General features: G+C 30.9%; 7 protein-coding genes and 3 long non-coding RNA genes across 17 annotated transcripts; 3 read left to right on the forward strand and 7 right to left on the reverse strand.

Annotated features, from left to right (window-relative positions):
* Window positions 1–16,065: 16,065 nt before the first annotated feature.
* On the forward strand, window positions 16,066–23,337 carry LOC116406127 (cytochrome c oxidase assembly protein COX11, mitochondrial-like). 5 transcript variants are annotated; one of them, XM_031889828.1, is made up of 11 exons: window positions 16,066–16,154; window positions 16,664–17,029; window positions 18,117–18,221; window positions 18,306–18,385; window positions 18,572–18,723; window positions 19,696–20,053; window positions 20,135–20,187; window positions 21,720–21,792; window positions 22,048–22,152; window positions 22,851–22,931; window positions 23,005–23,337. In XM_031889828.1, exons 4-11 carry the CDS (start codon window positions 18,326–18,328, stop codon window positions 23,104–23,106), a joined length of 984 nt encoding a protein of 327 aa, XP_031745688.1. In that variant the 5' UTR covers window positions 16,066–16,154; window positions 16,664–17,029; window positions 18,117–18,221; window positions 18,306–18,325; the 3' UTR covers window positions 23,107–23,337. The 5 variants fall into 5 exon arrangements, with proteins under 5 accessions (XP_031745688.1, XP_031745685.1, XP_031745687.1 ...); XM_031889825.1 differs by lacking the exon at window positions 18,117–18,221; XM_031889827.1 differs by lacking the exon at window positions 18,117–18,221 and having other exon boundaries at window positions 16,068–16,154; window positions 16,724–17,029.
* A 652-nt stretch (window positions 23,338–23,989) lies between these two features.
* Window positions 23,990–27,747, forward strand: LOC116406107 (acyl-coenzyme A oxidase, peroxisomal). Its single transcript, XM_031889812.1, has 7 exons — window positions 23,990–24,510; window positions 25,056–25,171; window positions 25,430–26,310; window positions 26,499–26,678; window positions 26,769–26,935; window positions 27,015–27,138; window positions 27,244–27,747. Exons 1-7 carry the CDS (start codon window positions 24,053–24,055, stop codon window positions 27,397–27,399), a joined length of 2,082 nt encoding a protein of 693 aa, XP_031745672.1. The 5' UTR covers window positions 23,990–24,052; the 3' UTR covers window positions 27,400–27,747.
* A 227-nt stretch (window positions 27,748–27,974) lies between these two features.
* LOC116406108 (protein ALTERED PHOSPHATE STARVATION RESPONSE 1-like) lies at window positions 27,975–30,609 on the reverse strand. The gene is made up of 5 exons (XM_031889813.1): window positions 30,109–30,609; window positions 29,907–29,992; window positions 29,596–29,798; window positions 29,081–29,304; window positions 27,975–28,961 (listed from the first exon to the last, which is right to left on the reverse strand). Exons 3-5 carry the CDS (start codon window positions 29,668–29,670, stop codon window positions 28,571–28,573), a joined length of 690 nt encoding a protein of 229 aa, XP_031745673.1. The 5' UTR covers window positions 29,671–29,798; window positions 29,907–29,992; window positions 30,109–30,609; the 3' UTR covers window positions 27,975–28,570.
* LOC116406104 (protein ROLLING AND ERECT LEAF 2-like) lies at window positions 30,603–31,704 on the reverse strand. Its single transcript, XM_031889809.1, has 2 exons — window positions 31,464–31,704; window positions 30,603–31,271 (listed from the first exon to the last, which is right to left on the reverse strand). Exon 2 carries the CDS (start codon window positions 31,086–31,088, stop codon window positions 30,603–30,605), a length of 486 nt encoding a protein of 161 aa, XP_031745669.1. The 5' UTR covers window positions 31,089–31,271; window positions 31,464–31,704.
* Window positions 31,705–39,415: 7,711 nt separating this feature from the next.
* LOC116406094 (putative ETHYLENE INSENSITIVE 3-like 4 protein) lies at window positions 39,416–41,260 on the forward strand. Its single transcript, XM_031889798.1, has one exon. The coding sequence runs from the start codon at window positions 39,674–39,676 to the stop codon at window positions 41,015–41,017; it is 1,344 nt and encodes a 447-aa protein (XP_031745658.1). The 5' UTR covers window positions 39,416–39,673; the 3' UTR covers window positions 41,018–41,260.
* A 1,693-nt stretch (window positions 41,261–42,953) lies between these two features.
* On the reverse strand, window positions 42,954–44,078 carry LOC101218395 (major pollen allergen Lol p 11). The gene is made up of 2 exons (XM_011654818.2): window positions 43,775–44,078; window positions 42,954–43,646 (listed from the first exon to the last, which is right to left on the reverse strand). Exons 1-2 carry the CDS (start codon window positions 43,932–43,934, stop codon window positions 43,315–43,317), a joined length of 492 nt encoding a protein of 163 aa, XP_011653120.1. The 5' UTR covers window positions 43,935–44,078; the 3' UTR covers window positions 42,954–43,314.
* A 1,925-nt stretch (window positions 44,079–46,003) lies between these two features.
* On the reverse strand, window positions 46,004–49,480 carry LOC116406092 (protein UPSTREAM OF FLC-like). 4 transcript variants are annotated; one of them, XM_031889795.1, is made up of 5 exons: window positions 48,825–49,458; window positions 48,688–48,757; window positions 48,447–48,565; window positions 47,240–47,820; window positions 46,004–46,415 (listed from the first exon to the last, which is right to left on the reverse strand). In XM_031889795.1, the coding sequence occupies exons 1-4, from the start codon at window positions 48,991–48,993 to the stop codon at window positions 47,567–47,569; spliced, it is 612 nt and encodes a 203-aa protein (XP_031745655.1). In that variant the 5' UTR covers window positions 48,994–49,458; the 3' UTR covers window positions 46,004–46,415; window positions 47,240–47,566. The 4 variants fall into 4 exon arrangements, with proteins under 4 accessions (XP_031745655.1, XP_031745653.1, XP_031745656.1 ...); XM_031889793.1 differs by having other exon boundaries at window positions 47,240–47,809; window positions 48,447–48,757; window positions 48,825–49,480; XM_031889796.1 differs by lacking the exon at window positions 48,688–48,757 and having other exon boundaries at window positions 47,240–47,809; window positions 48,825–49,471.
* Window positions 49,481–50,012: 532 nt separating this feature from the next.
* On the reverse strand, window positions 50,013–50,817 carry LOC116406122. The gene is made up of 2 exons (XR_004219159.1): window positions 50,484–50,817; window positions 50,013–50,251 (listed from the first exon to the last, which is right to left on the reverse strand). It is a non-coding gene; the product is annotated as an uncharacterized LOC116406122 (long non-coding RNA).
* Window positions 50,818–56,218: 5,401 nt separating this feature from the next.
* LOC116406118 lies at window positions 56,219–57,031 on the reverse strand. The gene is made up of 2 exons (XR_004219155.1): window positions 56,705–57,031; window positions 56,219–56,472 (listed from the first exon to the last, which is right to left on the reverse strand). It is a non-coding gene; the product is annotated as an uncharacterized LOC116406118 (long non-coding RNA).
* Window positions 57,032–62,423: 5,392 nt separating this feature from the next.
* LOC116406125 lies at window positions 62,424–63,251 on the reverse strand. Its single transcript, XR_004219162.1, has 2 exons — window positions 62,925–63,251; window positions 62,424–62,691 (listed from the first exon to the last, which is right to left on the reverse strand). It is a non-coding gene; the product is annotated as an uncharacterized LOC116406125 (long non-coding RNA).
* Between the last annotated feature and the right edge of the window lie 7,750 nt (window positions 63,252–71,001).

A 71,001-nucleotide genomic window follows, 5' to 3' on the forward strand; every position in this document is an offset into this window, starting at 1 on the left:
CCAACCCTATCGTTCTACATCCACTACAATGGTGACCTTTGAATCAATATTCTACTTTTCACCTTCTCTTTCTTTTAACCCTTTTCAATCCTCAACAGACTTTTCTTTTTTTAACTTTTACAAATCAGCTCTTCTTTTATTTAACCATTTTATTATTATTATTATTTACATTATTTGACGTAGACATCATATAGTAGTTTAGGACGTTACCACCACTCTATTAATTACTTAAGATATTGTTTTCTTTTATAAGAAAAAACAAAATTATTTAATACTTAGGTCTCCTCTTTCTTTTTGTTATATAATTTGTAACACGTTAATTTATGAAGGGAGGCATAACACACTATTTATGAATTAATATTTAATAACAACGTGTGCGTGTGTATATATATGATAGAATAATTAAACAAAATGAATACAAAACTTTTAAAAGGTTAAATGATTAGACAAAAATATAAGAAAAAGGAAAGAAATGAATTATTAATGATGAAGAATTATTTATGTCTTAATCAGCTGATTAAACTACTCATAACCCATAAGTCTCATAACACATAAAAATGGAACAAAGTTTGACCAATTCCTCGTTGAGTCTACATCCAATTCGTGAAAAATAGTAATCCCTTTATTCCGATTCCGGGATACACTCACACATGCAGCCAAACACTACTCGACAAAATCACTCCAATTTTTTTTTTTTGTTTTGTTTTTTATACTATTTTCCTTCTAATTCTCATTTTACTCCCCAAAACCTTCCCTTTAAACTCTATATTTTATTTCATTTATTTATTTTCTCTACTAAAAAACACACCTTTAATTAGTTATTGTTGTACTGTTTGTTGTATTGAAATTTAATAACACGAAGAACAATTACAAAAACACATAATTATATTGGCTCAAAACTAAAAAAAAAAAGAGTTTTATTAACAATTGAATATCTTTATTAATAAATATTGTCCATATATTTATTAATAGGTATTAACAGGTATAAAATTAAGCTTCAATTTTGTTATAATAAGTCAACCCAACCTCAATAACAATCTTCACTTTGGCTATTTTTTAAGGCAAAACAAAACAAAACAACCATTGAGAACCCAAATTAACACAAAACATCCAACAGTCTAATGAACTTCCAACAACTTTGACCACGACAACAATCCAAACAAACAAGAGCAAATCCATAGCTATAACCACATCAAGAGCAACCCTATAGCCATACCTACGTTCATTCTCTTCTTTGGTTCGTCTTAAAAGAAACAGCCAAAATCAACAACATATGATATTTAAAAAGTTTAAAGCATATACTAAAAGTCTTTACCCTCATTTTTTTAAAAAGAAATATCTATTATACACATGTCTATCTACAATTGTTACGATTGTATTTTATCAAATTGCATCATATTGAACCAAATAAGTGAGTAAACCTTGTTTTTGTCTTCAACAACGTTCAACTATATATGTTGTATGGCTACAATTTGCTTGTTTCCATATGAGAACTTTGAGGTTACTTCAATGTTGCTTTGCTTTCTTCAATGTTGATTTTTTTTCTATAAAATTTAATTTAATATAATATGATCCCCTTAACTAATTTTATTTGTTTATTTATAGTAAGTTATCTTTAAATAAAAAATGTATATTTTTAAGCACTGTTTTTTAATTACATGGAAAGATTTGCTAATTGAATTGAATATTTAATCAAAATTAAAACAATATAAACGTCTTTTTACTACTATTTCCACAAGGTAAGTAACCAAAGTTTAAGAATAAAAAATAAACCTAAAATTGTTATTGGTATAATTAGGGAGTAGAAAGAGTAATATATAGTAGAAAGTAATACGAATAAAATGAATGTATAAATTTTAGAAAAAAGAATAATAAGGATAATGAATAAATGATATTGTGAATGTGATTTTGGTAGAATGGAGGTTGCAAAAGGCATTGTGATATTTATTAGGATTTTATGTGCTGTTGGGGTTGTATGATCTCCCCTCCTCTCTTTTAAGTCAATCTATTAAGTGAGAAAGGAAAAATGGGTTGTAGAGGTTTGGAAATAAGGTTAAGTAGTGTTGAGATGGTTTGAGTGAATTGTAGCATTGGTTTGATTTAGGTGTTTATAAAAGTCATTTTGTTTGTAGTTAAATAATGAATAAGAATACATCCTTTGAGTGGCACCTACATAGACAAAATTACATTGTTGAGCAAAAAAGAAAGGAAAGGAAATCTTGGAAACTAACCGTCATCCAACCAACTGTAGATAGGGAAGTTGGAGTAGGAGAGATAAAAGAAAAAAACTCGGGAACTTTCGGTTACTAAAGGGATGGGACCCGGAAGAGGAATAGCCACGCGTCGTTGGAGGGGACCCACCCCCCGAAGTACCAAGTTGGTTGGTTGGATGTGCGACACGTGTGGGAGCCCACCAGTCTTTGATCTTTCATCTCCTCTCCCCTCCCCACCTCCACCACCCTTCGCCCTTCACCTTATCCTCGGTGGCTCCTACCACTCCCACTCCCACTCCCCCATCTCCTTTTCTCTCCATACGTACTTACAAATATTTCCATTCTTCTTTCTATTTATGATTTTTTTCCTTTTTTTTTTTTTTAATTTTATTTCCCTTTTAATTACTATACATTTTTAGTCCATATGCCTCTCCTTTTGTCCCCATCTTCTTTTGTTTCTTTTTTCTCTCACACTAAAACCATTTTTTTTTTTTTAGTTTTAAAACAATATATGAACCAACTCTCATCAACTCTTAATTAAATGGATCTTTGAGATAAACAAGTATAGTTAAATAATATTATGGAATTTTCATATGAGTAAAATTATAAAGCATTTAGAAATGAATTGGGATCATTTTTATGACTTACTATAATATATTCTGATGTGGAGATTTTGGAAATAGATTCCAAAAGAATCTTCATGTCAAACCCAATGACTTCAAAGTTTGTGATTTTTCAATTTTTATTTTTCCTCCCTCAATAAATTATTTGGAGTTAAATTCCCCTTTTCGTTTCTTTTATTTTCTTTCTTTTTATTTTTCTCAAAATAAATAAAGATTTGATGATTCAACGTTAGGATACAAATTCTTGATATATATATATATGTATGATATTATTCTTAAAGCTAAATGAAAATGCATGCATGAACCCACATATGTATATATATTAATTAAATAAAGAAAAAAAAAAGAATGAGATATGAGATTCTATATACATTCATAATGTTAATTTAAAATGTTATAATGTTGACTTTATAAATGGGTCTGCTTGACCAATTCGAAAACCTATGTGTGTAGAAGAATCATGTGCCATATATGTGTATAATATATATATATATTATTTTTCATAGCAAATTGTTGAGAGAATATTCTAATGATACCAATGAGAGACTGAGATCGGGGTCGGTTTATGATGGGACCTCAATACAAAAAAATCCAAATACTATATATAAAGTTTAAATATTTGCCTTCAAATCTCTCCCGGCCCTTTTTTTTATATATATAATTATTATTTTTCCTCCTTTTTCTCATTATTCTTCTTTTGTTTTTGGTATTGTAAATCAAGTTGTTATATTCAATTCTGTAAATATATGTAGCATCAATATGTTAGAGATGATGTTCACGATTCCTTCATACTTTTATTCTACATGTTAATAATATTATAACTCAAACTTTTTTTAATCCAAAATGAATTATTTAAATAGATTTTGAACGAGCAATATAATCAGATGGACCAAAATATTTACTAATTTAGTAAAATGTAATGATTTATTAGCGATAAACATCGATGGATTACTATCATCTATCACTTGCTTAATAGTGCATGTCATGAGTATCTATCACTGGAGGATGAAATTGAGTTTTTATGGAGGGTATAAGTGGTAGGTTAGATTTTGAGATTTACCATATGGCAAAATGACCAAATTGATTGATTCATTAGGCAGTATTGCATGCTCAATTCTTCCACCGAAAGCTATGTAGACATTGTGTATAAATGTTCAAAAGAACCTTGTTGAATCCTTTTGCTTGATTTTTTAAGATTTGAGGCATATATACTGCCTTTTTGTACATTATCATATAGAATATGATAAAGAATCCCATATCAACTCTATGTTCTTTATAAATTTTGATTTTTGACATATTTTAAGGAATATTATCTTCTAAATTTGATATGAGTTTGAGAATTTAATCTTTCGTGCCAATATATTTAAAAATGATTAAGCGAACAGAAATCATACCTGCTTCATTTTGGAATCAACTTTTCTAAATACCTTATGCCATTGTTGAATTATGATGATCAAGAGATTGTGAAAGCTTTCACGTGTACGTAAAATGTATGGAAGTATGTATGGAAGTAAGCATGGATATATATATAAACCTTCTATTTTTCGATAAAAATTTATGTCTTAGATTTAATTGAACTATACTCATATTGTCATCAATACACAACTACTCATCATGTAAATCTAAGTTAGTATATATGTTTTAAGTAAAAATTCTAGTGACCGGTTGATATACATAAATGTGGTGGAAAGTTGCTAACAGTTATATCATAGGTTGATGTTTCTTAACCTCGAAATTTAGAGGGTAAGCAAAACTTTAATGTTAGAATTATGAATATGCTTTTATTAGAAAATGGGCAAAAAAAAAAAAAAAGTGCATATTGTAAGGATTTAAAAAGTATTGATAATAATGTTGACAAGATGAGGCACACTTTGAAGCAACTTGGCAGCATATGATTGTCTTTTTTTATCATTAACCCCTTGAGGTCATTGGATTTACCTCCTTTTTATCCATTGTTTTTCTTTTTAATCTATAAGCTTATCTTTTCTTTCCTCTATCTCCCCTTTTTTGAAAGGCTATGATGATGGGTAGATATATCCCACAACTTATAAACCTATATCTTTTATATTTCTATGATAATTAAGGAAAAGAATTCATCTCCATCCACACTAATTAAACTATCTTTTTTTTCTTTCTCAAATCTCTGCATCCACACATTAATGGTGTGTTTTTGGATAACGTCATGATTTGAAAAGTTGATTCGAATATAAAAGGATTAATTTTGTCCGTATCTACGTAACAAAAATAATTAACTTTGTTGCAATGAGATTTACATGTAATCAAATGACATGTAATATTGATAGAAATCTTATATGTAAACTACGTTTTAACGTAGTTGAATAACTATCATATTTTGATTTAGAGACTTTAATTTAATCTCACCATGAGAAATTGAGATACAATTTAAAACTTCATACTTTTAAACTTTCTTTTCTTTTGGTTTTTTTTTGTCTTTTTACAAATAAGTGTCTTTACTATATTATGCCATTTTTTCGTTCCTCTCATATTGAAATACAAGCATTACCAATCGTTAGAAGTGATTAAAAAGGTTTTGAATGAAACGTTGATTTCCCTTCTATTTCAAAAGAAATTACCAACCACTTTTCTTTTTTTCATTTTAATTGAAATTTAAAATAAAAGTAGAGTGTAACTACATATTTCTCTATATAAATATTGATGTTAAAATTTAGACAAGAGAAAACACACAATTAAACTTTCAATTTGACAATAAACTAAAAATTAAAAAATAATGTAAACTACAAAACAAAAAATGTCTAAACATTCCACAACCCTCCAATACCTAATTTAGTAAGAGACTGTTCGAGCATCAAAAAAATTATTTTTTTAAATACTTTAACTAGAATAAACTCTAAAGTTTTTGAAAGAGTTCAAATCACAATTTGATATGTTTCTATTACTTATTATACTATTATAAATTTCAATATTTCCAACCTTTTACAATATATTGTTTACTATGATGGGTAGCTTAAAAGGGGGAGGCCATATGATTAATTAAATCCATCATTTGGGTACTTCTATCATTGTATTATTTAATTATTAATAAACAAAAAGTTGAAATTCTTATCTCTCTGAAAAAAAAAAGTTTATATATTTAACATATGATGACAGTCGGCAATTCCCATCAAAAAATTGTGTCAAAAAATTTGAAAACAATGTCTTTTCATGTCTACGTCTATGCTTATGGTTTTTCTCCCCTTTTCCAGCGAATCAATCTCTCAACCTTTCGTGTAATCGCATTCTTTTTTCTTTCTTTTACTTTTCTTTTATCATTCTTTTCTATAAAAACTCACATACTAATTAAATTTAGATATTATTGTCATTTCAAACTCAAAAAGTCAGTTTCAGTAGGATTTTTTGTCCATTTTATAGAATGTTAATTGATTTTATGATTAAATTGTATGTTTATCTAATATGAAATCGTAGTTGAGATTATGATCCATTTAAAAAGTGACATGTAAATTTGAAAAAAAAACTAAAAGAAAGAAAGTTAAACCATAAACCTCATTTGATGTATCATCCAATTTTGAATTATAAAATAAAAATATTTATCAACCTTGTTGGAGTATCATTGTCAATATAAATGGTAAAGGTAATAACCAACCCATAGTTTAAAATTCATAAACTTGGTATAATAGTTGAAGATAATGAGATAAATTTTATAATATATAAAAAGAAAATCAAGTTCCAAAAATGTTTTATTTTAAAAATAATACAGGTCGGTATGTACAAATTTTTAAACAATGCATGCAAATAAACAGATTGAAATTTAAAACATAAGGAGTGGTTCCTTTTGCATATGGGTTTATTTAGTGCCACATTCTAAAAATTAAACATCTATCTCATTAAAAGTCTCTTTTCCTCTCTCTCTATCTGTTTGTATAGAAAAATACAATTAAAGAAAAAAAAGTAGTTTTCTTTTCTTCTTTTCCTTTTAGTATTATCATGTCAAGATGGAAAAAGGAATGAGGAAGAAGGTTGATTGGATATTTGAATAAAAGAAAAAAGAAAAAAAGAAAATAATGGCAACTGAAAATAGTTAAAAAGAAAAAGAAAAGGAAGAGTTTTCATAGTAAGGTCCAGATAGATATGATGGACTTCCACGTTGTCGGCATCCCTATCATCATTATTATAATATAATCCCAATTTCAAATTAACTAAATATGTCATTTTTTTTTGTTTCTTTATTTAATCCTCCAATCTTAACTTCAATATTTTCCACTTTTTTTCCCTTACATTATCTCGGGTCAAATCATATTTTTAAAAGAAAAAAAGTTATGAGGATATTTCATGTATTAATTTTCATTGACATATTATTATTTGTTACTAAAGATAAAGAAGAAAAATAAAGTAAGCAACTGAATAAAAATAATGTAGTTGATGTTTTCATCCACGTAGGAATTGAGAGTTGAATAATTTTGCTGATATTGAGATTTTAAATTTTGGTTTTACACAATATTCATTAGTGATGAAGATTCATTTGAATGGAGATTTATAATTTAGAGATAAATAAAATGGTAAGTTGATTAATGGATCCATATCTCAAACAAAATAGCACTTACCAAAAACAGAGAAAAAATAGTGATGAGCCTTATGAAAATAATTATAATACTACTGATTATCTAATAATCCTCTCTTATTTCAATAAATATTAGTTAAGTGTTCTCAACCACCCACATATACATTATTTCAAAACTCTTAGTTTGATACCGTTTTTACTATTTTACATTTATCATTTTTATAATTATTTGCTATAGTGGTTAATTACTATGTTATTTTTAAACTAGCTAAAATAGTTTATACATTAAGTACATATTATTACAATCGAAACTAAAACAATCTACATTCTTAAACACAAGCTATTTTAATCCAAAATAACGATAATAACTTAAGACGCCTTATAACTTGCCTCTCGCCTCAAACGTCCAGTAAGTGTTTAAAAATTTGTTTCCAGATACAAAAAGGTGTTTGAATCACTTAGTTGATCATTGTAGTTAGTTGATAATAAAAGTTAGTATTAGGAGTGTAGACTATTTTAATTAAGTTAATTATAATAGTCTGTGTTTGAGATATAAACTAAATATTTGTGTTTGATTGTGAAATATTAAACACCATAATAAAAAAAAGTGTAAGTAAAAGATAATAAATACTTTAGCGAGCAAGATTTTAATATGATATTGATTATACTTAATTGTCAGTTACAAACGTCGTTATCATATTTTGTGCTCTAGACATGAAGTGGACTATATTCAAATGGCTCCTAAATGCTCACGACCTATTTTATAACTATTGATTAGTATTTTTTTTTTCTTTTTAATTAGACAACGATATATCTATCTAATCTTATCAAGCTTTTTAGTTTTGATTTTAATTAGTGTATAGATATATATTTTTCATCCATACTATCTTTTTAAAGTTAACGATCACTCATTGAATTAAAAATTGATGCTTCATTTAGAACAATTGGCATCCAAATGACTAAATCCAACTAAGTCAAAAAAACAAATGATGGTTGATGAGTAGATACTAATTAAATAATAATTACATTGAACAAAAAGTACTTCGTGATATTATATCAACAACGTGCCTATCGAAACTACTATATATATAAATTTAGGATTCTACAATGAATATACGATTCCTTTGTTTAATTTTAATCTTTATATTTTTGGTTATCTAATAAATTAAATTTAAGATATTTTTAAATATATATATATATAAATAAAAATAAAAATATAGTAACTACAATTAAACTAAACAAAATATGATTATATATATCATTTAAGGGTAAAAATATGCCAATTTTCCTATATAAGTGAAAGAGAGAGAGAGAGAAATAGAAATAGAGTTTCACATTGAAGAGAAAGTGGGGAGGTATTAACTCATTGATTGTCCAATTATTATTATCAAGTTCCCATAGGAAAGTCCAAATACAATGAAACTAATTGGTTGGCAATGATAAATAATAAAGTGAAAAACAAAAGGGTCAAGATTTATAATGACCCTTCAAAAAAAGTTAGTGACTTCCATTCAAGAGAGAGATTATAATAATTTTCTTTTTCTTAAGACAAACAAAAAAATGAACATTTTGACTTGGGATTCTCTTCCAAGTTGGCCATGATTCTCCTCCTAATACTTTTCTTCTTCATCTTTTCCTCACGTTTTCAACTATTATAATACATACTTTGTTTTAAAAAATTATTTGAACAAGCTAAGCAGTCGGACTATCTCGACATTGTATAGATTGACTAACATTTAGTAAAACTATATCATGTGACACTTTAAACTTTTTTAAGTAGATAAAAGTAAAAGAATTAGGTTGTACCTAATCATTGCTTTTATATTCTAATATCAAAATTTTCTATAACTATTAAATTAGATATAGTTTAACTAATTTACGATATGTGTTATCAATCAATAGGTATGTGATTTGAATTCTTCTACCTTAATTTATTCTTCCATCGTAAACATTTGGTCGTATTTTTTATTTTTATAAAAATATTTTTATATTTTGAAAAGCTAGAGAGCCTTTTGTTTTTTCTCTTTTTAACATGTATTTTTATAGATCATTTCCAACAATCCATGCCCATAGATCCAAATCTCTTATAAGATTTGGATTAATTATATATCTTTAGTACATGGGAGCACTTTTGGGGAAATGAATACGAATTGTCTTCATCTAGCTTTACGTATCTTCAAGATTATTGATTATATATATTAGCTGATCATTTTGAAGAGTAATATTCCAATCAAACATCTGGTTCAAAATCTTTGAGTTGTATATTTGATTGCTATTGATTTGGAGAATGTGGACTATGTTATATTCTTTTGAAACTTTAATACCAACTTTCTATGTTTATGTTACACACACATTCTCAAAATCTTATTTTTCAACCTTTTCAAAAAAATGATACTTGGACTTTAAACTTTTTTAAAAATATAATTATTATTTGTCTTTACTATATTACTTTTATACTTTAATTCTTTGATTTAAATTCATGTTCATATTGACATATTAATAGTATATGTACTTGAAGCCCAAAATCATTAATAAGTTGAAATTAAAATAAAAGTTGGTACATGGCATATTTGGATAACCATTCTATTTTTGAAAAAATTAACCGTGGTCTATAACTTTCTTTCTTTTCTTTGTTATCTATATTCTACTTATGGTTTAAAAACTAAAAACTAAATTTGAAAACTAAAAAAGTTATTTTTGTCTATGGAATTTGACTATTTTTTTCAAGATTATTGTATCGAAGAAAGATAGATGAGGAAGAAATTAATATGCATGTTTGATTTTAAAAAATAAGAACAAAAAATAAAATAATGATCAAACATAGCCTTACACATCAAAATCAAAATATGATATATATATATGAATGAAGATACCAACTTACTTAATTGTCCTTGACACCTTGTCACATGCTCTACTAAACAAATAACTAGTTAGCTCTAGAAGGGAATATTTTCTTTGGGTCTCATTTGGTGTTTTTTAATTTCTACCTTTTCTTTTTTGTGGTCAACATTAATTTTGGAAAAACCATAGACATTAGCTCATTGTATACGTCATATGCACATGATAAACAAAAAGTTAGAGCCAAAGACAATGAAGATACCAACTTCTAAGCTAAATGTAGAAATGAGGGTAGCTAGATACCTCTCTTGATTATTTTTGTGGTGGAATTCTCTGACATTTATACATAGTTATTCATATTTCCATTCAAAGTCACATATTTGACCTAAATAAATACACGTAACAAAAGTTTGGCATGTTTTATATTGTTAATGAGTAGGTATATTTGTTTAAACCTTTAGATTATTTTTATGTTTTAAGTCATTTGAGTTATGTTTAGGTTGAGTTTATATGGTATGAGTAATTTTTTATAAAATGGTTAATGAATAAAATTTATTTGAAAAACAATACCATGTGGTATGAAAAACACTCTAATGGATTGTTTATAAATGGAGTATTGAGAATCACATACTGAATACTTTTATCCAAAAACAAAAGAAGGCCGTAGTAAAAACATATTATATAAATACATTTTCTTTTGAGATATTGGTCATTCTCATAATATATTAGACAAATCTAGAATATTGTATAGAATGAGACAAATCTACTACACTTTTACAAACATATATATGGTTCATGCCATTCTATATATACTGTGTACTACGAGAAAATAACGTAACATTGAAGCGATATGGTGGATATATATATATATGTAATACGATCGAGTTGATTAAACGTTCCAGTTTGAAATCTAAAGTTTTGTTTGATGATAAGTGTTTTTTTTTTTTTTTTTTGGTTTTTCAAAACTAAACCTATTTTTGTTTTTAATTTTTTACCACGTTATGATTGAGGTTAGAGAAATTTGAACTTCTCATCTTTTAATTAAGAATATAGACTTCAATTATGTTGGATGACATGATTTTCTAATATTTGTCTCATTAAAAGTTATGGTTTGTGTGATTTATCACGATAGAAATACAAAATACACCCAAAAATTATTAGTTTACAGCAACTTCATGAATCTAATCAATAACTACTATGAAGTTTTTAGAAGAAAAATATTAATAGCTTATTGAATTTCTAATGACAGAAAAACAGACGTTTTGTTGTTTCGAACAAATCGGATTTTCTGGAAACAATCCCTAGCAAATTGTGTTAATCATGAGACAACATTTAAGATTTGAAATTGACGACTAACAAAAAGTTGGTAATGGTAAAAAAATCAACAATGATAAATTAAATTGTTTTAAATAACAAAGTTTCTAAAAACATTTACAAATACGACCAGATAAACTACGTACTATATATTTGTGTCTATCATGATACATATAGACATAAATAGTAACTTTCGTAATTCTATCATTTGATAGATTGTGATATTTTATTAAATTTTATAAATACATTCAACCATGTTGATATATTTGAAAAAAAAAGAGAAGAAGAAAGCATTTCGTGTACTCAAAAAACTAACCATTCAATCAATTATGAATAGAGAGATGAGTCGTTCAAAGGTTGAATATCTTTACCTCTTTCAACCCTTCTTAAGACTTTTTCTTTCCATTTCAAACATGCATGTGGTCACCTCATTTTATTATTAATATTATTTTGTATCATTATTTTACTTTCAAATATTAAACATTATTTTGCAAACTAATTAATTTGCTACCTAAACCTTTCTTTTTCTTTAATTTTTATTCATTATCATTTATAATATAGTTTCCATATCTTAAACATTTTTAACAATAATATTATTAATGATCCCTCTCATTTCAAAAATATGGTTCATGTATATTCACACAATACACCCATTTTTTAACTTTAAATTTATCCTCCAAAATTTTCAATCTTGAAAAGTCTTTTTTTGTTTCAAAACTTAGCTAAGACGTCACAGGTATACAAAACCATAAAAATAATAACCTATCAATTAAACATAATAAGTAAAGATTAACTTACTATAATTTAAAAGGAAAAATGACAAACTTTAGAAAGAAAAAAAAATACACTAAATGTTTGATCGATCATACACATATAAGATTCTTTATTTTTTTTATTTTTTGGAAGTTAAGTGAATGAAATAGATTAAGATGGATGAAACTAAGTTTAATTGAAGTGTTAGGTAATTGGATATTTATTGTATTACAATGGTGAATAACTTATCCCATTAAAGAGTTGTACAATATTATAGTTCCTTATATATACATATCCTTTGACCAATCCTCTTTCCAAACCAAAAGCACAACAATACAAAATTTACCCAACTCATCAATTATAATCAAAACATATTTATTGAATGTATTCAAATATATAAAATTTAATTTTTTTTAGTTGGGGTCCATGAGGGGTAGAAGAGTATAGTCAGTGTTGACTAGATTATGTGCAAAACCCACTCTTTAATTTGTTGGAAGTTGGAAAAAGATAGTTTTTAATTTAATTGTTATTCTTTCTTGGTCAAAAAGAGACAAATTAGGTTATTATTTCGATTCTAATATTTCACAATGGTATGATATCGATATCTCTATATGATTTTGTTTTATATTCCATTTAGAAAGACTTCTCATGCGGATTTAGAACGTATCACGGTGGGTCCTTGAATAATAATTGTCTTTAATATATATTTATACATTTTGTTTTCTCAAATGATCAAATTATGTGATCTTTGGCATGTGGTAGGGGTATGGTTAATTGATTTTTCTTGTTTTTTCTAAATTTACAATACACGTATTTATATATGTATTGGTTTTTTCTAATTTTAAATTATTTAAATTTTTATGAATTTCTGACCCTTTATGTGAAAATTTTGAATGCATCACAATATTGCCTCTTAAAAGGAGTGAAGGAAATGAGAAAAGAATAGAGCAAATTAAATTGTCCTTTAGTTTTGCCTCAAATTCAAAAAATCTATGAGAAAGCATTGTTTTCCTCCTGATTTACCTTCAATAAAAGAAAATATCATTATATTTCAATGGTTGTTTATTTATTTTGTAATAGTTTACTTTTTCAATTTCTACATGTAATCCATTTTATTTTTTAAAAAATAAATAAATAAAAAAAATGATAGGAATAATGATAAAACTATTAAAAATATTTTCAAAATATACTAAAATTTTATATTCTATGATTATTGATAAATTTGAAATTTTATTATATTTTAGTTTATTTTGTTATATTTAAAAATGTAATGCACTCTATTTAATGAAAAAAATTTAAACAAATTAAATTTCTACCCATGAGAATCTCACGAAAGTATAACATCTTTTATTATTTAACAACTTAGTTTTTCTTATGAATATTTGCTTTCTTAATTCAATTTATCAATTTACATATATGATAAAAAAATTACATTAAAAGTTAATAGTAGAGACATAATATTTTTCAAAATTTATCTATTTTTCATAGGAGAGACTTTTTTTTTGAAAGAAAACTTTATAAAACCTTGAAATCGAACCATGATGACAATGATCAACATTAATAACATCCAAAACCTAACTACGAATTAAAAGTCTCAACAACTCCCAAAACCATGTGCAACCAAAGAATTAAAAAGGAGAAATGGACATTTCATATTTCAAAAGAAAAAACTATATAATACATATAAATTTTTAAATATTGATGCATTTTTAGATGTATTTTTTCTCCAAATTATGCATTAATTCTGCAGTATTTTATCCTATGTGTTTACGTGTATGTTAGATAGAAATATTATAAATCAACAAACCAACGACACACATACATACATAATAAACCATAATTTACGTTGATACAAAATGTCACACAAAAAATTAAACCTTGATGACCAACCTAAAACTATCCAAGTTATAATTACTTATTTTTCTATGCATTTTCACTCATACATTCTATACACATGTGAGAGTACATATTTTGCGTGCGTGCATGTGTGTAATGTATGCTTATTATACTATGCACGATTTTAACATTGCAATTTTACTATCGTTATAAAATGTAGGTGTTTTGTATGTTTACCTTAGATATAAAAGTTACATGCATAAAGTTTTAATATATACAACGCGTGTGAAGTTTTTATGTTATTGATACCACAATCGAGTGTCGAAAATATATAGAAAAATACATATGATTGAACCATATGTAAAAAATTAAACAAATAAAGATTAGCTAACAAAAGAATCACAATTCTTTAGTTTACAAAAATCGCGTTGTATATAATAATTTCTTACTCAACTTTATGCATTCCAAACAAGTTGTTTTATAAACTCTATAGATAAGTAAACTCAGTTATTACCCATTTAACTCAACCATGCACTAAACACATCTATTGAAATTATTTCGAAATGATGTAAGAGTAGGTTTGCATCTCGAAGAGATAGAAGTTGCATCTGGAACGGATAGAGGGGGGGGGGGGGGGGGGGGGGGGGAAGGGCAGGGCAGGGCATGTTGAATGGTAGTAAATGAGAGTGGGTTGGGATTGTGATGTAAACATCAAAGGGATGGGGTTAGATTAGAGAGTCAAAATCATATATGGCATTCTCTTTTGCCCATGTCTTATTCACTCCATCCTTTCAAGAATATTTGTCCAAAACCCTATTTTCTACAACCCAACAATTCTCTTTTTTGGTAATTATGAATAATGCCAAAATGCATTTCTATAAAAACAAAAACATAATAATATTCATAATAAATCTCTATTTATTTTATTTAGTCCTTCTGTTATTTTGTTTTCATGTCTCTCAAAATTGAGTATATGTGTGTTTACTACATATTTGTTTATTCTTTTTTTAAATGTAATGTTAGTGTTCAAAGGCAGATTTTTTTAAAATTTCTTTTTCAGTCCATTTTGATATAATTTCTATTCTTTTTATTTTTTGAAAATTGTATTTGTTTGTTAATGATATTTTTGTTTTAAACTATATTTCTGAAGAACTACCTTTTTAAAGAAAAATAAAATAATAAAATATTGTTCATTCTTTTCTTCTCTTCTCATGGTTAAAGTTTTAGAAAGACTTGTTAAATACAGTAAAATGAACAAAAATATTTTAAAATATAGTAAAATATGACCATCTATTTGTGATAGATCATGATAGACTACTATATAGATATGTATAGATGATGATATTTTTGTTATATTTGTTAATATTTTCAATAATATTACAATTTAAAGACAATTTTTTGCTTTAGTAATATATAATAGTATTAAACTAGTTGATGTAATAATAATAATAATAATAAATACTCAAAGAAATTTGCTTTATTAATATATTTTTTCTTTCCAAAATCTTGTCACATATTGGAAAATGATTTAGCCGAATAGTGGGCTCATGGAGCACATATCAAGCATTGGGCTTTCTCTTGCTTGGAAGTTAGCGTGGGCTGAATTGTCTAAACGTTTTCCTTAATGTGAAAGGAAAAACATTAATATCGCTTAGCAATTTTGAAAACAAACTCATAATAATTAAACACTCATAGGCATCAAGAACCATAAATTCTTCACATTCAATAATAACAAAGATTTGAAGAAATAAAAGGAAATCTTCGTTTCTATGTGAATTTGTACAAAAGAAACCCCCACCCAACCCGGTTCGGTTCGGTTCAGTCGTACACAGACCGTGGCTATTTGGGTTGGGTCGATTTTGGAGGAATACAGACCCCTCCCCAGCCCAACTAAACAAGGGTTGGGTTGTTTATTTGATGTTTTTTTTTGCTCGAATCGTTTCTTCCACAATTCCCCCTGATGCAATTTTGAAGAATGCTTCTGGATTTTCTGCTCTCGTATATTGATTAGGATTTATTTCGTGAGTCCTAAAACCTCAGGTCAGAGGCTTATCTAGTTCCTTCTTTCTTTTTCTTATCTTACCATATTGTTTTTCGCTCTTTTCATCCAGTTTTTGGCCTATTCTCAGGGTTGGGTTCTGTTTCTGTATCTTACCTTTGTTTAAGACCCATTTTTGTTGATTGTTTGTGAGATTGAAACTCAGGCAAGCTGTCCCTTTTGGGCATGTTTCATTTTTTGAATTTGTTGGATTTGTTTTTTGGAATTTGGTGTTTTTGTTGTTGGCTTCTTCTGTTTTAGAAATTGGTGTTTATGAATGCGATGAACTTGATGAATTAATAGAAGTTGGCGCAATCCCGCTGTTATAGTTTTTCTTATTCAAATGTAGGTTCTAAGTGAATTTTGTTTAATCTTCTTGGATCAGTAGCTAGTAGTTGTTGAAATATGTGACATATTTGTCAGCACATTTCTCAACAGATTTTCTTGCTAATTTCAGTTGAAGCTTTATATCCATGACTATTTAATTTGTATCTATTTGGAATCTTTTTAGTTTCTGCCGATCATAAATCACTCAACTTGCTATAAGCTAGTAACCCGTTTATACCCCTAGCCCAACTAAAGAAGGGCGGGAGACTTCTTCTACACGTTTCGAGCGCACAGCCCTCCCCTCTCTTGAACTTCTCTTCCGCTCACTATCTCTCTCTCGCACGCCGGCCACGGCGTAGCTTGCCGTCGACAAGTCCAAAACCCCTCTCTTCCTCTCCTTCAGTCGACGCCACCACCCAGCCACCCTTGCGCCGCTTGACTCGCCGGACGACGACCAAATCGCCACTACTTGTCTTGTCTCATATTTGTCTTGTACCGCAGCTGTGAACACCACGTGGCTCCGCCGTTCGCGCTAAATTTTGGCTTTGGGGTAAGATCTATTATATTCTATCGTGTTTCTTGTAAACTTTCAAACACCCACCAAGTTTTGGCTTGAATTAAACATTATCCATTACATTTTGGTGTTAGATTTGGGTTCTCGAGGGGAATTTAATCGCTGTCTAGCTGTCAGGAAGTTCAAAATTGGGTGATCGACACAAATTTGTGTAAAATTTCAAGCTTTATGGTTTGGGTCTTGAGTACCCATTTAACTTTAGTGTTGATATTGAATAGCCCATAATGTTGAATGCTAGACTTTGAAGTTACAAGGTTGTTATGTGCTATCCATTAGAATTAAGGCTACTCTGATGAGTATTTAGTAAGATTTTGGGTAATTTTAGTAAGTTTCATGAATGCCCATTTAGTTTTGACATGAAAATAATGTCGCCACAATGTTTTGAATAGAAGAGTCGAGACTTGGAGAACTCTAAAGTATTGTTCACCACACTTAAGTTTGTTTGGGACAAGTTTGGATATAAACTCCAACTGAGACTCTGGACTAGTTTGGATGAGTTTGTGGTGAGACACCGTCGATGCTAATATAAGTGTGAAGATTATATATATAAAAGTGTAGTTTTCCTCTCTTTTCAGGTTTTGGCTAACGACCCATATTTTAGGGGAGATGCTGTCGAATTTTCTATAGAATTTTATAAAACTTGTTCGCTTGTCTTTTAGATTGAAAGGTCGTGTTCAAAAAGTATTTCCATGCCACGATCTAGGTTAGAGGGAAAAACCTAAATCGGGGTGTGGATAGGAAACCTTTTTTGTTATCCATTTGGCTTGGTGGGGATACCCCATCTCTTTTCTTTTGTACTCCTCTTTTTTGATAATTAAAGTTTTGTTTCTTATTTTAAATAGTAATAATCATAAAAGAGGAAATATTACTAAAGGATTTGTGGATTGCACTCCAATTAGAAGTTGTATACCATACATGGTTGCACCAGTTATTTAAATAGTTGAACTTGTAATGTGAAGGCAAACTTTTTCTTACTACCTTTCAGTCCTTTGATAGCGATTGTATTTCTTATTTTTTTAATTTATTTATTTTGAATCTGTGTTTGTATGATGGCCTTCTGGAGGTTGGTAATGGAATATGCGTATATTGGAACCACATGCTCCCATAGAAGAAAACAAAAGTGTTCTTTTAAAAGAAACAAGCTAAGGCTATTTACGTTAATTATGAAGTATGGTTATTTTGAGCTATGCCTGAAATGCTTATTTATCTTCATTTTTATTATTCTAAACTCTTTGTTTGGCTTCTTAACCAGCTTATGGAATACTTACTAAAATGGCTGGTGGAGGAATGATCGGGCAGTTACTAAGGAGGAAGCTTAAGACCCAGTCTACCGTAAGAACGTTGCCTTTTTTTTCTTCTTTTTCCCCTGGAGAACTCATTTGACAAATCAAATCTGCAATATTTTGTCAAAATTGTGAAATTGTGCTATCTTAATTTACTCTAGATTGTAAATGAAGGTTCCATCTTTCTCAACCTTTCTCAAAGATTGATCAACCTGGATCTTCTTGTTTGATGCAGTCCTTTGGAGCACTTGCTTTTCTTGGAGATGGCGTGCCAGAACATTTGAGCTTTGCAACAGCAGCATCCTGCTATGAGGCTGATCATGGGTTACAGTGTCCAAGCTACATCTGGTCTCGCAATGGTAATCTCAGTTCACATGTTCATGCATCGTAAGTTTTTCCTGGGACTATGGTTTTCCCTTGATGAAAGATACAGTTCAATGTTTGTTACCGTTAAGATAGTTATATTAATTCATTAAACTTGCTGATAGTTGAGGAGTTTTTCTTCTCACTATAATTGATTTGACGTGTTAATACATAGTTAATGCTTTTAAAACTTACTCGTCCTGTTCTTTCTTGACAAGTCTTTTCTTGCCCCATAAGAACTTATGATATGGAATCCAAGTTATTAATTACATAAAAGTAGTGATTGGTGAATCAAATTTCTAGTATTTCCATATAAGCAGGTGGTCTGATTTGTCAATGACAGTTTATAATTGTTAATGGTGTATCTGTCTTATATATGCTAATTTCAAAACAAAATTTTCATTCTTACGTGAAAAGCTACAAAGTGAAATAAAATTCCACGTAACAGAATCGGAAACTGGAGCGAACCAAGAATTCTACAGAAAGCGCTCCCCAATTTGAGGAAAGAAAGAAAGAAAGAAAAAAAGATGATAAATGGAATTTTGCTATGTTGAACACCTTGCTTCAATTTTTTAGCTTTTCCATTGGCAAGTCTATTATTTCTATCTAATCAAATATCCTATGGACTATACTAATATTTCATACACCTGGAATTCTTACTAATTTTAAAATTGTTCCTTCCCGCTTACAGTACACCACTTTTATCATTCCTGATTTCAGTTTCACTCGATGTCCTCAAACAAACCAGTACACCTCGTTTATCTCTAAATCTCAGAGAACTAACATCTTTGGATCTCATATGTTATATGAGTTTTTGGCTAATCCTGTATGATCCTTAACTTAGGGTATTTTGTTATTATGAGTGACTTACTGACTAGAATTATTTGATTACTCGTGCTTGCCAGAAAGTATATTTTTAATCTATCTCCACTATCACATTGCTGATTGGTTATTGATTTTGTTGACAGATGCTCACTCTATGCTTTTTGGATGCAGGTTGACATCCAACTTTCTACTGCAGTCAACTTATAGTTTAAGTCGAACTTGTAATGTTTATAAAAGAGGTACTGGTTTAGATGTATGTGAATTAAAAATGGGACGCGGCTTTCATTCACAGTCATTTCAAAAGCATTGGTTTTCACCCCTTTCTACTCGTTATATTGGGAGGTATTCTTCCTTGCACAATATTCAGCGCAGCTACTCTACAGCTGCTATTGAACGGAAGTCCAAAAATATGCTTTTCTACCTTGTAGCATTGGTTCTTACCATGGTAGGATGTAGTTATGCGGCTGTTCCTCTTTATAGGAGGTTCTGCCAAGCTACTGGTTATGGGGGCACTGTTCAGCGCCGTGAGGTATTTTTCTTTAGTTTTTGTTATTGTGTCAGATTCCTCATACCTTTGCTTTTCAATTGAGAAAGGATTTCCTTTATGCAGAGTGTTGAAGAAAAAATTGCTCGCCATGCTAAAGATGGAACAGTAACTACAAGGTTTCAATTCTCTTTAATGTAGTTCTATTTTGAAGCAATGATTGGATTAGTTACGGTTTTATTTTTCAAGTATTTTGTTGCTAAACTAATTGTCCTGCTAAACCTTAGTACAAGCATTGCAATACTTTTGTGCATTGTATCTTTTCATGTTTGCACTAGATTAGATGTGCAGTTGCAAGCTGGTTTGTTGCAGAATGTGAGGCATAGATGCAAACGTTTAGAAGCCGATGGAAATTGAATAAATTAGGACAGTAAATGAAATAATATTTTGACTGCCTTTGGTTTTTTCAATTGTCGTTAGATTGCAATGCCTTACCATCAATAATACTTTTAGCAAGCAAAACAATCATAGTTTCTTCTTCATTTATATTATTATTATTATATAGAAAATATCCTTGAAGAAAAATTGAAGCACAAGTAGCTACTCACAATATTTGGATAAAATAATTACCTTTCAAAAGTAAACATGGTCTCAAGGAAAGAGTCTTTCCTTTTCTTCGATGTTGCAAGATTGAATGATCTAAAGATTTATGTATCCACCAAATGTATAACTTTGGGCAACATGCTGGAGAAGGTTACTCTTGCTTGTACTTTTAAATGGACACGTTAGTCAACCTTCTAAGGATCTGCAACAATGCTTTAAGTTAATTGTTGAATAAGCAAGCACTCCAGTCATAGAAGATTGTATTATTGTCATAGACCAAAATTTTGTTAATCATCTTCAATCGTGTGAGTGACCCTTGCTCTTCCCTTTGTGGAATTGATAAGGAATTTGTTCAAGGTTATGTTGCTCTTCAAGAGAGAGCTTTTAGTCTTAAAGTTAACTCAAATAGGTTGTTGGTAGGTTATATTGATTGTTTCAACAATCAAAGGTATTCCGAGTTTTTGTTATGATATCAGTTCTTTGCCACTCAAAATTCGTTGCTTTTTTCCTGGATGGCATCTTAAAATTGGATGTATTGATACTGGCTGTGGAGAGAATTTGTCGGGCTTTAAAGCATGAAAAACTTAAAGGATTTTTTGTGAGAGAGGTAAGATGGACTATAGGTGTTCGAGAAGGAGTCAATCAGCCTGAAGAGTTGGAACAACCACAATTTAATAGAGTCGATCTGGTTTAAATGAATTTATCTGTAAGAAAGATACTTGAAGTTTCATTTGTTACAAGAAAATGATTTACTGAATCACTTTTACTTAGAACAATCCACGTTGTAGCTATTTTACATTTGTTGCTGGTTCTGCGTTCTGGGCTTCAAAGTTTGTGGTTTTTAAGACCCTTCTTTGTGCCACCCTGGTGGATAATTTTCGGTGTAGTGAACAGGATTCTACATCTTGGTGGGCGTTCAAACCTTTTTTTGTAATTATAGTCTCATAACTAATGATTGGAATGGTTTGATGGTTTAGTTTGTGTGGGAGGGATTTCTTCTACACCCTAACCTTAGGTGGTTGGCCTTTCTTTCATGTTGTATTAATAAAAATATATAAAAAAAAAGTCTAATTTCTCAATGCCTGATAAATTTTCATTTTGTTACCAGGGATATTGTTGTCCAGTTTAATGCTGACGTAGCTGATGGAATGCCTTGGAAGTTTATTCCAACACAGAGAGAGGTGTTTCCTTATGCATATGCATGTATAACTCACACACGCTCATGCTCTGCGAAAAAATGTTTTAATCTTGATACTTCTGCTTGTGTGCGTGTAGGAATGTTTGCATTCACTTCTGTTCTAATGCCATTCATTTGTTGACTTGTCCTTAACTTCTGGCATCTCATTCCATCAACAAGAAACAATAAGGCACAAATATGCACGCTCCATAAGGAACAATACTTTCGATGGAGTAAAAACTAACTTCATCTGTTGTAGGTAAGGGTAAAACCTGGAGAAAGTGCACTTGCATTCTATACTGCTGAAAATAGAAGTTCAACTCCAATTACTGGTGTGTCTACGTACAATGTTACACCTATGAAGGTAACTAGTTTCCCTACATTGTATTGTAGAAACCACAATTTTAATAAATTTCAACTATTGTATGCTGTAAAGGAGATTATTGGCTTTATTTATGGAAATCTCGCTAGTGCTTGAATTGTGAAGTGTTAAGATGATCAATGAAGTTTGATCTTCATTGGCTTTTTCAGTTTGTTTCTCAAGTCACTGATCTTTTCATTGCGCTGTTCTATCATTCATTTGTTAAGAGTAAATTCTATCCAGGGTTAACAATCTACATGGGTTTGCTTGGTTTTTAAAAAAATGTTAGAAACTGCTTGTAGATTGATCTTTTAAAACTGTTGCCTATCTTTTTTAATTTTAGAATGGAAAAAAAAATTATGTTAATACATCAACGCGAATGAACAAAATCAAAGTTGCACCTGGAACTCTTACTTTATGAATGATCTGTAATATTCTTTGTAATAGTAAATCATTCTCCCTCTGTCCCTTCTGTAAATGCATATGAAAACACGATTAGTGAGTTTCGTAAACCTCTATGCTGACTGATTCTTTACTGTTTATGCCTCCTTATCCATCTTACTTTATCAATTTCATAACATAATAGTTGTTTCAAACTTTTGAGGCTGTCAGGAAATAGACAAATGTTCGTTTCTGTATAGAACTCATCAAAATAACAAAGAAGATTGAAACTTTTCTTTTGCACTTGAACTTTGTTACAGGCCGCAATCTACTTCAATAAAATACAATGCTTTTGCTTTGAAGAGCAACGTCTCCTTCCCGGGGAGCAGATCGACATGCCTGTAAGTGTATAAAATTCATTTTTGTAGTTGGAGTTTTTAGGGGAATCATATGGTTCATGACCTGATTCTGCAGGTGTTCTTCTATATTGATCCTGAGTTTGAAACTGACCCAAAAATGGACGGCATCAACAATTTGATTCTATCATACACTTTTTTCAAAGTCTCAGAAGAATAGGTGAATGAACACCGAACAGGGGTTTAGATATCCAATTTTTTGCCATTGATAGAGAATTGTCCAAGAAAGAAAATCGTTATTGAGATTCTATCATATGCCATTACTTCAGATCATGGAAATAATAGAAATTCGAGATTGAGATAATTTGAGGGACTGATGATTGATTATTGTCCAATGCACCACATTTTCATGAAGTAATTATCATAATAATTTGAAAGTGGAAATTGTCAATTTGAATGTCTCATTATAGTTATCCTATTTACGTCCCTTGATTTGGAAATTTTGATGAGTAAAACACGGTAAGGCCCTTCTAAAATTTTAAATACCATTTACTTACCAATAATAACAATTATCAATTGGATATATATTGTATTATTTCTTTTATATTTATAATCTAAATTATTAATTTATTGATTTTGTTCACTACAGTTGGAAATCGTAATAGGAATTAAATAGGTTTGTCCTATGTTTAATTTATTAACCGAAAATAAAATTTGAATTTATTTGATAGCAATATTTTTCTAACTCTAATAATTTATTTAATATTAACAAATAATAAGTAATGAAAACCGAAAAATATGACCTTCAACATAAATATATAATGTAAAGATATATTAAAATATAAAAACTAAAAATTGAATGAAATTACAGAAATAAAAAAGTCTATTCCTTCATAAGTTAGAGATTGAAAATTGGTAAATAAAGAGTAAAGATATGTTATAAAATGTGAAATGTGAATGTCCAAAAGCTTCTTCCTTTATCCAAACTGCTTTGAGAAACGCGCCAATTCAACTGGCACCCACATCTCCCAATCATATTTCGACACGTATATATTCAACGAACGCCACGTCTGCTCCCCTTCCTCTTTTAATCAATCCCCCAACCGCCTTCCGGTACCTTAGCTTCTATCTCTTTCTCAACGTGTTTGCGATCGTCGTCCGAAGACATGGCATCACCAAGAGAATCAAATCGGGCGCCCGAGGATGAATCTCATGCAGCCTCCCGGCGGATCGAGCGTCTGTCCTTGCACCTGACTCCCATGATTCCCCTTCCCGGAGATGATTCGTACAGAATGGAAATCGTAACGTGCGCCGGAAATTCCAAGGTGGGCAGAATGGATGTCGACATGGAAAGTTTATCAGTGTTTATGAGGGGGAAACATAGGGAGATTCAAGAGCGCGTTTTTGACTACTTCAATTCGAGGCCTGAATTGCAAACGCCGGTAGAGATCTCTATGAACGATCATCGGGAGCTTTGTATGAAGCAATTGATCGGTCTCGTGAGAGAGGCCGGAATTAAGCCGTTTAGGTTTGTCAATGAAGATCCTGGTAAATATTTCGCCATTATGGAAGCCGTTGGAAGCGTCGATGTCTCTCTTGCCATTAAAATGGGTGTACAGTTCAGGTCGTCTTTATTTTCATATCATATCATCTCCTTCTTGAATATTGAATCTTGGATCAAATTGTTTTGTTTCTTTCTTAATTAGGCTTTAGCTAAATCACTTCAAATATTATTTGGAGTTATTCTGTTTTTCTCCATATCAGTTTCTTTAGACCTTTTTTACTATAATTTTTTGTACCCAATATTTCATTAATATAAAATAAAACATATTATCTAGATTCTCGCAATAAACTTGGAGAACATATGAGAATAAGTTTCTCAATGTTGGAACTAATTTGAGAATTTATATATTGGATGTAAGTTCTAACAAAGAACTACAGTTTCTTGGGTAGCGTGTTTTAAGTTTCAATCTTTAATTTGGATTAGTTTAATCAGGAAAATCCTTTTGACCAAAACATTTGCTCACCATGAATTTAACTGGAATTTCTCTTCCAAACTTTTGAGCTCTTCTTCTCTAGAGTGAAGAAAATTTGCTGACCATGAATTTGAGTTAAGCTTAGTTATGCTATATTAATTGAAATTTGGCATATTTATGTTTCATTTTGTAGTCTTTGGGGCGGCTCTGTTCTCAATTTAGGAACCAAAAAGCACAGAGACAAATTCTTTGATGGTATTGACAATGTGGATTATCCTGGATGTTTTGCTATGACTGAACTTCATCATGGTAAGTTTAGAATGTAGAATTTTGTTGTTTATTTTTTATTTTTTAAAGAAGTTTAGCCTTATCTGTAGCACAAAGAACTTGTTTTCCACTAAGTTCACACCTCATTTTATGTTGTATGCTATACAACTTATATGGTAATATTAATTAGATGCTTAACTTTAGGGAATCTAATTAAATCTTGTGAGCTTATTTCAGATCTTGTTCAGTACTATAGGTTTGCATTTTGATATAGAATCTCTTCCTTTTACTTCTTTGAAGGCTCAAACGTTCAGGGTCTACAAACAACAGCTACATTTGATCTGATCACTGATGAATTCATTATCAATACACCAAATGATGGAGCCATCAAATGGTGGATTGGCAATGCTGCAGTTCATGGAAAATTTGCCACTGTTTTCGCTAAGCTGGTGTTGCCAACTCACGGTTCTAAGAAGACTGCTGATATGGGTGTTCATGCGTTCATTGTTCCAATAAGAGATCTTAAGACTCATAAAACTCTTCCTGGAATTGAAATACACGATTGTGGCCACAAGGTAGGCCTCAATGGGGTGGATAATGGAGCATTGAGATTCCGTTCAGTGAGAATTCCACGAGATAATCTCCTTGATCGATTTGGACAGGTTTCCCGAGATGGGAAGTATAAGAGTAGTTTACCATCGATCAATAAAAGATTTGCAGCCACGTTAGGAGAACTTGTAGGTGGAAGAGTTGCCCTGGCATATTCGTCAGCTAGTGTTCTTAAGATTGCTTCTACAATTGCAATTCGATATTCGCTGTTACGTCAGCAATTCGGTCCTCCAAAGCAGGCTGAAGTCAGTATTCTGGATTACCAATCTCAACAACACAAGCTAATGCCAATGCTGGCATCAACATACGCCTTCCAATTTGCTACTATACAACTAGTGGAGAAGTATACACAGATGAAGAAGACTCATGATGAAGAACTAGTTGGAGATGTGCATGCATTATCAGCGGGGCTTAAGGCTTACATTACTTCATACACAGCGAAGTCATTGAGTACCTGCAGGGAAGCCTGTGGTGGCCATGGATATGCTGCTGTCAATCGCTTTGGTACCCTTAGGAACGATCATGATATTTTTCAAACTTTTGAAGGGGACAATACAGTTCTTCTACAACAGGTTTTGCTAACATAATCATTTGCTTGTTGGCCATTGGTTTTCCCTTAGATGATAGTATATTTATTCTTCAATTCATTCATTCTGGGTTCTTGCTATTAGTTATTAGGCTCATCTCTATGATGCAAAAGAACTTCTAATAATTTTTAACCGTTGGATGACTAGAGCTGAACTTTTCTCTTTTTGTATAGGTCGCAGCATACCTCTTGAAGCAATACAAGGAGAAATTTCAAGGTGGGACACTTGCACTTACATGGAACTACTTGCGAGAATCCATGAATACATATCTGTCTCAGCCAAATCCCGTCACTGCACGCTGGGAAAGTGCGGACCATCTGCGAGATCCTAAGTTTCAGCTAGATGCCTTCCAAGTGAGTATAATAACAGTTGCCTCCTGAAAATGAAAATGCTTCTAATGTTCAAACTCAGAGTCCTTATTCTTCATGATATTCATCTCACAGTATCGAACATCTCGGTTACTTCAAAGTGTGGCTGTTCGTCTTCGCAAGCATACTAAAACCCTTGGTGGCTTTGGCGCATGGAATAGATGCCTGAATCACCTTCTAACTCTTGCAGAATCTCATATCGAGTCTGTAATCCTTGCTCAATTTATTGAAGCTATACAAAGGTTCCTCTCATTCCAACACCTGTAGTTGCTTCATATTGTTTTCTGTTCTTGAGTTTAACAAATTGTTATTTTACATCAGATGTCCCAATGCGAATACACAGGCTACTCTGAAACTCGTATGCGATCTTTACGCCTTGGATCGTATATGGAACGACATTGGAACTTACCGAAATGTTGACTATGTAGCTCCCAACAAAGCAAAGGTATTTGTAGCCAGCATCAAATGGTGTATAAATAACTAAATATCATACACTGTTTCCCATTTCCTCGAGTTGAATTCGTCTGCTAATTTTCATTCTGCCCTGCAGGCAATTCACAAGCTCACCGAATATCTATGTTTTCAAGTGAGAAACGTTGCACAAGAACTAGTTGATGCATTTGATCTTCCAGATCATGTAACTCGGGCTCCCATTGCAATGCAGTCAAATGCTTACTCCCAATACACACAATACGTCGGGTTCTGATTGCCAACCCACGCAAATCGTATTCAAACTTGAAGGCGATTAGTAGGGGTGGTTAGGCTTCTAAAACCTCGATAAGTTCTACTATCACTTATACAAATCATTGACTGCCAATTCTTGAAACCTCAAATGATTCTGGTATACCCATTGTCATGGTGGTGTCTTTTCTCCTATGTATTGATACATAAAATATGGAGATCATAAGATGTTGATAGAAATGTCAATGATTAAATATTGGTTGCAATTGATATTTACGTTAAGAAATGACATTATCTAAAAGGATTTGTTCTGTCAAAGAAGTTTGGCCAAACTGTTACTCAATGTTAGCTTTTCTTCTACTATTTTGTTTTATATTCTTTTACATCTTAATGATTAGTTAATGGAAAATTTAAAGGAAGAATAAAGCAAGATACACTTTAATACTTTCAGTTCCAATTAAGGTGTTAAATTTTTGTTGACAATTTTGATCAAAACATGCTTTATGATGATGTAATGAAAAATTGAAGGAAGAATTAAAGCGAGAAGCACTTTATGCTTTCAATCTCGATTAAGGTGTTAAATTTTCATGGTCTCAACCATTTTTTTTTTCTCAACATACATTATTCATATTCAAGAATTTGATTATGGACTTTGACTTTGTACAAATAGGAATTCCTAACAGATATTGAGGCCTTTAGTTAGAACTAGAACGCCTTTCCTAGAATTCAATGGTCCTAAATTGATTAGATTCTGCCTAAGATCACAATAATGAAGAAAAAAGGAAAGAAAAGAATTTGACTTTCAAGAAATCAACAGGATTTCTGGAAGCAGAATAAAATGAGCATCATCATCATGCAACAAATTCCTCAAAACTATACAAATATTCCATCTCAGCCCAACTTGAGACATATTTGTACTTCCCCTTAATTACATGGTTAATATCTAACTGGCTTATAATTCAAATATGTTGATTGTGCGGCCTCGCTTTTCTGTCTAACATCTTCGTACATTTTGAGTGAGGCCTCAGAAAATTTCGTTAGTCGATCGAGAACTTTTGTTAAACTTGAATGTATGCAACTTATATTTGAAGAGAATGTGGCATTTTCGTCGGCCTTCCCTTCTAGTTCTTCACCAGTGTTTGCTTCGACAAGCTTCTGTTTCCTCTGTAGTTCAGCTTGTTGGGATATTGAACAGTTCAATTCTCCAAGAAGGCTCTGATGGCATTGCTGAGTTCATTGGATGGAAGGTCATCAATTCCGATTAACCAATCACGACAAAGGACAAAGATAGGTGGGGCAATGACACGGCGAGGAGAGAATGGCCTTCTGCTCTTTGAACGATCCTGTGGCTGAATACAATGCTGTAGCCAGCCGTTCAAAGCACCAACATACGATGCAAGGCTGTTGATCCAGTTTGCAAAGCTTAGGCCAAAACATTCGATTTCTTGTTGAAGTTGGATCGATATCTGCCTCTGTGCATCTGCTCGAGGTGTACCCATGGCAGTACTCTTTGAATGATATGCCAATGATATTGTTATGTACTGTGAGTGATGACATTCAAGCATCGCCTTCCACATCCTGATCAACCTGCACCGAAACAAAAAAGTATTGACAAAACAGCAAACAATCTATAATAACCGGCTACAAAATGAGTCATATCGCCTAATCACTTCGGTTGTGAAGAGGAAAATAAGATCCCTTCTTACCCCTGAATGAGCTCAATAAGTTGTGGCTGCATCTCTTCATCCCTCATTTTCTCAATGCGTTTTGATATTGAATCAACAGAATAAATTGCAACTCGTATCCGGGAGTGCAGATCCTTGACAACTGCCCTCGTTTTGTCGATGACTTGTGTACTGTAATCCTTTGCAAATAGATATCTGAGTTGATCACACTTACGATCATACTCCTTCCTAATGGATTCGCTTGCCTAAAAGCACGAGTGATATGAAAAGACAAATCTTATTAAAAAAAGAGGTCAAAATGCAAATTGATCACCAAAATCTTATTCAAGATTTCAATAACCTAAACAATCAGCTCAAGATAACATCTGTATGATAAACTTTTGCTAATGATACTTCACCATTTTGTATATCATAAAAATGGTTCATCAATCTATAAGATTTAAGCTAGAATGCAATTACTGAAATGATGAGCTCAAGATATCATCTATACGATAAACTTTTGCCAATGATACTTCACCATGATATCATCGACGTACCTTGACTTCATCGTAGAGTTTCCTCTCCCACGCGTAAAGCCGATCCAAGGTAGAGGAATGACTTCCAGAGATCATACAGAACTCTTCTACAAACTCACTTCCACTGTCATCGTCATCTTTGGCAGCAAGAGGATTCCTTGATGAAGATGACCGAGTTGATGTTGACCTTTTCCATGTAATCACTTTTGTCTTATGAGCTTCTTCTACATATACATTATGACTCTATTAATACAGCAGGCTTAACAAGGAAAGGGCTATATCAGAATATTAAATTCAAGGGTTCTATCTCTTTCATCCAAAAAGAACTTTACCATGAGAATAGAGGGCAGGTTTGCAGGACAACAAACAAGTCGTAATCGACGTAAAGGGTCGAGAAAAGCAAAACCGGATATACTTCCTGCAAGAGTTGAGATACAACAGTGGAAATTAATGAACTAATCAAATACACATATGAACAGCTATAACTAACTCAAGCAAATTAGTCAGTTAATTGACATTTTTTCTTCAATGTACCGTTTTCTTCAAGGTATCCAACTCTGATTTTATTGGCTTCAAGCATTCTAGAGATCTCCCTCCCAGATTCCGAAGCTCTCTGAAACCGATTATCGATCTCCTTAATGCTGGAAAGAAAATCTTTAGCTCTATGAGTAATAAACTCTGAGGGATCCTCTTGTTCAGTACACAATCTCTTCTCCAACTCCATCCCGCCTCTCGAAGCAGATTGTTCAAGCACAACTTTGTTTGATAAACTTGCCGAATTAACCTCTTTATCTTCCCGTCTCGTCATCTCCAAATTTCTTTCTTCAACAGCCTCAAAGGAACTCAAATTCTCACCATTATCACCAGCTTTTTGCACTGCTTCTAGCTTTGAAGTTCCTTCATGAGATTTATCTTTGGTGGGATCAATCATTTCTCCCTTAAATTGCTTCCACATTCTCTCATCCTCAAAGCTCACATCCATTCCACCAGTCCCCAAAAACCTAAAGCTCTCAATTTCATCATTGGTATCAAAGTAATCCAAGACGGCCCTGACTCGTGGAGTGGCGGCGGGGGTGGTGGAGGCAATGGGAAGAATCAGCAACTGATTCTTCATACACAAAACTATGGTTACTTGGCCGGACCTTGACAGTAAGAGGAGTTCCACCTCCGGCGACCATGTAACTAATAGTGGCTATCGGCGGAGAAATGGGGCTTTCCTGCAATGGAGACTCCGAAGCATCGGCAGTGTGCGACGGACATGGAGACGGATAAGAGGAATGCGACGGCGTTTTGTCGATCTCGGTAGCCGATGTTGACAAAGACGATTCTATCAACACCTCAGCCTCGGCATATCGTCGGAGAGAAACGCCGACGTTTCTGAGGGCCTGAACGTAACAAACATGCGCAGCGGCTAGAGCGTATCTCGAATCGATGGCCTGTTTGATGTACCGTTTTCGCTCCTTACAAAGGCGTAGGGCTTCGTTGTTCTCGATTTTGGAGTTCGTACCACCCATTTCTCGCCAAAACTTTCACTACCCAGGTCATGAAATTGAGGTCGAAGCCATAAAATACTAATTAAAAGAACACTCACTTTGTAATCAATGGCTTCCGGACTCGATTTTCAAAGAAATCCACCAGCATCAGACATTGTAGAGCATCGAGATGAATACGAGAAACAGAGCAAAACAAAGCGAAACCTGTATAGAAAAACAGAGCAGCCTCTTTTCAACGAACAACTCAAAAACTCAGCACGAAATCAAGAACCCACTACAGGAAAGCGTGTTTGTAAAGAAAAGGACAAGACACACAAAAGGGAATGTGCTTAAGAAGACAGAGTTTTCTTCACATTACATTTCACAATATGACAAAAGAAAACAGAGGATTATTACCTTGTTTTGAAGCACGAAAGAGAGCAAAGCTAGAAAGTTCAGTGAGCAAGAGCTCATAAATTCAAACCCATCAAATACAAAACTTGAAGAGAATGAAAGAGAAAAAACGAAACGATCTCAGAGATTATTAGTATTCAATGAACCTCTGAAACGAAGATTTTTGCAGAAATAGAGAGGGAAAGGCAGTAATGATGAAGCAAAATGGAGATCAATAAAACCTAAGAAGGAAAGAAAGAGAGAGCTTAGTGGGAATCTGCTTACACAATCACCATGGCAAGAAACTCCTCGAAAAATGTGTAGATTTTCACCCAAAAAAATTCAAAAGAAAAAACATAAGTTATTAGAAAACATTCATACTTCACTGTTTCAATTAAAGAATTATAATGGCCATTCCTTTTTATGGGAAGGACAAAAGAAAATGAAAGAAAAACTAAAGCAAAAACCTTTCACACTAAGCAGAACAGAGGAAATTAGTGTCAGAAAAGGGAGAGAGAGAACATTTAATGGAAAAGATGGGTAGATGACGGAATTGCCCTTGATTTTCACAAGAGAAAGTGCAACGGCTCCTTAAAATCCGGTTTTTAGGGAAATTGCGTTTTGTTTTGTAGCAACTTTTGCCAGCTAACTTCGCCATTTTTACACTAATGGAGCTCTCTGTACTGCTCTGTTTCTCTGTTTAGTGGAATGAGAGAGAAAGGGAAAATAAGATAAATTGAATTTTGAATATTCTTCTTCTTTTCTTTTCTTTTCTTTTCTTTTCTTTTTTTTTTCTACTTTTTATTCTATTATTGAATGAAAAAGGTTTTTTCTTTTGAAAGTTTTGAAAGATATTTGATCTAATTTATTTAATAATATGCAAAATTTAGATTATCAAGTCTGGAAATTTAGTATAAATTTGAGTATGGCAGAGAATCTTTGGTACATGATGACAACTTAGTGACATGGAAAGGAATGTTTACTTTTTCCTTTGTTATAAAGATTTGTGTAAATTTTATGATACATTTTTCTTTCTTTGATCTCTTTCTTTTTCTTTTCTCATCAAAAATTAACAAAGTTTTAGTTCAGTCCACCAGCCAACTTCTTCATTGTTTTATTGGTTAAAATCTTTTAGTTAGATCAAAAGTTCCAATATCATCTCCCCATCCATTCAAATATATAGCTTATTAACTTTAATATGTATCAATTTAGTTGATATTGTTAAAACTTATGTCTAAAATAGATAATATCATATAATTGTGAAAACCTTTACCTCATGGAGTGTTATAAGAATCATGTCTTTGACCTAATCGTGTTAATGGATCATCAAATGTCAAACCAATAAATTGTGAGCCACACTGATATATATAGTCTGGTTCAAATTCATGGTTATGCTCTATATATATGTACAATCTCTAACAAAAGTAGAAGAAGAAAAATTATGTCAAGAAATGTTTGAAGAAGTTTCTTTGTTCCATGGAAATCAAACTGCTCTAACACTGTTATAAATTAGTGCAAAGTGAATTTGCAAATAATTTAATTAGCATGTAAAAATTTAGTTTGTGTCATTCTTAAGATGCAGCTAAAATGGATGAGCCAAGGTTGATAGAATTCATAGCTAATCATTGCTTTAAAAGATCGATCCAGGTGAATTTGCAAAAAATTAGGGAAGACCTTTAGTCTCGTTGGAGCGCGCTCAACAAGACCTAGAGACTATCTTTACACTTTGTCAGACCAAGTGACTAGTTGAACTCCGACAATTATTGGTCCAAATTCCTTACAACGATATATATTCATAACAAAAAACCGCATTGAGAATTGAGTTGACACATAATTTGATTGGTTATTAGAGTAAGTAGTGACATAAGACAATCATTCAACCAATAACTCAATACTTCTAAAAATTAAAAAGAGAGCAACGATGAATTTGAGTGTTATCTTACCTAAAGGTAAGCACTATATAAGCAATAATATATATATAGAGCAATCACCATGGGTACACAAAAAATTCCATGCTCTTATTTGCTATAAAATTACTTAGTAATCTACTAGGGTGTGTTTGGGGTGGGAATTTAGGGGTTAGGAAAAGAGTTATGATCCAAACTTTATTTGGGCAAACGGTTTACATTTTTGGGATTAGGGTTTAATAAACCTATATATTTTCCTACTTTTATCTTCTCATAACTACAAATTTTCCTACTTCATCTTATTATTATACTACACTCATAACTTTTTTCCAAACACATCTTATAATAACACTACAATTATAAATTTTTCTCCAAACGCATATTATCATAATACTACCACAATAATTCTTTCCTCAAACAAATATTATCGTAACACTATCCTTCATATTGCTTCTTTCAAACAAATATTACCATAACACTACCAATAATAACTCTAACCTCAAACACGTATTATCATAACACTAGGATTATTATAATCCTAAGATTATCACAATCATTTTTCTTAATAGTTGTGTCCCTCTTCCAAACACATACTTATTGTTTTGAGTTAGGCATCAAAATATTGGTAGCTTGACATCACGTTAATTTTTGTTTTTATTATTTTGCAAGACACTTTTCGTATTATTTAAGAAAAAAATATTTCTAATGCTGATTTTTTTTTATATGAACACAATACTTTAGGTTGACAAAGATTTCTACGTTAAAAAACATTTTCATAGAATCTAAAAGTACACAATAATTAATTAAATATTACAAATTATTTTAAACTATTCAAAAACTATATCGTAAAATCTTTAAAATAATAAATAAAAAACAAAAAAAGAACTATATTGTTACGAAGTTCTATGAAAACTTTTTGTACTACTAATAATAATAATATTAAATTGAAATCAATCTTTTTACAAACAAAACCTTTTATACAACTCTTCTTAAACAGAAAAAAAAAAAAAAAGATCATGCTAAGTTAGAAATTTTCATTTTTTAAACAACTTGGATAAATGTTTTTGAAATCTAATGAATGTTTTTAACCATCTTTTAAGGGTATCTTATGACGCTTCCTAATTTTAGTCGTGTGTTGATTGATGAATTATTGAATTTCAAACTAAGAAACAACAATGAAAATTGCAAAGATCATCACTTTAAACTTTTAAAATAAAATTATTTTAGAATTAGATACCAAACCGCATTGTAGTCGAAATGAGATTCATTAAAAATAAAATTGAAGAAGTATCTATTTGTTTTAGTAGTGGTCGACAGGAAAGTAGTTCTTGTTTCAAAAGTCACGGTTGAAATTCTTGTTGAAAATTATCGTTCTATTAATTGATCATATATGAACTCATATTCACATTAGCAGGAGAAATGTTGGCATTTGAATGAAAGGTAAAAGACTATGTTTTCATAGCGAGACAACAAAGTCTAACTCTTTCTTCTCTTCATCTTTGCGTAAGAAAGTTACCGTTAGACCACACTTGGTGGAATGAATGCATTGCTTTTAATCGTGCTTACCTACCTAGAAATATATACATCTATCACATTTTACTGTTACCTTACCGTTATTGATTGACCACGACAATAACGATAACCGTAACAATAAATTAAGCATGACAATTTCATAGTTTTCATATTGTTATAGTAACAATATTTGTAACTGTAACAATAAAAATAGTGAATCTCATGTAATCTTCCGTTTCAATTCGATATAACTTTTATTCTTCAATCAAATTATAGAATTTGATTACAAATTTCAAAAACCACATTTGATTAAGATTATATATAAAAAAAAAAACAAGTAAACAACAAAAAGTAATCAATTGGTGTCCACTCTTTACATTACTGTTGATGGATTACTTTTGAACCGTGTAAATGTAGTTCTTAGGATGTGTATTATTACATAATACTTAAATAGTAATTATTTATTACATTTTAAATTATTAGGAAAGGGTAAATAAATCAATTTAATCCTCATCCCCTAGTGCTTAAGATTATACTCTAAATCAAAAAAATCAAACATTTTGAATCTATTTCTCTCAAAATGAAAGACTAAAGTACAAATCAAATGTATAGAGAAAAAGTTTACATGTATATATATATATATATATGTAAAGGAAACATAAATAATTTGTTGATGAAAGACATTATTGTTAAAGCTTAAACATATGTTTTGCTATGCACGTGATAAAAAATGACTAAGAGCAATTTGGGAAAGGATTCAACTTTATGTGGATAATAGCAATGATTTCCTCATCTCCAATTCCACTCATGTTTGAGTTGAAAGGGAGGAGACAATATTCTCAAATACTTTTCATCCAAACAAGTATAGTTTAATAGTTTGATTTTGTTTAGTTCAAACAATATATGCTTTACCGATGTTAAGTAGAATGTGGTTTCATTGATCTAATCCATAACCAACCTATATTCTTTTCTCTAATTCAGTTCACATCCATTTTAATAAAATTAATTAATATTTCACAAACTTAATTTGATTAGATACTCAAGCTTGTACCAATCTTTTATTTTAAGAATATATGTTTTTTTAAAAAGGATAGCATAGTTAATTGAATATGATCATTGCAACAAGCTTAATGATTTGATTTCCAATCACAATTGATTAGGTCATCTTTAATAACGACCTAGCTCTTTTTTTTTAAAAAAAAAATTAAAATTAAGTTTATATATATAAATGTTCGCTTAGTTATATTTACTTTTTACCGATGTTTTTAACGATTCATCCATGTTTTGAAAACAAAAAAAAAAAATTAGTTTTCAAATTTGACTAAATAATTTAACTCTTTTACTTTATGAAAATAAAATTCATTGTAATATGTTGAGAGGAAATAGGCTTGATTTTCACAAACGAAAAATAAAAACCAATAAACACGAGAGACATGAAGTTAATTATGATAGTTAGTGATTATTACAGCATATGTGGATCGTACTAATCTATAGATTGTAATATAATAATTAAAAACAAATTAAATAACTCCCAATCATTTTATCAAAATGGGGTCTAATTAAATAGTTTTTGAAAGAATGGAAGAGAAAAGAGGTGACTAATTAAGTGTGGGGCACATTGTGCCATAAGAGAGTGGTAATATTCTTTACTTGGCAAAGTAGATCACGAGACTATATTTAAATGTCAACTTTGAGCAAAGAATATTGAAGTGTTTTTTTGGTCGAGTAACGTAGTTTTAAACACTTATATAACTTATGAAACTGGTTAATATAATATGTGTACGTTTTAATAATCTTTGTCGATGTGAATATTATTTTAGTTTAGATAGAAAGTCATAAATGTTATAATAGAGAAAAAATTTAAATTGTATTCCAATTACTAATTGTATCACCGCTATTATTAATTTTACTTCAGAAATTTTTATATACTTTTCCTTCTAATAAAACTAGTTTACATTTGAATCTTTAGAATCAAATAGTTAAATGGGAAGCTTTTTTAAACAATGATATATTTTCTTTTTTGTTTAATTTCATAGTTTAGTTTGCTTTTATTCATTCTAATTCTTTTCATTATTAGTCTACATATATCACCTACATTCCTATACAAAAATTGAGTCTTATTAACACTAAAACGTTAATAAAATCTAGTTTCTTAAAAGCACCATATCAAAGATAACCTTTTAGAACCAATAATTATATCATGTTTTTAATCATCAAAGTTCACATTGGACGAAGTATACAAATTTGGTTAAATTATATAAAATAATATCCTAAAATCCTTTTTCATTTGCTTTAAAAATGCACATCCTTTTATATTTTCAAAGGTTACAATAGTCGTATATGAAGTCATGGCGTTACTGTTCTGAATTCTAATTTAAGTTTTCAAAACCAGCAACTAAATGCAGTAATCAAATATGCATGCATGACTCACGAAATTCCTTACGTAACTCTTTCTGATTAGTAAGTGGCATCTTACAAATATTTTAATGCATGAGTGGAGGAAAATATAATATAAGAACTTATCTATGAAGAATGAATTAAATAACATTACAAAAGTTTACACCGCTTAAGATCAAAGAAACCAACTTCACTCAGCTGTTGAGTGTCACCAAAAAGCTTCACCAGCCCTCTTAACAGTAACACTAGGGGCCTTTTCTAATTAATAAAAAGCAATAAAATAGCAAACGAAAACAAAAACAATCATAAATATTGAAGCTGCTTAACTCTTAAGGCTACGTAAAATAATTTAATTATTCAGTCGGTTCAAAAGAACTGACTCCATCCATGGATGTTGGAACACTGTCTCAAAGAAATTAAGAAAGGGTAGAAATATATGAGTTTCGACGACGACATAAGTGACATCATGGGTATATATAACAATTAATGTGAGGGTAAACAATATAATTTAATATACAAAGTCTGTGGATTTGACCTAAACTTTAGTTCCTTACAAATAATACTCCTACTACTGTTTTCTCAAATTACCATCTACAAAACTCAAAACTACTTTTCTTTTCTTTTCTTTTTAATATCTAAAATCATGAAAATCATGAAGGAAGTAATCATACCAAAGTTTCATTGATGGACAAACGATAAATGACTTGAATCGTAAACTTAATTAGACCATTTCTATTATAAGTTTTGCAAATTTACTGTTATTGTTACCTTTATCTCTACTTTTGAGGGTTAAGTAAAATTGATATCATTAATAGTAATTGTAAAGATGTCAAAATTGAAAATGTTCAGTTGTAATTAACTATATATATATTGATAATGGTAATGATCGGACATAATTTTTAGATGTAATAATCAAATTGAGCCTTCTTATAACTCACCAATTACATTGTGTTATTTCATTAAAGATTTGGATATAAACAATGCCAGATGTAAATATAATTGTATAATAGTAGTAAACAGGTTCAAAGTAATATACTTTTTTTAATTTTCATTAATCTATTATTTTTCCACTGCCATAAATAAAGAGTGAGATGAGAGTTATTTAAACTACACTAGAGACTCTCATTTTGATAAATGGAGCATGCTTCAACTTATAGATGACTAGCGACTCAACATAATTATGTTATAAAATTTCACTCAATTTTCTCTCAAATTCATCCTTTGTCACTGTTTTCCATTACTTATATACACTTATGCAATGTTTTGATTCCATAATTAAAATTAAAATTTAATATAGAAAACATACCTTTATACAATATATACTTCTATTAAAATGAATATTAAAATGAAAATTGACATGCATGAATTCTAGTTGCACTAAAAACTAGATAATTACTAAATCAAATAAAAGAATAGTTGTAATTATAGTAATTAAATTTAAATCATCCACGTAAATATAGAAAAATTTATATTTGATTATATTTGCAATTTTTTAAAAAATTATTACTATACAATTAATTATTATTTCTACAATTGTGATGGTAATGATGCAAAAGTTAACTTAAACCACTAAATCAATCAACTAAATTATTACTTTTTAAAAGTTTAAAAAAATGAGCAAACGGTTGCCAATGATGGGGTAATATCATTCACAAAATGATTGAATTTAGTAATGCATACATAATAGGATTCACAAAATGATTTATATAAATTAAGGTGGTAATAAAATTGATTTAGTTAATGATTTAAAGATGATTATTTTAGATGAAACAAATGATATATAACATCTTTTCATTTTCCAGTAACTTTTTAAATATTTGTTAAGATACAATTTAATTTTTTTTAAAAATGTTGTGCATAATTTAAAATTCAAAACTATCATTTTTAAAAAGAAATATAAATTAAAAAAATTACTGTAAATGGGTAACGAATATTAAAAAGAATATGTGTAAGTAGATTTAATATATTTTGGAAATGATAAAGTTAAAAATAAAAAAAAGTATTATTTTGTGTGACATAGTAAGAATGGAAAAAACAATAGTTGGTCAAATATAAAAGGAAAAGAAAATATATAGAGAAGGATTAAGTTGGTTTGTGTAAAAAAGAAAGAAATAAAACGATAAGTTAGTGATGTAATGAAATGGCATATGTGTTCAACATGCAAGCTCCCTACACCCATTCTTCAACCATCTCTTTCTCTCTCTTTTTCCTCTCTCTTCTTCCTCTCTTTCAAAAACCTCCAAAGTCAAATTTACTCCTCCTTAATGGCAAACTTTGTCTCCAACCTTCAATCACCGCCATTCTCAATTTCTTCCCATTATATATATACCCCTTCCCAACAATGGACCCAATTCACTGTATCTCAATTTCCCCCCCCAATTTTATAAACTACATATTACCTTCCTCATCTCACTTTAAATGATGGTGGAGTTCCATGGAGAAATCCGATCCCATAACGATGAAGACGACCGAGACCAAGAACCAGAAGAGGAAATTAGCTACGATGATCTCAAGAAACGAATGTGGAGAGATCGACAACGGATGAAGAAGATGAAGGAGAGGCATGATGAAGAAGAGCCTGAATCTGCTGCAAGAGAAGAAGCTTCTCGCCGTAAGAAAATGGCTAGAGCTCAAGATTCCATTCTTAAGTGCATGGATAAAATCATGGAAGCTTGTAAAGCTCAAGGGTTTGTTTATGGAATCGTTCCGGAAAAGGGAAAGCCGGTCACTGGCTCTTCCGAGAGCCTCCGTGAATGGTGGAAAGATGATGTCCGATTCGAACAAGATGCTCCAATGGCTATAGCGAAATTTCTCCCCAAAGTAATTGAAGAATCAGGGATTGATCCCAATTCGTTTTTGCATTTACTCACCGATTTACAGGACACAACATTGGGATCCATTCTCTCCGCTTTGATGCAGCACTGTATTCCTCCACAGAGGAAATTCCCACTGGAAAAGGGTTTAGCGCCGCCATGGTGGCCGACGGGTAACGAGCTTTGGTGGGGTGAACAGGGCGCCGCCGGTGGTCATGGTGTTCCGCCGTATAAAAAGCCCCACGATCTCAAAAAGGCGTGGAAAATCAGTGTCTTGGCGGCGGTGATTAAACACATGTCGCCTGATTTAGACAACATGAAGAAATTAATTAGGCAATCGAAGAATTTACAAGCGAAAATGACAGCGAAAGAGACAATCACCTGGGCTAAAGTTGTGAATCAAGAAGAAGCTCTGATGAACTTAACAAAAAAGAGCTTAAGAATCACCGACGAAGAAGAAGACAAAGAAGAAGAACACAACAAAAACAGAGATAAACAGAGCAGCGATGAGATTATGACGAAACGAAAGTGTGTATTCGAACAAGAACCCATATTGGAATCGTTGTTATACCCTTGCCAGAATCAATGGTGTCCGCAGAGTGAAGCGGTAATGGGATTTATGGACAAGAAAGCAAGAACAGAGCATGAGACACAGTGCATTTGCGGAGGAGAGAGGTCAGAGGAATTTTCGGACGAGCAATCGATGGACACGCATTTGAAGAGCGTGGTGGAGTGGATGAACTGGGAGCTGGGGAGGGCGGAGGCGGGGAGGGAGGAGGCGAGGATAGAAGATGCTGGAGATGGGTCGGGGAGCAGCACGGCGGAGGATTACGGGAGTGGGTACTGGAATATGGATTTGAATGCGAGTCCGGCGGAGGATTTGAGTGGGCAACAACAAGATTCTACTTCCATTTGGGATTTGAGATATGATTGGGGAGCTGAAGAATAATGAAGATCAACAATCACTCCCTTTTTATATCTCAATTTTGATGCTTCAAACGGAAAAATTAGTTTTGAAGAAGTTTTGAATTTTGAAATTTTAAATCTTTTCTTGGGGTAGAAGTTAATTGGACTTTAGGTTTGAATACTGAGGTTGCTTTAATCTTCTTCCATTATCATTAATGATTTCTATGATTAGAATGATTTCTATGATTATGATTCATATTAATACTATTATTAGTAGTGTGTTCCATTAAAGTCGGAAATGGATTATTTTGTTACTAATATAATGTTATCTTTACTTTGAATGTATTGGATATATCTATTTATTACGAGAGTGTTCTTATTACTACACTTTTTGGAAGGACAGAAAATAATTCTTTCACTGGGTGCACTTCGAATTCGAATTCATTTGAAGGTTGAGATTGTCTTGTTCAATCTTCTTCTTTAAATTGACAAACAAACAAACAAAAAAAAAGGACGTGTGATGGCCTTTTACTTCTTCATTCTTCCTCCCTATCTATTGCTTTTTTATTCTCTATCTTCCTTCTCCAGTTTTTACCAACTTTAATTTGGATTATATGAATCATAGAGTCTTTTTGCTTATGCTTCAAGGATTATTTCACACATGTTCTCTTTCAACCATTATTTCACACATGTTCTATACAAATAGAGGTTGTGTCTTCATTTATAAACGGAACCAAGCAAGTAAAACAAGCAAAAAGAGAGTAAGAGAGTTAGTGAGAGACTATGGGTGTTTTGAAAGTAAAATAGTGCTAGCTCTTCCAAAAAAATGGTCAATTCTTTGTAAAATTTCAAATATAACATTCACATTAATCACAAATTCTCATGATATTTACTAAGTTAATAATAAAAATACAAATAATTAAATTTGAGACTAATTAAAAAATTGACATCCGTCCAAATTAAAATGATCAACTCTGATGCTGCCACATAATTTTATTATGACCGTTAGATCAAGTTAATTATTTTGGTCCAATTAAATATTATTTATTTGAGTTAAAGTTCAATTGAGTAAAAAAAATGTAATTGTAATTGACGACTATTTTAAAAATAATAATTAAGAATATAACAATATTTAAAAAATTGCAAATATAGCAAAATTATCGTCGATAGACTTGTATTATTGATGGACTCGTATGATCTATTAGTGATAGATCAATATTTGCAACATGATCTATCACTAATAGATTTTCATCATTTATAGAATTTGACAAATTTTGCTATATTTGTAATTTTTTTAAAATGTTGTTATATACTTAATTATTTTGAATCTAATTGCTAAATTTGCAACTGTCCTAAACAAAATAAATTTAATTTAGTTCAAAAGTTAAATATGATCCAAATCCATGTGGTTGAGTATATGGTCTAGCCCATGGACCAAGCTTAAGTTCAGAAAAGACTAGGAGTTAAGAGGGCAGTTAGAAAGTGGTTAGAGGTATTCTTGCAATTCCTTGGAAGATAGGAAGGCAGAATAGAGAGAGAGACTTTCGAATTGAGATCTCCTCAATTCGATTTTCTTGTATTAATTTATGAATCTGAAGCAATAAAAGAAATTTGTTACGTGGTTCAATTTGGTGTTCTATCAAATTCCACCAAAAAATTCTATAATAGAAAAGTTCTCCTTATTTGGAAAGAGTTGAATTTTTTTTACTCCACATCTTAAAGAAAATTCTTTTAAAAGCTAGAAGACTCTTTTAGCTTCTGAAGCCGACCATCCCCTCTAACTTCAAGAACATCATGTGCTCTGCTTCCTCCAAATCAAGTATAGACGTTCAACCGAGAGAGAAACAGATGATCAAATTCTAGAGATGGAAGTATATCACGTCAAAGTAACATAAATACAACATCAACACAAGTTCAACTACACGAATTAAATTTCTCAAAAAATCTCGTGTGAATAACGTGAATTAAGGACAAGAAGATTTATGACCATACGAAGAAAAAAAAACTATTTATTGAATTTATATGCTTTGGACAATTTAAATACATAACCTCAAACTAAGTAAAACATTAAAAAGTAAATACTCGAGCTTTCAAGAAAATGCATGGAACTCAAGCTAATTTAACAAGAGGTTAATACATTATTATCATCATATCCATTTTCCAACAAGTAGTTAAAAAGAAGAAGAAGAAAGAAAACTATAGCGCAATGCATCAAAGAAATCAAACCCTGAAAAACCAATCCTTTGTAGTGAGCTTAACAACTTTATTTTTCTCAAATCACTATTTCTAATAGCTAGATATATATATATATTAGAAACCGTTAAGCGAAAGACAACGCTTTCACAACGACTCATCGAAGTCGAGATATTGTTTGAGAATTGTGGGGCAGAAAGCAAGAGGACGTCGGATCAGGAAGCCCATTGCATTTGCATAGCGGAAGATGCTAGTGAGGCCATTGTTGTTGGTGAGAATGACAGTAGCACTGTTTCGACCTACATCGGGACGGTTGCACCCAAGATGAGGACTACTCACAAGAACTACCTTACAACTCTCATCCTTGTGGTCTTCATACACATTGATTTTGTATTTTCCTTTAGAATCGGTAATAGCTTCTTTGGTGAACTTCAACACCCATGTGGCTCTATCTCTACACTCCAACCTCACTTTTGCACCTGTTTCATTTCATTGATTAATTTTCTAGTAAAACAATCGTCCATTTCATTACTTGTTATAAAAGAGAAGCATTACAAACAGAAATATAAAAGAAGCATTACAAACAGAGACATAAAAGAAGCATTACCAGAAATGGGAGTGGAGACGTTTGTCTCGAAACCACACCGACAAGTGTCGCAGTAGACACAACCATTGACGACGAAAAGCTGCGCGGAGGCAGGAAGGCCGTGAAGAAGCACGAGAAAACAAACACCAATCAATAACTTGAAAAGAGTAGAAGTAGGCATGATTAGGAAGAAGAATGAAAAGAAAGATTAAAGGGGGCAAGGTCTCAGATTTCCAATGGTTTATTCATATTTAAAAGGGGAGTTTTGAAGATTGGGAACTTGGATTTGTGTGAGACATTAATGTTACAACGTGCTCTTTCCCTTCTCTTCCGCATATTCTCACAACTTCTATTATTCATCACTTTTTCAACACTCACATGCCCCTTCTTTCATTTTTCTTTGTTTACAATCCAATGGAGGAATAGTCGGAGGTTGACTTTAAATTGAAGTGAGAGAAGTCCATGCTTTATCTACGGATCTTGTCCTCTCCTCCCCTTTTCACATTTTTTATTTTTCTATCCATCCAACAGTCGAGTTGAGATCTTCCAACTCTAAATGGCTGAGATTGTTTTGGGACAGGTATTTTAATTTCTGTAATATATATGCACTCCTTACTCCTTACTAACAACATTTTATCATAACGTCTTTCATCAACATTAATCAAACCATATACACTACTCCCATGGGTGTATTGATCTGAAATACTGAACTTGGCTTCATTCCTACTCAACTTGGTTCACTTGTTTGGTCGACTCTTAACATGGCCCTTGGGTTTATATATTTTCATATATGGTTTGAGACTTGCAAGATGAGGTTCACAATATAATTTTTGGAAGGTGCTTCAAAGGTTGATTTCAAACAAGTTACTGCAGTTATTATGTTTAATAAATTATTTGTGCCCTATTTGATAATTGTTTTTATATTTTCTTTCTTTTAAAAACTAAACTTATACACGCTTACACCATTCAATTTGTTTTGTTATTTAGGATTGATTTGATAACGTTCTTGTTTCTTCTTTTTTTATAACAAAAAATAAATCTATGTTTAAAAAAAAACAAATTTCGTTTTTTGAAAAAAAAATAAAAACATGAATTGTTCGATAATTATCGTTTCTTGTTTTTTGTGTTATTTTTCCTATTTTCACTTATTTTCTAGTTTAAATATAATTTAATTGTGTACAAATTAATATATATATATATATAAATAAAAGATAATTATAAAACATTGACATTATCAAATATTCATAAATCCCTCTTTGCAAAATTAATAACTTATAATATACTATAGTTTTTATTATGTCGTTCAAAATTATTTGGTTTGAGGTATTTTTTTTTTCATTTAATTCATTTATCTTTAATAATGTTAATTTAAATTAAGCTATATTATTATATAAATAGGGTGGTTGTAAAATATTAAAGAAAATTGAAATGATTATCTTACTAAAAAATTTATATAATATAAAATTCTAAGATATACTAAAAATAATAATTTTAAAATTTAAATAACATATAAATATGCATGTTAAAATCTATTTTAAAAATTAGATATAAAATTTAAAATTAAATAATAGGTTAATCTAAATATTAAAAGTTTAAGATTTAAAATTAAATAAACATACAATTATGAAATATTAAGTGAAGAAAAAAAATGGTTAATTTTTAAAAATAGAAGAATTGACAAATTATTTACTAAACATACAATTATGAAATATTAAGTGAAGAAAAAAAAATGGTTAATTTTTAAAAATAGAAGAATTGACAAATTATTTACTGTCAATAGCAAAATTTTAATCCAAATTTAATATGGATAACCAAAATTTTAACCAAAATCTAAAATATAAAAAAAAATAAAAATTGCTATAAAATGTAAATACTTTCTATTTTCTTCTATTTATGTAAATTCTCTAAAATAAAAACTAATTAAAAAATATTAAACATATATAAAAATTAATAAATAAAGAAAAAATAGAGATATTAAATGTATAAATATGAAAAATTAACCTATAATTACGAAAAATTAATAAAGAAAGAAAAGAAAATAAAACAAGTTAAGAAATAAAAAAACCATGAAAGTTGGAAATTGAACCTGTTAGTTTCTCTATTTTTGTATTTCTAGAAACGTATCTTGAATATTAGAAACAAGAAATAGAAATGGTTATCACACATGTATGTTTCTTAAAAAAATGAAAAGTAGAAATAAAAATTACTAAAAGAATCGTTTAAAGTATGTATCTAAAACTTAACTCAAAGTTAATGAAGAAAAATATAGAAGTATGTATACTGTAGTTGTTAGTAGTACATTATACATATAAACAGCAAACATTTAAACCCTTATACCTAAGATGTATTTGTCCCTTCAAATTTTTGTCACGAGATCACAAAATATGTAGTCAAGAAGCAAGCATTGTGCAAAACAAACAAACTCTTAGAAAACACAAAATTTGGAGCTCACCATAAAATTTTTAACTACAATCAAAACTTGAACAAAAGCAATGTGGGGGGTTTGCATGGAAGTGAGTTTCAAGGCTTCTTGGGTTGCTTTGATGAGGTTGAGGTCAATATCATGAGAGGAAGGCACCTTCCTTTGATCCCACCATTCTCATTCTCATTCTCTTCATCTTCATCTTCATCTTTTTTCTCTTCCAATTCTTCCCTTTTGCTCCTAAATATAAAATCTCATAATATTCTCAACATTTTCATAACTATTCAAATGGACAAATACTAAACAAACCTATATGATTGTGACATTTTGATAGTTATTATTATATAACAATTTTGGTACTCATCAATATCAATAATTTAGTTTTAGAAAATGTGATAGATTCTTTTGTTCTTTTTGTTTTTAATTTTTTTTAATGGTATGACTGTTTTATTAACGATGGTTGGATACACCGAATCTTATCATTCCCTCTCTTTTACACACTTGAAAATAATGTTGTTTGACACATTCCTATTTAGTGCTAGTCAAAATGCACGAAAGACTGGTGCCACTCGATTTTTTATCAAAGTCTTTTTTTTATATAGGTGATTTTCATGAATCACAAGGTTAAATTTAAAAACAATTACAAACTACATGTTTCTTTCAAAGTTTTTGACCTTGTAAAAAGTTAAATTAATTAAAAAAATTGTAAAAAAATGGACAAAATATTTATATTTTATAAAAAAATTAAGTGTAATTGATTTTAGTCCTAAATAATTTGGACTTTTTTACCAATTTTTTTTAAGAAAAACCCAAAAAATTAAGTAAACAAAGGAACTCATAGTTAAAAATAGTATCTACAGCCCAATTTTGCAAAATTAAAAGTCGAAAGCCAAAAAAAAAAAAAAAACCTTTTCAGCCTGAATAATAATGCAAAAAAAAAAGTAAGATTAATTTTCAAAACCAAAAATAAAATAATTAGGCAATGCTTAATAATTGCTGTATTTATCTAAAATTGTTTTTATAGGACTTTTATTGTATTAAAAAGAATGGAAAATCGTACTTACTTTTCTTCTTTATAGGAGTTGGACTTGTTGAGCATAGGTGGGATGACATGCCGATCTTCTCTAATGGACTCCACAATGGAGCCACTAAAATACTCCTTCTCCTCTCTCTGCAATTTCCCCAACCTCGGATTCTCTGACATATACTTTATCATTTCCTCTTCTCTCATCATATTTCCCCCATTTTACACACAACCCCTTTCCCTATCCCCTTCTCCGTTCTTCTCACGGTTTTCCCCTTCGAACCCACTGACCCACCACACCCTATAAACTGCATCAGAACCGAATTCCGACTCGGACCCGACTCGATCCCTAGTTCGTCGTCGTTATTCAAGGCAAACCGTTTCGAAGTGGAACATCGAGCCGACTCGGTCGGAGTCTGAGTTGTCCCGGGGGTTCCCCAGCGTTCTTATCGCCATCGTCGTATTCGTAATCTTCGTCTTCGTCGTATTCTAAATCGGAATGTGGGTGGTGGGGGAGTGGAGTGGGTGCGAGTTGCTGTTTCCGAGTTTTAGTTGGGAGGTTGGGTTCTTGAACCGGTTGCCTTGGGTTGTTGTTGGGTATGTGTACTTGCTGCAATTTTTCTGAGAAATAAATATAATATAAACTATTTTGAAATGAATTATGATACAGTATTTCCGTGACATCACAAATTGTTTTATAATTGGTAGCCCAAAATTTCATATTTTTTAAATTTTTTTAATAACTTTATAAATTTGAATTTAATTTTTATAGCAAATAAAACTGTTCAAATATAATATTATTATAGTACAATCATGAGTTAAAAATTGAAAGACCTATTAAACATTATTTAAAAGCTTGACACATCATTCAAATTTCAGTTACTTTTAAAACACTTAACCAAAAGAAAAGAAGCTCATTAATGAGAATTCAAGAATCATGAACTCATTAATTCAAGAATAATTATGAATCTGCAAAATCTCTCTATGATGATGAGCATGTAATTTCATTTTGCCCATCATATTTCACCGATCAAATGTACACCATTCGTACACCCATGATCATACTAAAAGCAAGTTGAATTTAAATTATAACAAATTAAAATGGTGATTTCTCCCAATAATAATAATAATAAATAGTAATCTCTTCGCAATTAATTTTTAAATATATGTAAAGTTTGAATATTAAATTTAAACTGCAAAATCATTTATGAAGAAAATTATAGATAGATATAAAGACAAAAAATCACCACAGGAGGCATGAAGATCAACAAGTTGAGATGCCTTGAGAACGTATTCATAACCTTCAGCGGGATAAACCACGTCATTTTCCGACAAGTCGTTCCACACATATCCACTTTTATAGTTCCTAAAATAAACCAAACAATAAAAATAAAAAGAACCCTGAGACTCGCTAAACGACATGTCGTCTTACAGAACAGAGAACCCCCTGTTTTTATTTTTCCTCCTTTCTCTTTTTCATTTTTATACCTTTTACAGGACCAAGAATAGAGGAAAGGCATGGCGTTGCCCCTGAGAACAGCGAGCCGATCCAAAACATCTGTCGTCACATTGAATACGATGAGACCCAAAACGACGTGTCGTTCGAAATAGTAGAAGAAGCGTACCTTTGAGACGAAGAGGGTGGTTGGGGAAGAGAGGGATTTCGAGAAAATGGGGTTGTTCCAGACGGCCGTTTCTGGAGATATAGTAAAAAACTTGGGCTTTTTTCATCGGAGTGGGAGAGTCGCGGCGACGGTGGTGACGGTGGTGGTGGTCTCTGTCTTTCTCCTCCATGGTTATGGATGGGTGAGAGGGAGAGAGGTTGTCCAGTAGAAGAAGAAGAAGGAGAAGAGTATTAATATTTTACGGGAAAAAGATGGGATTTGGGGGAATTGGAAGAAGCTGAGGGTAATTGTAGAGAAGGGGAGAAGGCTCGGATCCCTATGAATGAGGGAGGAAGAAGTTAATTTTGAATCCAGAATCTACGGATGTGATTTTTTACATGCTTACATTACCTCTTACAAAACAAAGCAATTTGTACAAATCTATTCATTTTCTTTTTTATTTCAAACAATTATTATTATTATTATGTTATCGATAGTTTGATAAGTTCAAAAGGTGCAACAATAAAGTTAGTGGAGTTGATAGGAATCAAGAAAAGAGTCTAGTAATTAAGAAAAAAATAAATAAATCAAATAAGCTATATGAAGACTAGGGCCTTTAAAGGGACCATGAAAAAAACACAGTGAAACTTCTCCATAAGAAAAAGAAAAAAGAAAGTTAGATTTTCATTTATGTATTGTAAAAGTAATAATAAGAACGACATGAATAATAATGATAATAAATAAAAGAGTAAACTGGAGGGATGGCACCGTATAGTTGGTTTGTTTGGGGGTTGGGGAGGTAATAATTAAGAAAGGAGAGTAGGGTTTAGGGTAAAATGCGTTGGGTTTTGGTTACTTTCTTCACAACTTACTGCTTTTTATGAGAAGCTTTAAAAATTGGAATTGCCAAACCAAATGTCATGGGGTTTCCCCCTACGTCACCCTTTTAAACTCTTTTTTCTACATCACTTTTCTATCTTCAAACTCAAAACACTCACTTTCTCTCTATTTTTTTCCATTCAACATCAGTATCCACAAATTTTGATCTCAACAGTACCTAGTTATAAAGTCTACCCGGCATTTCAAACGTATTATAATCTGTCGGTTATAATAGTTTGTGTTTCAAATACAAATTATTATAGTCTCTGTTATTATAATCTACGTTTAGAAAATGAAAAATAGTGAAACAGGAGAATGAAGAATAGTGACATTTTATTGTTCTCGTTGTTGAAAATAATGACGAAAGAAGCACCCAACGACACATAAGGTACAACCTTTGTATAAAGAAACAACAAATTATATTGAATGAAGAAAATGAAAGGGAATTTAGATTTTCCTTTCTAAAATGTTAATTAATCAAATCATTTATAGTTGATCCCACCATTTTCCAGCTGTCAACTTTAAATTCCTGGTCAATTATCAAGCGCCTAGTTTGGACTTGAGTTTTTCTGCAGTACAAACACATAAAAAATCAAAATAACTCACACAAGAAAACAAAAAAAGATTAAAAGAAATAAAAGTTGGAAGAAATAAACAACTAAATTTAATTTTCGTTAAATTTTGACACATGAAATTTTTGCCTCGCAACTAAAACTGACCACACACAATAAAATTAACTATTGTCTTGATATAACAAAAAAATAAAAAAAAAACCATTTCTCCAGAGATTGAAGACAATACCAACAACTTCATTTTTCATGCAATCTTTATCACATATAGGATCACACAAATCGTTAGCAACGCCTTTTGTCGTGCATGTTTTCTTGCACGTTTCTACACATGATTTGTATTGAGGCTCTAGATTGGATATTTCGTTAAACAAAGTATTAGATTTCCTCTCAATCTCAGCATCCCTTTCAGCGGTCATTTGTGCCTTAGAGAATTGCAGTGATCCCACCACAACAATGGACATAAAGAAAACAATCGTAATGGTTTTTGCCATTTTTTAGTTTTATCTTTTAGTAATTAAGCCTACTTTTTTCCCTTATGGCTTTATCGTATGAGAAAACGAGGGAAGACCATTTTATAGCAATTTTCGTTGTTAAATTTAGATCATTGAGCGAAAAGTAGGTTTTTATCTCTCTATAAATATTTGTAACAAGTGGTGAATATTTGTTTGTTCTCTAAAAACCAGTTTTTGTTCCTTAATTAACACGTGAATAGAGGAAGAAATGGTAACGATAGCAAATAAAATGTCGGTGTTGACTAAATATGGTGTCTCAATTTAAAGGAGATCAATCAAAATAATGAAAACATATGTAGCTTAGATCGAGTGTGTAAACTCAAAGGTAAGGTTGACATTAATTTTATGGTTTCACGAACAAATAATTGATGTGGATAAATTAGCTTTACCAAACAATAAAATTATACTAATTATTTCGAAGCAGTCTTAATTATGTTGTAAAAAAACAGAAAAGAAAGAAAGAAAGAAAAAAGGCGTGGTTTAATAGAGAGTGCAACGAGTCAATTATATAGAATTTAAACACCCATGACAAAAATAATCATAAACATACCTCAAACCCCTATTTATTGAAGGCATTAATATGATTTAAATTTGACACAAAATAAAATACAAAAAAGTATCATTCCTCTTCTCAGCACTTCAAACACTCAACACACATACACACATATAGGCTGCAACATATAATTATTAACACAAAAACCCACAAACATTGTTTTATTTAAAAAGATAACTTTGGTTTTCAAGGAGCGACACCATGAAGCTTAGTTTATATCGGTCCCAATACAATGGACATCAATAATCGTGGCTTCTTTCGGTTTGAAGTCAATGAGTTTTAAGCAAATTTGGCAAATTAACTTGGATTTGAATTTTATAGCGATATCAAATTCTTTTAGAATATCATCCCCTAAAATCATGACTAACATAAATTCAATATTTTCAAATTATTTATAGTCATCAATATTTATTTTATGAGTTGAATTGAAAATTTGCGTTGAAATATCTCCAAATTTTGAATTTAGAATTATATTCATCCCTAAAATCGTGCATTTAACATAATAACAACTTGAAATTAAGATTTTTATGGGACGTTGTTTTTTTAATTACATTAATATTTTATTTTATTTTCATTTGGCAGGATATTTCTGGGTTTGCCTACGACTTTCTTTTACGGTTGAGTTGCTTTTCTTTTACTGTTATTATTTAGCGTTATGTGTCATGGCACTACAACGTGTGAAGACTACGTTCGATGGAAGATGGATCGGATCTTTCCAATATATTGACTACCACGTGGTTGATGTAAATGTTCCATGTTCATCTTCGTATTAAGAATTTAAACAATGCATTCAAGGTAGAATTTTTCCATCTTCAGATCTTTCTGTATATCGGTTGACTCTTTATTTAGTACGGATGCAACAATTCAAACCTTGGCTTGTTCGAATTGTTGAAGAAATAGACATGTATTGGCTTAAATATGTTGGTTTTTTCGAATTTTTCCAATAATGATTTAGTGGTTGTCGCCACGTGCCCGAGATGACGTGGAGCGACCGATGTCCTCAAAAGAGTTAGTGTTTTTTTTTAAAAAAAAAACAGTCGCCACCAATCTTTTTTACGGTGTGATTGGACATCAAAATAAAGTAAACAATTTTAAAAATATGGTCTGCGTAAAATAGAGATGAGTTCAGGAGTCATTTGTGTGTGAGGAAGGTATTAGCACCCCACAACACCCATTTAGAAAACGGTGGGCAAATTTCAAATCTCGAATTGAAAATAATTTTTTATTTATTTTAAAACTAATGTCTTATTTTACCCCTCATTACTCCAATATTTAAGCAATGATCTCATAAAATAAGTGGAATAATATTCCCTTAATTAGTCGGTATATTGAAGGAAACTTCTCACCTTAAGAAAAAGAAAAATTATTACAATTTCTCAAAGTATATCATGGGCTAGTTTTCGAATAAAGATTTTTTTTTTAAATATTGATTAAATCCATTTTTTCTTGAGATCAAATTTCAGACTCCCAAAGATATTGATCCCTCACCTTAAGAATTCTAGGAAATCGGACTCCAAAATTTACTAGATTCCTTCTTAGTATTTTTCTGTTAGCGAAATAAAAGTGTGTTGCTAAAAAAATTGATTAGGATGACTTATGAAGTATAAATTTATATTTTAAACTTTTTTCTAAAAATAAATTAAAAATGATAGTTTCAAAGTAAAAATTTATAAACGGCTAAAGAAGAAAATTTAAGAAATGATTCAAAATTAGGTCAATAGGAAATAATGCGCAATGAAATCAAATGTATTATACAACGAATTAAGCAAGTAAGATAAGATTTTGTTTTTTAAAAAAATATTGGGAATCAAATCTTGGACTCCCAAAGAAACGATTCTCTCACCTCAAGAATATTGAAATAACGAATTCCAGATAATTTTAATTGCATCGTCGAATTTCTTTTAGAATGGTAAAATGTAAAGATAAATATGATGTAAGAAAAAAGAACAATTAACTGATATAAAATACCGTGGCAATATTGGTAAGCATAAAAGAAATATTCATGAATTTAATATTACATGATAATAAATATTGTGCATGCAAGAAAAATATGTTAAAATAAATAAGAAAATAAATAAAAACCATCACCAACCAAAAAAGGATAGAAGAAAGAAAGGAAAGTTTTTAAAAAAAAATTAAAAATGATAGTTTCAAAGTAAAAATTTATTAAAACTGTCAAGTATAACAAAACTGCAGGGGTCAAGTAAGGTTGTTTTTGTAGTAGTGCCATTACATTTTAATGTTAGATTTGAATTTTGGAAGAGGTCAAGCTGCTGTCTAGCCCGCTCGAATTGAAATAGTGTTTGAGAAAGCTTTGGATATATTTTGTTGAGTTTTTGCAAGTACGTAAGGTTGTATTTAATCCCTATCAATTGTTGGTTTCAAATTGTGGATGCTCAATTTGTTTTGGATGTTAGGGTTGAGTTTCAAGGGACTAAAAACCATATTGTCCTACGGTTTAAAAGCGTAAATTTATGGTGCCTTCAATTGTGATACTTAATTGGAGTTGGAAGTGACTTTTCGACTTAAGGTTGGCTTAAGTTGCGGGTACCCCCATTGTGTAAAAATTTTGTATTTGAAGGCTTGAGGGATGTAGGATAAAATCTATGCTAAAAATAAGGCATCTTGGGAGTAGTTCAATTTGAGGAGTGGAGGATCAGGGTCACTGAAACATAAAATAGATTGAGTTGATATTATAGAACGCTTTGGGGATAGTTATGTCATGATCTGAACATGTGAGGATAACTTAGTGGCCTCATAAATCATTGTTTTCCTATCAAACTGAAGTAGGGAAAGCTTATGATCCTGGAGAATTTAGTCGTTGACTGGGAGTGGGTTATTTTCAAGTATTTTCTTATTAATCTATGTATGCTATTATAGTATGCCATGATTTCAAAAAATTCCAATATGAGTGTTTCTTGAACTACATGTTAGAAATAATTTTAAAATATGACTTTTGGTTTCCATGTACTATTATATTTTGGAGTGAACCCGAACTTATTAATCATGATTTAAATGACAACTGGTTTAAAAGGATACCCCTTGATCTGTAATTAAACTTGGATGGTTTGAATGGCCTCTTCTAAAAGTATGTGTCTGATCTTTCAGGACTGAAAACGACTTTACGAAAATGTATTTCTGACCATGATTGACTTTTAAACATGAAATATGTGATCTTAATGAATGTTGGTGATTTACCCATAAGTTATGCAAATGTGTTTTGGTAGCGCCACACCTATGGTTGTTAGGGGATTTCAAGGCTGAAAGAGGTCGTGGCCAGAGATTCAGGAGCCTGAGAATAGGTGAGGACGTGGATGAAGGATTGTGATTGGCTTCTAGCCTAGCTCAACCCACATGATGGATGGCTCTATGTGCACATAGGAGCGTAGATATGGCGGTTGCTACTGCGGTAGGTACTAAGTATGCATGAGCTCAGTTTGACCACGTGTTTTCCTGTCGATATGGATCGCGTGTGACCTATTCTCGACCGTGTATTTAGTATTCTATCATGCTTGGATTGGATGCAGGTTGCTACTGTGGCAGATACTAAATATGCGTGAGCTTAGTCTAGTCGCGTGTTTATTTGTGGATATGGATATCGTGTGAGCTATTATCGGTCGTGTATTTAGTATTCTACCATGGTTGGTTGGATGGATGTCGCTATTGTGGCAAGTACTAAATGTACTCGAGCTTGTTTTGCCACGTGATTTTTCTTGATCGTTTGCGAGCTATTATTATCTCGACCGTATATTTAGGCGCTCTGCTATGGCCGACCCTCATATGGTACTGGTTTGTTGGCAAATACTTGCGATTTATCGTAATATGTGATAGTGACGTTTCAATTATTAATTCATTATCGATTCCTTATTTAAACAGTTGTTAGAGTATGTTTACGAGCTTTAATTCTAAAAGAAATAGAGAAAAACAGTTTCAATGTATATACTTAAGTTTTATATATATTGCAGCATGGGGTGGTTAGAAGTAGCGATTGTAACATTATGGCATGTATTTGAGAGATCTCTTAGTGGACTGTAATTCCTCTGTAACTAAATTCCTTGTTTGGATATAAACTCTTATTGAGACTCTAGACTAGCTTGGATGAGTGTGTATGAGACGCACTCAATGCGGTTATGAGTCTGAAGATTATAATTAAGTATAGAATTCTCTTTTAAACTCTTTTATCACTTTCTCTACCTTCAATGTCAAACCACTCACTTTCTCTCTCATTCCTCTCTATTTTTCCCATTCACCATCAGTATATACCCACAAACAAGCTCTAATTTACAGTGTTAAAATAATTTAATTTTGATTAATGAATTCATTTTAAAACAAAAACATGAAAATCAAATCTAAAATATAAACAAACCTCTGCTCCTTCATTGTCCGCCATTAACTCATCTTCTTCTAAATTCCTCTTAGCATTTGATCCTAATATATTATTGAAGAGATGTCTTGTTTGATGATACATTTTTTTTGCAAAACCCCCATTGAATAAACTAATGAATTCTTAACCCTACCTGTTCAATTTTTTCTAAATTTCTCCCTTCATATATTCCTCACCAATTTCCTAATTTTCTCAACCCATCTCCTCCTCTCCATTTTCTCTTCTTTTTTTTTCCCATCGAAACACAATTTTTCTCTTGACAATCTGAAATACCAATTCAAAATAAACTTATCTCATAATTGTAATTATAAAAAAAAGCAATAAAACATATCTATAACCACAAACTTCATCTCTTTTATAATATATCAAAAACTATCGAGGGAGATTGACCAAACACACATGTGACAAAACTGCTCGCAACTTGAATAATAATGTGATATATTCACAAAATTTCTTCTACACGGTAGGATTATATGATAAATGTAAAACGCATAAATAATTATGTGAATAAACACAAAAGGCGTAAATAAACTTTATTGATCTCGTTGTTGAAAATAATGACGAAAGAAGCACCCAACGACACATAAGGTAGAACCTTTGTATAAAGAAACAACAAATTATATTGAATGAAGAAAATGAAAGGGAATTTAGATTTTCCTTTCTAAAATGTTAATTAATCAAATCATTTATAGTTGATCCCACCATTTTCCAGCTGTCAACTTTAAATTCCTGGTCAATTATCAAGCGCCTAGTTTGGACTTGAGTTTTTCTGCAGTACAAACACATAAAAAATCAAAATAACTCACACAAGAAAACAAAAAAAGATTAAAAGAAATAAAAGTTGGAAGAAATAAACAACTAAATTTAATTTTCGTTAAATTTTGACACATGAAATTTTTGCCTCGCAACTAAAACTGACCACACACAATAAAATTAACTATTGTCTTGATATAACAAAAAAAAAAAAAAAAAACCATTTCTCCAGAGATTGAAGACAATACCAACAACTTCATTTTTCATGCAATCTTTATCACATATAGGATCACACAAATCGTTAGCAACGCCTTTTGTCGTGCATGTTTTCTTGCACGTTTCTACACATGATTTGTATTGAGGCTCTAGATTGGATATTTCGTTAAACAAAGTATTAGATTTCCTCTCAATCTCAGCATCCCTTTCAGCGGTCATGTGTGCCTTAGAGAATTGCAGTGATCCCACCACAACAATGGACATAAAGAAAACAATCGTAATGGTTTTTGCCATTTTTTAGTTTTATCTTTTAGTAATTAAGCCTACTTTTTTCCCTTATGGCTTTATCGTATGAGAAAACGAGGGAAGACCATTTTATAGCAATTTTCGTTGTTAAATTTAGATCATTGAGCGAAAAGTAGGTTTTTATCTCTCTATAAATATTTGTAACAAGTGGTGAATATTTGTTTGTTCTCTAAAAACCAGTTTTTGTTCCTTAATTAACACGTGAATAGAGGAAGAAATGGTAACGATAGCAAATAAAATGTCGGTGTTGACTAAATATGGTGTCTCAATTTAAAGGAGATCAATCAAAATAATGAAAACATATGTAGCTTAGATCGAGTGTGTAAACTCAAAGGTAAGGTTGACATTAATTTTATGGTTTCACGAACAAATAATTGATGTGGATAAATTAGCTTTACCAAACAATAAAATTATACTAATTATTTCGAAGCAGTCTTAATTATGTTGTAAAAAAACAGAAAAGAAAGAAAGAAAGAAAAAAGGCGTGGTTTAATAGAGAGTGCAACGAGTCAATTATATAGAATTTAAACACCCATGACAAAAATAATCATAAACATACCTCAAACCCCCTATTTATTGAAGGCATTAATATGATTTAAATTTGACACAAAATAAAATACAAAAAAGTATCATTCCTCTTCTCAGCACTTCAAACACTCAACACACATACACACATATAGGCTGCAACATATAATTATTAACACAAAAACCCACAAACATTGTTTTATTTAAAAAGATAACTTTGGTTTTCAAGGAGCGACACCATGAAGCTTAGTTTATATCGGTCCCAATACAATGGACATCAATAATCGTGGCTTCTTTCGGTTTGAAGTCAATGAGTTTTAAGCAAATTTGGCAAATTAACTTGGATTTGAATTTTATAGCGATATCAAATTCTTTTAGAATATCATCCCCTAAAATCATGACTAACATAAATTCAATATTTTCAAATTATTTATAGTCATCAATATTTATTTTATGAGTTGAATTGAAAATTTGCGTTGAAATATCTCCAAATTTTGAATTTAGAATTATATTCATCCCTAAAATCGTGCATTTAACATAATAACAACTTGAAATTAAGATTTTTATGGGACGTTGTTTTTTTAATTACATTAATATTTAATTTTATTTTCATTTGGCAGGATATTTCTGGGTTTGCCTACGACTTTCTTTTACGGTTGAGTTGCTTTTCTTTTACTGTTATCATTTAGTGTTATGTGTCATGGCACTACAACGTGTGAAGACTACGTTCGATGGAAGATGGATTGGAATTTTCCAATATATTGACTACCACGTGGTTGATGTAAATGTTCCATGTTCATCTTCGTATTAAGAATTTATACAATGCATTCAAGGTAGACTTTTCCAATCTTCACATCTTTCTGTATATCGGTTGACTCTTTATTTAGTACGGATGCAACAATTCAAACCTTGGCTTGTTGGGAATGTTGAAGAAATAGACCTGTATTGGCTTAAATATGTTGGTTTTTTCAAATTTTTCCAATAATGATTTAGTGGTTGTCGCCACGTGCCCGAGATGACGTGGAGCGACCGATGTCCTCAAAAGAGTTAGTGTTTTTTTAAAAAAGAAAAACAGTCGCCACCAATCTTTTTTACGGTGTGATTGGACATCAAAATAAAGTAAACAGTTTTAAAAATATGGTCTGCGAAAAATAGAGATGAGTTCGGGAGTCATTTGTGTGTGAGGAAGGTATTAACACCCCACAACACCCATTTAGAAAACGGTGGGTAAATTTCAAATCTCGAATTGAAAATAATTTTTTATTTATTTAAAACTAATGTCTTATTTTACCCCTCATTACTCCAATATTTAAGCAATGATCTCATAAAATAAGTCGAATAATATTCCCTTAATTAGTCGGTATATTGAAGGAAACTTCTCACCTTAAGAAAAAGAAAAATTATTACAATTTCTCAAAGTATATCATGGGCTAGTCTTCGAATAAAGATTTTTTTTAAAATATTGATTAAATCCATTTTTTCTTGAGATCAAATTTCAGACTCCCAAAGATATTGATCCCTCACCTTAAGAATTATAGGAAATCGGACTCCCAAATTTCCTAGATTCCTTCATAGTATTTTTCTGTTAGCGAAATAAAAGTGTGTTGCTAAAAAAATTGATTAGCATGACTTATGAAGTATAAATTTATATTTTAAACTTTTTTCTAAAAATAAATTAAAAAGGATAGTTTCAAAGTAAAAATTTATAAACGGCTAAAGAAGAAAATTTAAGAAATGATTCAAAATTAGGTCAATAGGAAATAATGCGCAATGAAATCAAATGTATTATACAACGAATTAAGCAAGTAAGATAAGATTTTGTTTTTTAAAAAAATATTGGGAATCAAATCTTGGACTCCCAAAGAAACGATTCCCTCACCTCAAGAATTTAGAAATAACGAATTCCAGATATTTTTAATTGCATCGTCGAATTTCTTTTAGAATGGTAAAATGTAAAGATAAATATGATGTAAGAAAAAAGAACAATTAACTGATATAAAATACCGTGGCAATATTGGAAAGCATAAAAGAAATATTCATGAATTTAATATTACATGATAATAAATATTGTGCATGCAAGAAAAATATGTTAACATAAATAAGAAAAAAAATAAAAACCCTCACCAACCAAAAAAGGATAGAAGAAAGAAAGGAAAGTTTTTTTAAAAAAATTAAAAATGATAGTTTCAAAGTAAAAATTTATTAAAACTGTCAAGTATAACAAAACTGCAGGGGTCAAGTAAGGTTGTTTTTGTAGTAGTGCCATTACATTTTAATGTCAAATTTGAATTTTGGAAGAGGTCAAGCCGCTGTCTAGCCCACTTGAATTGAAATAGTGTTTGAGAAAGCTTTGGATCAATTTTGTTGAGATTTTGCAAGTACGTAAGATTGTATTTAATCCCTATCAATTGTTGGTTTCAAATTGTGGATGCTCAATTTGTTTTGGATGTTAGGGTTGAGTTTCAAGGGACTAAAAACCATATTGTCCTACGGTTTAAAAGCGTAAATTTATGGCGCCTTCAATTGTGATACTTAATTGGAGTTGGAAGTGACTTTTCGACTTAAGGTTGGCTTAAGTTGCGGGTACCCCCATTGTGTAAAAATTTTGTATTTGAAGGCTTGAGGGATGTAGGATAAAATCTATGCTAAACATAAGGCATCTTGGGAGTAGTTCAATTTGAGGAGTGGAGGATCAGGGTCACTGAAACATAAAATAGCTTGAGTTGATATTATAGAACGCTTTGGGGATAGTTATGTCATGATCTGAACATGTGAGGATAACTTAGTGGCCTCATAAATCATTGTTTTCATATCAATCTGAAGTAGGGAAAGCTTATGATCGTGGAGAATATAGTCGTTGACTGGGAGTGGGTTATTTTCAAGTATTTTCTTATTAATCTATGTATGCTATTATAATATGCCATGATTTCAAAAAATTCCAATATGAGTGTTTCTTGAACTACCTGTTAGAAATAATTTTAAAATATGACTTTTGGTTTCCATGTACTCTTATATTTTGGAGCGAACCCGAACTTATTAATCATAATTTGAATGACAACTGGTTTAAAAGGATACCCCTTGATCTGTAATTAAACTTGGATGGTTTGAATGGCCTCTTCTAAAAGTATGTGTCTGATCTTTCAGGACTGAAAACAACTTTACGAAAATGTATTTGTGACCATGATTGACTTTTAAACATGAAATATGTGATCTTAATGAATGTTGGTGATTTACCCATAAGTTATGCAAATGTGTTTTGGTAGCGCCACACCTATGGTTGTTAGGGGATTTCAAGGCTGAAAGAGGTCGTGGCCAGAGATTCAGGAGCCTGAGAATAGGTGAGGACGTGGATGAAGGATTGTGATTGGCTTCTAGCCTAGCTCAACCCACATGATGGATGGCTCTATGTGCACATAGGAGCGTAGATATGGGGGTTGCTACTACGGTAGGTACTAAGTATGCATGAGCTCAGTTTGACCACGTGTTTTCCTGTCGATATGGATCGCGTGTGAACTATTCTCGACCGTGTATTTAGTATTCTATCATGCTTGGATTGGATGCAGGTTGCTACTGTGGCAGATACTAAATATGCGTGAGCTTAGTCTAGTCGCGTGTTTATTTGTGGATATGGATATCGTGTGAGCTATTATCGGTCGTGTATTTAGTATTCTACCATGGGTAGTTGGATGGATGTCGCTATTGTGGCAAGTACTAAATGTACTCGAGCTTGTTTTGCCACGTGACTTTTCTTGATCGTTTGCGAGCTATTATTATCTCGACCGTATATTTAGGCGCTCTGCTATGGCCGACCCTCATATGGTACTGGTTTGTTGGCAAATACTTGCGATTTATCGTAATATGTGATAGTGACGTTTCAATTATTAATTCATTATCGATTCCTTATTTAAACAGTTGTTAGAGTATGTTTACGAGCTTTAATTCTAAAAGAAATAGAGAAAAACAGTTTCAATGTATATACTTAAGTTTTATATATATTGGAGCATGGGGTGGTTAGAAGTAGCGATTGTAACATTATGGCATGTATTTGAGAGATCTCTTAGTGGACTGTAATTCCTCTGTAACTAAATTCCTTGTTTGGATATAAACTCTTATTGAGACTCTAGACTAGCTTGGATGAGTGTGTATGAGACGCACTCAATGCGGTTATGAGTCTGAAGATTATAATTAAGTATAGAATTCTCTTTTAAACTCTTTTATCACTTTCTCTACCTTCAATGTCAAACCACTCACTTTCTCTCTCATTCCTCTCTATTTTTCCCATTCACCATCAGTATATACCCACAAACAAGCTCTAATTTACAGTGTTAAAATAATTTAATTTTGATTAATGAATTCATTTTAAAAGAAAAACATGAAAATCAAATCTAAAATATAAACAAACCTCTGCTCCTTCATTGTCCGCCATTAACTCATCTTCTTCTAAATTCCTCTTAGCATTTGATCCTAATATATTATTGAAGAGATGTCTTGTTTGATGATACATTTTTTTACAAAACCCCCAATAAATAAACTAATGAATTCTTAACGCTACCTGTTCAATTTTTTCTAAATTTCTCCCTTCATATATTCCTCACCAATTTCCTAATTTTCTCAACCCATCTCCTCCTCTCCATTTTCTCTTCTTTTTTTTTCCCATCGAAACACAATTTTTCTCTTGACAATCTGAAATACCAATTCAAAATAAACTTATCTCATAATTGTAATTATAAAAAAAAGCAATAAAACATATCTATAACCACAAACTTCATCTCTTTTATAATATATCAAAAACTATCGAGGGAGATTGACCAAACACACATGTGACAAAACTGCTCGCAACTTTAATAATAATGTGATATATTCACAAAATTTCTTCTACACGGTAGGATTATATGATAAATGTAAAACGCATAAATAATTATGTGAATAAACACAAAAGGCGTAAATAAACTTTATTGATCTCGTTGTTGAAAATAATGACGAAAGAAGCACCCAACGACACATAAGGTACAACCTTTGTATAAAGAAACAACAAATTATATTGAATGAAGAAAATGAAAGGGAATTTAGATTTTCCTTTCTAAAATGTTAATTAATCAAATCATTTATAGTTGATCCCACCATTTTCCAGCTGTCAACTTTAAATTCCTGGTCAATTATCAAGCGCCTAGTTTGGACTTGAGTTTTTCTGCAGTACAAACACATAAAAAATCAAAAATCTCACACAAGAAAACAAAAAAAGATTAAAAGAAATAAAAGTTGGAAGAAATAAACAACTAAATTTAATTTTCGTTAAATTTTGACACATGAAATTTTTGCCTCGCAACTAAAACTGACCACACACAATAAAATTAGCTATTGTCTTGATATAACAAAAAAAAAAAAAAAAAAAACCATTTCTCCAGAGATTGAAGACAATACCAACAACTTCATTTTTCATGCAATCTTTATCACATATAGGATCACACAAATCGTTAGCAACGCCTTTTGTCGTGCATGTTTTCTTGCACGTTTCTACACATGATTTGTATTGAGGCTCTAGATTGGATATTTCGTTAAACAAAGTATTAGATTTCCTCTCAATCTCAGCATCCCTTTCAGCGGTCATGTGTGCCTTAGAGAATTGCAGTGATCCCACCACAACAATGGACATAAAGAAAACAATCGTAATGGTTTTTGCCATTTTTTAGTTTTATCTTTTAGTAATTAAGCCTACTTTTTTCCCTTATGGCTTTATCGTATGAGAAAACGAGGGAAGACCATTTTATAGCAATTTTCGTTGTTAAATTTAGATCATTGAGCGAAAAGTAGGTTTTTATCTCTCTATAAATATTTGTAACAAGTGGTGAATATTTGTTTGTTCTCTAAAAACCAGTTTTTGTTCCTTAATTAACACGTGAATAGAGGAAGAAATGGTAACGATAGCAAATAAAATGTCGGTGTTGACTAAATATGGTGTCTCAATTTAAAGGAGATCAATCAAAATAATGAAAACATATGTAGCTTAGATCGAGTGTGTAAACTCAAAGGTAAGGTTGACATTAATTTTATGGTTTCACGAACAAATAATTGATGTGGATAAATTAGCTTTACCAAACAATAAAATTATACTAATTATTTCGAAGCAGTCTTAATTATGTTGTAAAAAAACAGAAAAGAAAGAAAGAAAGAAAAAAGGCGTTGTTTAATAGAGAGTGCAACGAGTCAATTATATAGAATTTAAACACCCATGACAAAAATAATCATAAACATACCTCAAACCCCCTATTTATTGAAGGCATTAATATGATTTAAATTTGACACAAAATAAAATACAAAAAAGTATCATTCCACTTCTCAGCACTTCAAACACTCAACACACATACACACATATAGGCTGCAACATATAATTATTAACACAAAAACCCACAAACATTGTTTTATTTAAAAAGATAACTTTGGTTTTCAAGGAGCGACACCATGAAGCTTAGTTTATATCGGTCCCAATACAATGGACATCAATAATCGTGGCTTCTTTCGGTTTGAAGTCAATGAGTTTTAAGCAAATTTGGCAAATTAACTTGGATTTGAATTTTATAGCGATATCAAATTCTTTTAGAATATCATCCCCTAAAATCATGACTAACATAAATTCAATATTTTCAAATTATTTATAGTCATCAATATTTATTTTATGAGTTGAATTGAAAATTTGCGTTGAAATATCTCCAAATTTTCAATTTAGAATTATATCCATCCCTAAAATCGTGCATTTAACATAATAACAACTTGAAATTAAGATTTTTATGGGACGTTGTTTTTTTAATTACATTAATATTTAATTTTATTTTCATTTGGCAGGATATTTCTGGGTTTGCCTACGACTTTCTTTTACGGTTGAGTTGCTTTTCTTTTACTGTTATCATTTAGCGTTATGTGTCATGGCACTACAACGTGTGAAGACTACGTTCGATGGAAGATGGATTGGAATTTTCCAATATATTGACTACCACGTGGTTGATGTAAATGTTCCATGTTCATCTTCGTATTAAGAATTTATACAATGCATTCAAGGTAGACTTTTCCAATCTTCAGATCTTTCTGTATATCGGTTGACTCTTTATTTAGTACGGATGCAACAATTCAAACCTTGGCTTGTTCGAATTGTTGAAGAAATAGACCTGTATTGGCTTAAATATGTTGGTTTTTTCGAATTTTTCCAATAATGATTTAGTGGTTGTTGCCACGTGCCCGAGATGACGTGGAGCGACCGATGTCCTCAAAAGAGTTAGTGTTTTTTTAAAAAAGAAAAACAGTCGCCACCAATCTTTTTTACGGTGTGATTGGACATCAAAATAAAGTAAAAAATTTTAAAAATATGGTCTGCGAAAAATAGAGATGAGTTCGGGAGTCATTTGTGTGTGCGGAAGGTATTAGCACCCCACAATACCCATTTAGAAAACGGTGGGCAAATTTCAAATCTCGAATTGAAAATAATTTTTTATTTATTTAAAACTAATGTCTTATTTTACCCCTCATTACTCCAATATTTAAGCAATGATCTCATAAAATAAGTAGAATAATATTCCCTTAATTAGTCGGTATATTGAAGGAAACTTCTCACCTTAAGAAAAAGAAAAATTATTACAATTTCTCAAAGTATATCATGGGCTAGTCTTCGAATAAAGATTTTTTTTAAAATATTGATTAAATCCATTTTTTCTTGAGATTAAATTTCAGACTCCCAAAGATATTGATCCCTCACCTTAAGAATTATAGGAAATCGGACTCCCAAATTTCCTAGATTCCTTCATAGTATTTTTCTGTTAGCAAAATAAAAGTGTGTTGCTAAAAAAATTGATTAGGATGACTTATGAAGTATAAATTTATATTTTAAACTTTTTTCTAAAAATAAATTAAAAATGATAGTTTCAAAGTAAAAATTTATAAACGGCTAAAGAAGAAAATTTAAGAAATGATTCAAAATTAGGTCAATAGGAAATAATGTGCAATGAAATCAAATGTATTATACAACGAATTAAGCAAGTAAGATAAGATTTTGTTTTTTAAAAAAATATTGGGAATCAAATCTTGGACTCCCAAAGAAACGATTCCCTCACCTCAAGAATTTAGAAATAACGAATTCCAGATATTTTTAATTGCATCGTCGAATTTCTTTTAGAATGGTAAAATGTAAAGATAAATATGATGTAAGAAAAAAGAACAATTAACTGATATAAAATACCGTGGCAATATTGGTAAGCATAAAAGAAATATTCATGAATTTAATATTACATGATAATAAATATTGTGCATGCAAGAAAAATATGTTAAAATAAATAAGAAAAAAAATAAAAACCATCACCAACCAAAAAAGGATAGAAGAAAGAAAGGAAAGTTTTTTAAAAAAAATTAAAAATGATAGTTTCAAAGTAAAAATTTATTAAAACTGTCAAGTATAACAAAACTGCAGGGGTCAAGTAAGGTTGTTTTTGTAGTAGTGCCATTACATTTTAATGTCAGATTTGAATTTTGGAAGAGGTCAAGCCGCTGTCTAGCCCACTTGAATTGAAATAGTGTTTGAGAAAGCTTTGGATCAATTTTGTTGAGATTTAGCAAGTACGTAAGGTTGTATTTAATCCCTATCAATTGTTGGTTTCAAACTGTGGATGCTCAATTTGTTTTGGATGTTAGGGTTGAGTTTCAAGGGACTAAAAACCATATTGTCCCACGGTTTAAAAGCGTAAATTTATGGCGCCTTCAATTGTGATACTTAATTGGAGTTGGAAGTGACTTTTCGACTTAAGGTTGGCTTAAGTTGCGGGTACCCCCATTGTGTAAAAATTTTGTATTTGAAGGCTTGAGGGATGTAGGATAAAATCTATGCTAAAAATAAGGCATCTTGGGAGTAGTTCAATTTGAGGAGTGGAGGATCAAGGTCACTGAAACATAAAATAGCTTGAGTTCATATTATAGAACGCTTTGGGGATAGTTATGTCATGATCTGAACATGTGAGGATAACTTAGTGGCCTGATAAATCATTGTTTTCATATCAATCTGAAGTAGGGAAAGCTTATTGTAGATACCGTATTTTGTCCTATATTTATTTATTAAAAAGAAAAAAGAAAAGAAAAAAAGAAAAGAAAAAGAAATTAAAAAAGAATTAAATTTGAATTTGAATTTGAATTTGAATCTTAAATTTATATTTTAAAAAAACAATAATAATAATAATAAATATATTTAAAAATAAATAATAAAAATAAAAATAAAAGGTTTGATTTCCTTCCTATTTTTTCTCAACCATCCCTTTTTCTTCGTCATCACTCTCCCACTTTCTCCCACTCTATCACTTTCTCCCACTCTCCCACTTTCTTCCTATTTCTCTGTAATTTGCACTCCATCTCGTGATCTAAAAAAAAACAATGGAGCTTGCCCTATAAAAAGGAAAGAGGAAAAAGAAAGGAGGAGGATCTTTTTTTTTTATTATTGGAGGATTTAGAAAGAGGTGAAGAGTGAAAGAAGATCAAAAGGAATAACCTTTGGCATTGAAGGGCAGACCTGCTGGTAAGTTTTTTTTCTTTTTCCTCTTTCTATTCTTATTCTTGTTTAATGATTTTTTTTTTCTTGTTTGATATACTGCTTTTAATTATGAACTATCGTGTTCATCATTTTACCATCATTTAACATGTTAATTTTATTATTTGTATCTTTCTTAATACTGAGCATTCTACCTTCCATTCTATATTAAATTTTTTATTTTTTATTTTTAAATATTCTGTTCCGTATTAATTTCTTTTTAAATATTGGGTATCCATTCTGTTCTGTGTTAATTTCTTTTTAATTGTTGGGTATCCATTCTGTGTTAATTTTCTTTTATTACTAGGCATCCATTCTGTGTTAATTTCTTTTTAATTAATTAGTATCATATATTTGTATTTGGATCTCATTCTTCATTGACACCCATTTTACAGTTAATTACTTATATCCATATGGCATCATTCTTCATTGGCATCCATTTTACCGTTTTTGTTAATTACTTTATCCATGTATCCATATGACATACTCTGTTAATAATTACTGTTATCCATATATTATCCATGTTAATAATTATGCATGATATAATTAAATTTTGGCAACAACCATTTTTCATTTGGCCTATTAATTAATTAGCAACTTTATGTGACATTTTCATTCCCTCATTCTAATTATTTGCATGATGTATTAATTAATCAGTATGCATATGTGGCTATAATTATTTGATATTTATTTTGGTGTGATTATTTATTCGCAATATTATTTATTTGCATATTGGGCCAAACCTACTTTAGCATTCAACTGTTAATTATTATTTGATATCCATTTGGCCTCGTTTAATTATGCATTAATCAATTATTTTGCATCCTGCATTAATCAATTATTTTGCATCATTTTGAATTAATTAATTATGTTGCATGTGTTGTATTAATTAATTATCTTGCATCCTACATTAATATCTTTTACATTTTGCATATATTATCAATGTATTTATTTTATCTCAGTATATTACACCTAAGTATTTTTCAAATTTCATAATGTTTTGTCATTGTTATTATTTTTTTTTATAATAATGTAAATTGGAGAAAAAGTATTGTTTTTTATGGATTTTATAATTTAAAATCCATAAATACATGAAATTTTTCCGTTTGAAATTTAATTAATAGATTATTTTTTTTAAATTAACACATTTCATATTTTAAATGAAACTGAGTAGTATTTTCTATGAATTTATTAATTCTAGATATATGAAATTTTTCATTAAACACCTATGATAGAGATTAAAATATCAAGTGTTGGTATCTTAATATTCTTAAGGTGAATAAAAATATTTTAAAACAAAAATAAACTTAATATTTCTAATGGCTCTTATGCCACTCATAATCATCAATTCATGCTTAGGTTTTACTTTCTTCGATATGAATTGATAAACATGGGACATTTAAACAAAACCTAAATAAAATTTTATTTTGTGAACCTCTATAATTTAATTTAAAAGATAAAATTGGGTAACCATTTTTTGGGTGTTGTAGGGTGCTAACACCTTCCCTACACACAATTGACTCCCGAACTTAAATCTCTGAATGTACGTAGACCATTTTTTTTTTTTTTTTTGGGTGACCAATCACACCCTAGTATGGTTGGTGGCGACTCCAAAATTATTTATTAAAATTAAATAAACGGGGAGGTCGGCCGCTCCGCGTAGCGATCACGTCACGACAGCTTGGCGACTCCACTGGGGACATTGCAATGTGTAAGAGAGTCAAGCCAGTACATTTTTATCTTTTATTCTTATTATATTATAATATGTTGGTTCACTTAATTATTTTTTTTTATTGATTCATATGTAATATTTTGTACTATGTTATTGGTACATTTTTTTTTCCAACATGCATTTACACACACTCACAAGCCCTCTACCCGGGCTACAACCTTATAGGACTAGAATTGAGGATGGAGTAGTGTTGACCTTCGAGGGGTTTCGACTCCCGTGTAGGCACATGAAAAATCCTCGCTCAGATTAATTCTTTTGTTATTTCTTAAATAACATTAGAATAAGTTTGAAGACCTTTAATTTCTAAGAGTTTAGATGATACCAACACCATGTCAGTTTCTTTTTGACATATTTTATCCAAAAGTCAAATATTCAAATTATTTTTATTTATTTATTTTAACAAAGTTTCACATTTTCCTAAAATTTTAAATAATACATATTTCATTTAAAAAAAAGAATTTCAATAACAGTATTTTCTATATTATTATTATTTTGAGTTTGATATTTAAATTTTATTTATCTTAGTTCCCTAGAAATTGGGTCATTTGGCTTCATGCAATACTTTAAAGAAAGTAATGTTTACATTGTAGAGGTACATGAAAACCTTTATATATTCTAAAATTAACTAAATATTAAAAAACAATTAAGCTAAAGTACATAAAATTCTTATTTCTTTTCTTTTCATGTTTTTTCTTTTTTTTTTATTTTTGATTTTTGATTTTTGATTTTTGATTTTTGATTTTTGATTTTTGATTTTTAATTTTTAATTTTTAAATTTTAAATTTTAAATTTTAAATTTTTTAATTTTTTCTTTCTCTTTCTTCCCTTGCTCTTTAGTCTTCAAAGTTTTCAAAATAATCAAAGTAAAACATAGCTCACCCTACTCCAATTCATCATCCTTACAATACGATGCATAAAAGTCGAATCGAAGAAGAACAAGATAAAGACATGGATAAAATGAGACAAGATATTAATAGTCTTGGGGAACAAGTTTCAAAAATACTGGAATTGCTTTCAATAGGAAAAGGAAAAGTCGTCTCTAACAGCACAATCAAGCAATCCAATTCAAGACACCAATGATCCCATTTATCCCCCAAGATTTATGTCACGCCACATGAACGTTACACAGTCTCAAACTGCTCGACACTATGTTGCTATGAATCCACTTTTTGATGTTCCACTTCCTGTCCCAGATATAGAACAATTGGAAGCTCAGGCTAAAATTCAAGACATAAGGCAAAATGAGAACACTTCGGCTAAGCAAAAACTAGATGTTTTGGAAGAAAGATTGCGAGCAATTGAAGGGACTGATGTTTATGGAAATATAGAAGCAACACAGTTGTGCTTAGTGCCAGACTTGATCATTCCAGCAAAGTTTAAAGTTCTCGAATTTGACAAATATGATGGATCATCGTGTCCAAGGAGTCATCTTATAAGGTATTGTAGAAAGATGACAATGCATATTGGTAATGATAAATTGTTGATCCATTGCTTTCAGGACAGTTTGACTGGTCCAGCTACTCGATGGTATATTCAATTAGATAATACACACATTCATGTTTGGAAGGATTTAGCTGATGCATTTCTAAAGCAATATAAACATAATATTGATATGGCTCCAGATCGTTTAGACTTGCAACGTATGAAGAAGAAGAATTCAAAAAACTTTAAAGAATATGCTCAACGATGGAGAGATATGGTCGCGGAGGTTCAACCACCATTAACAGACAAAGAAATGACGTCTATGTATATGAATACTTTGCGGGCTCCATTCTATGATCGAATGATTGGTAATGCTACAACCAATTTTTGTGACATTATTGTTATTGGTGAAAGAATTGAATATGCAATAAAGCACGGGAGATTAGCAGAGGCTTTAGCTGAGTATGAGGGATTAAAGAAAGGAACAACATCTAAGAAGAAAGAAGATAAGGTTCATGCATTTGGTTTTCCTAATTTAGGGAACCACAAATCAACTTTTGGCCAAAGAAAACATGACCAAAGTTTTCCTTCATATATAAGCAATGTTTCTCATGTCCCACATAACAACTATGTACCAACTCACTCTTTCTCTAGAGCCCAAAAGCCTATTAATTCAAACTCTTCTCAACCATTTGTACAAGGTCAAAGTAGCGAGACCAACTCAGATACATGACAATTTGATCCAATTTCCATGACATATACAGAACTTTTACCTCATCTAATTCAAA

The sequence above is a fragment of the Cucumis sativus genome, unplaced genomic scaffold (assembly GCF_000004075.3).
Source record: "Cucumis sativus cultivar 9930 unplaced genomic scaffold, Cucumber_9930_V3 scaffold66, whole genome shotgun sequence".
Lineage (NCBI taxonomy): Eukaryota > Viridiplantae > Streptophyta > Magnoliopsida > Cucurbitales > Cucurbitaceae > Cucumis > Cucumis sativus.

Excerpts from the sequence above, each read along its gene's own strand:
- LOC116406127 (XM_031889828.1), top strand. The coding sequence starts at position 18,326 with ATGGCTGGTGGAGGAATGATCGGGCAGTTACTAAGGAGGAAGCTTAAG. Across the intron at positions 20,188-21,719 it reads GATGGAACAGTAACTACAAG|GGATATTGTTGTCCAGTTTA; the intron begins GTTTCAATTCTC and ends TTTTGTTACCAG. Across the intron at positions 22,932-23,004 it reads GGGAGCAGATCGACATGCCT|GTGTTCTTCTATATTGATCC; the intron begins GTAAGTGTATAA and ends CTGATTCTGCAG.
- LOC116406107 (XM_031889812.1), top strand. The coding sequence starts at position 24,053 with ATGGCATCACCAAGAGAATCAAATCGGGCGCCCGAGGATGAATCTCAT. Across the intron at positions 25,172-25,429 it reads TATGACTGAACTTCATCATG|GCTCAAACGTTCAGGGTCTA; the intron begins GTAAGTTTAGAA and ends ACTTCTTTGAAG. Across the intron at positions 26,679-26,768 it reads TTCAGCTAGATGCCTTCCAA|TATCGAACATCTCGGTTACT; the intron begins GTGAGTATAATA and ends TTCATCTCACAG.
- LOC116406108 (XM_031889813.1), bottom strand. The coding sequence starts at position 29,670 with ATGATCTCTGGAAGTCATTCCTCTACCTTGGATCGGCTTTACGCGTGG. Across the intron at positions 29,305-29,595 it reads AACTCTACGATGAAGTCAAG|GCAAGCGAATCCATTAGGAA; the intron begins GTACGTCGATGA and ends TCGTGCTTTTAG. Across the intron at positions 28,962-29,080 it reads CTTATTGAGCTCATTCAGGG|GTTGATCAGGATGTGGAAGG; the intron begins GTAAGAAGGGAT and ends GTTTCGGTGCAG.
- LOC116406104 (XM_031889809.1), bottom strand. The coding sequence starts at position 31,088 with ATGGGTGGTACGAACTCCAAAATCGAGAACAACGAAGCCCTACGCCTT.
- LOC116406094 (XM_031889798.1), top strand. The coding sequence starts at position 39,674 with ATGATGGTGGAGTTCCATGGAGAAATCCGATCCCATAACGATGAAGAC.
- LOC101218395 (XM_011654818.2), bottom strand. The coding sequence starts at position 43,934 with ATGCCTACTTCTACTCTTTTCAAGTTATTGATTGGTGTTTGTTTTCTC. Across the intron at positions 43,647-43,774 it reads CGTCTCCACTCCCATTTCTG|GTGCAAAAGTGAGGTTGGAG; the intron begins GTAATGCTTCTT and ends GAAATGAAACAG.
- LOC116406092 (XM_031889793.1), bottom strand. The coding sequence starts at position 48,993 with ATGGAGGAGAAAGACAGAGACCACCACCACCGTCACCACCGTCGCCGC. Across the intron at positions 48,758-48,824 it reads CCACCCTCTTCGTCTCAAAG|ATGTTTTGGATCGGCTCGCT; the intron begins GTACGCTTCTTC and ends ATGTGACGACAG. Across the intron at positions 47,810-48,446 it reads TGATCTTCATGCCTCCTGTG|CAAGTACACATACCCAACAA; the intron begins GTGATTTTTTGT and ends GAAAAATTGCAG.